The sequence below is a fragment of the Coffea arabica genome, chromosome 11c (genome assembly GCF_036785885.1).
Source record: "Coffea arabica cultivar ET-39 chromosome 11c, Coffea Arabica ET-39 HiFi, whole genome shotgun sequence".
Taxonomy (NCBI): domain Eukaryota; kingdom Viridiplantae; phylum Streptophyta; class Magnoliopsida; order Gentianales; family Rubiaceae; genus Coffea; species Coffea arabica.
The window spans coordinates 4,488,867-4,560,955 of NC_092330.1; the positions used below are offsets into that span (position 1 = coordinate 4,488,867).

The 72,089-nt window shown below is 34.0% G+C and overlaps 6 protein-coding genes across 6 annotated transcripts; 2 read left to right on the top strand and 4 right to left on the bottom strand.

Moving 5' to 3' along the window:
* Window positions 1–11,075: 11,075 nt before the first annotated feature.
* On the top strand, window positions 11,076–11,996 carry LOC113715840 (uncharacterized). Its single transcript, XM_027240142.2, has one exon. The coding sequence runs from the start codon at window positions 11,076–11,078 to the stop codon at window positions 11,994–11,996; it is 921 nt and encodes a 306-aa protein (XP_027095943.2).
* A 517-nt stretch (window positions 11,997–12,513) lies between these two features.
* Window positions 12,514–13,095, bottom strand: LOC113715841 (uncharacterized). Its single transcript, XM_027240143.1, has one exon. The coding sequence runs from the start codon at window positions 13,093–13,095 to the stop codon at window positions 12,514–12,516; it is 582 nt and encodes a 193-aa protein (XP_027095944.1).
* A 4,215-nt stretch (window positions 13,096–17,310) lies between these two features.
* Window positions 17,311–17,856, bottom strand: LOC113715843 (uncharacterized). The gene has a single exon (XM_027240144.2). It carries the CDS (start codon window positions 17,854–17,856, stop codon window positions 17,311–17,313), a length of 546 nt encoding a protein of 181 aa, XP_027095945.2.
* An 11,489-nt stretch (window positions 17,857–29,345) lies between these two features.
* Window positions 29,346–31,170, bottom strand: LOC113717126 (UDP-glycosyltransferase 91D1-like). The gene has a single exon (XM_027241787.2). It carries the CDS (start codon window positions 30,924–30,926, stop codon window positions 29,538–29,540), a length of 1,389 nt encoding a protein of 462 aa, XP_027097588.2. The 5' UTR covers window positions 30,927–31,170; the 3' UTR covers window positions 29,346–29,537.
* A 23,800-nt stretch (window positions 31,171–54,970) lies between these two features.
* On the bottom strand, window positions 54,971–56,957 carry LOC140016431 (uncharacterized). The gene is made up of 5 exons (XM_072069945.1): window positions 56,855–56,957; window positions 56,284–56,666; window positions 56,053–56,196; window positions 55,771–55,941; window positions 54,971–55,534 (listed from the first exon to the last, which is right to left on the bottom strand). Exons 1-5 carry the CDS (start codon window positions 56,955–56,957, stop codon window positions 54,971–54,973), a joined length of 1,365 nt encoding a protein of 454 aa, XP_071926046.1.
* A 10,868-nt stretch (window positions 56,958–67,825) lies between these two features.
* LOC140016432 (uncharacterized) lies at window positions 67,826–68,521 on the top strand. Its single transcript, XM_072069946.1, has one exon. It carries the CDS (start codon window positions 67,826–67,828, stop codon window positions 68,519–68,521), a length of 696 nt encoding a protein of 231 aa, XP_071926047.1.
* Window positions 68,522–72,089: the final 3,568 nt, after the last annotated feature.

Here is a 72,089-nt window from a genome sequence, read left to right on the forward strand (position 1 = left end):
TTGTTATAACTCTTTGTAATGATTTGGTCAAAGAAAATTTAAGATTTTATTAAAATGTACTAACATGTTTTAGCATTGTGGTGGTTTTACTTAGTTAAAATTCTTGATTAGTCTAGATAATCGAGTTAACTAAAAACCTTAGTAGTTGGAAGTAATTCTCGTGGGATCGATTCTAGTTCCTCTACACTACAAATTATGACCTATATACTTACAGTTCACGAGGGTTTAGGCTTTGAAAGTTAAAGCATAGGTCTGAACCTCGTCATCAATTAATGACTCAACTTTCTTTGGATTACATTTTTTGGATAAAAGTTATTAAGTGAAGCTTGTATATATGAAATCTTAATTTGATTTATTTAGTTTAGATTTAAATAAGGGAAAAATTGTTCAAAACATCTTTCATATTTTGTCAAATGATTTTTTCATCTCTCACTTTAAAATGTTGATTTTACATCCATAACAAAATTAGGTTTGCCAAATTTAGTCCCAACCTAGTTTTCCAACCAAATTTTAGCCTGATTCCATTACGTGACCCACATGTAGTTTTTTGTTTTTAGGCGCAAAAAGGTCAGATATGTGCAAAACAAGCACATGAGCTTGAGCACAAAATTTTGAGTTGAAAGACAATATTGACAATTAGTAAAAAAAAAAGAAAGAGCAAAATTACCAATTTATTTAATTTGGAATTTTAAGGATGTAACTCCAAAATTTAAAAATTTACAAAAATTTTGAAAAGTAATAACCATGAGGGAGCCAAATTATAGGAGTAGAAAAATAGAAAATTTGGAGGAATATTAGAAATCCTAATTAAGAAGCTAGCATTACAAGGAGGAACAAAAAACCAAATTAATTAATGACTCAAAATTACAAAAAAAAAAAAGAAGAAAAGATAACAGAATATCTTTAGTTCAGAAATCCCAAATAAGTGAAAATAAGAAGAGGTAGTTGGTAATTTCAAAGTATTAACAATTGATCCACCTTCCTTTGTCGTGTACCATAATAATAAAAAAAATTGTATACGAAATAGCTCTTGCTTAAGAGTACATTTTTAAGTTCTGTTTATTTTTTCTCGGAAAAGTCTGAAGTAACGATCGTTATGGTAACGAAACTGTTTTTATCTAATATGATAGGCAAAAACACTTTTAACGACCATTTGATTATCTGTTGGACCGGTCATCTAAACAAGACAATGCCTAAAAGTTTGGCTAGTAAATTTCGCATTAAAAATAGTAAGTTAACCCCATAAATTAGTAACTTTTATGTCTCAAAAAGCAAATCAAAAAAAAATTGAAAGTTACTTTTCAAAAAAAAATTAATTACTACTTTATATTCGAAACATATTTTTTGGAGAGTAAGTTTAGTTCAAGTAATAGTAAGTTTTTATAGATTAATAGTAAATCTTATTGATAGAATAGTAAATTTAGTTAATGTCAAAAGTTACTAGTTTGTGGCATAAATGTACTATTTTACTTAAAGAAACTTATATGAAACAAGTATTAGGAAGTTTATTTAAAATAATGCTAAGATTTTTTTATTAATGATTGAAACTTAATATTATAGTTAGTAATTGCTGGTAACGTAAATGTATAATACTTGATTGTATGCATCATTCATAAATGTTATGTGTTTTAAGCATTTTAATAAATGTATGTATCATTTATAAATGTTATGTGTTTTAATAAATTTATTTTCTAGGCCACAAGTATAAAAGTTAAAGTTGTACTACTGTAGCATAATCTTTGAAAATTATAGTAAATTTACCCATATATTAACTTTCATGTGTTTCAAATATATTTTATATCATTTACAATATGGATTTATATGCACTTCTTTTTATCAAACTTATTTTTAATTGGCAAATAGTATGTAAATTATTATAAAATGTCATTTTATAATAATCATAAATTTTAAAGGTGAATGGTATATAAACTGCTAAAATTATCAATTTATTAATGATTAAATCTTACTACTTTATGGCATATATTAGTCTGATCAACTAAAAAATTACCGTAATTAAGTATAGGGTAAAAAATAAAAAAACCCCCTGTGATAAACCTAATACACAGAAAAGCTATCCATGGTTTCAAAATATACAACACGACCCCTCATGCTTTGAACTAAATTGTAAAGGTGACGGAATCCGTTAAACTTAACGGAAATGAACAAAATGACCAAAATGCCTTAATACAATAAAGCAAAAGACAACTCAAAAAAATCATTTGTTTTATTTTCTAAATAGAGAGAATTGAAGGTTAAGGGGTAGAATAGGTATATTTGATAAAAATTAGGTATAAAAAATTTTTTTTAGGTTCCAATAAGTCATTTTCGTTAAATTTAACAGATTCCGTCACCTTTACAATTTAGTTCAAAGCATGAGGTGCCGTGTTATATATTTTGAAACCATAAGGGGCTTTTCTGTGTATTAGGCTTACCACAAGGGGTTTTTTTGTTTTTTACCCTTAAGTATACCTTGATTGTTGATTCGAAATTTGCACCCCTGTCACTATTTCGTTATTACTACCACAAGTTTTTCTAATCAAAGTAAAACAAAATGAAATATCTTTTCCTTTTGTATGCAGTATTTATTTTAGTAAATAATTAATAAACCATGATTACATTACATAATTTCTAATGAAATTAGTAACATTTTCTAAATAAATTGGAATAATTTGTAAAATATGTTATTTTTTTACTAATATAATCAAAAGAAATTTGCACTATTAAAAAGCAAATGGGAAGAAAGGACGATGGCATAAGTATAAATGTGAGCAACTATATAAATATCACACCATGAGTTTAGGTTTGATTTGTTTAAAACATCGGTAACTTATTCGTTGGTAGATATAAAATGCATATTATTTTTCTACAAATGGAATATACAATTTAATATATACTAACCATTAACAGAATATGTAGTTTGAACACGATCAATTGAGCTCATATTTCGTTTGTTTAGTTATCATTTATTTTGTTACTTAGGTTGAATATTTACATTTGAATAGAGTATTGCTATCAGAACTTCAATTATTCTTAATGACACTAATTTTATGCAGATAAAAGTTCGTCTAGACAATTAAGTGTCAATGACAACAATTGCTAAAATATGGTTTTTTAAAATTTTTTGAAAAATGACAAAAAAATTACACTTTTTTTTAAAATTTCAAATTATTAATTCAATTCAAATTAATTTTATAATAAAAAAATTTTACTCCTTAAACAAGTTGCTTAATCGGTATCTATGCCCATACTAGTGTCAAATGGATAACTAAAATAGGAAATTGCAACAATAAATAATGTTACGGGAAAGGTGCACATAAGTAGGACTTTTGTTAATTTTAACGCAAAATTTCAAAAAAAAAAAAAAAGGATAGGCTTTTTTGTGGTTTTGAATTCAAAAGTGTTGTGGTTGTGATAGAATTCTTTGTTAAAATTTGAAACGGTTGAGAATTCCAGAGATAAGTGACAAGGTGACTTTTATTAGCCATGAGTTTTCGTTTAAGTGGGAAAGGTCGATGAACTAGGGCACGACTTTTTTTCTCACATTTTCTTACATTTCTCTTATTACTCAACAGTAAAACATGAACTTCAGTCTTTTTGTTTAATCTTGAATGTGATTTTCAATATCCATGAAACTCACTAGTTGATACCTGGAAAATATCTCTTCGCCTGGTAAAGCTATATTTTACTAATAACTACTTATTTGGGTTGACAATTTGTGAATTACGGATGAGCAACAAATAAATGATGTAAGTAAATTAAGCTGTGGGATTTTATGCTTGTAAGATCTTTTTATATTTTATTCCCTCTCATAGGTATGCTCTATTATAGGTGTTTTTTTTTTATATTCACCATATTTAGTGAATATTTATTGTTAGCTTTGCTAAAAGTTATTTCCGTTCTATTTCTTTGGAATGGAAGCAAGGTGAAGCAAACAAACTCCTTTAAAGATAGAATGTTTTTTTTCTAATGGAAAACTGAGGTTAGACTTGTAGTATAATTGATGTCATTCATGGTAACGCACGTGCTATGCAATTGGAGTTTAATATTGATTGACTTAGAATTTAATATGGTAACGCACCCCATAAAGAGTTTAATAATTGTTGTCGTATCCGCATGTTTCCTTAATTTGCTGATAATATTATTGTGATTACTTTTCCTTGAGTGACTATTCATTTGTAGTATGGAATCTTTTGAAAATGGTAATCTGTAAATGAGTAATTGTCCTATCCCATTTATTGGATTGCGGGTTCTGGTGCTGTGTTTTGGCAAACCTATGTTTACTATTGATGGATAGTTTAACTATAAATCAATCATTGAAAAAATACCGTGAGATCTCTAATTTAAGCTCTAATGCCATTCTTGCTCATGTGCTAGTCACTCTAGCATTAAAAATAAAGGCGGTCCTATGGATGAAGAAATTGATCCTAAAACCCGTCGCTCACCTGCTGCACGTAAAGAAGAATCACTTGACACACTATTTGGTCCTAATCACCTGCTGCACGATTTTTTTGCGGTGAATAATTTTAAATGTCATTGTAACTGTTATCTTCACTTGCATGGTTAACTCACTAATTCTATTATGGTGTCATGAATTTTCAGTTTCAATCCGGGATTGAACATTGCAATGGAATTGGTCCTACACCCTGAGAACCCATGGGGATTTCTTTTACAAGATCATTTGCAAAGAAGATGAACAATAAAAGTATTCATAGTTGGGAAAAATTCTAATTTATCTTTGCTATTTCTAGCTGAATAACAAGTACTTAATAAGGCAGAAGAACGTTTCAAGTCTTGTTGTCACTTTATTTTATGGTCCCTTAATTTTGACGTGTACACAAATTTGCCATGGACTTCAGTCACAGCACTACTACTTGGTAGTAAGCTCAAAATGCTCCTTTTAGTTTTGTCCGACAAATTTAGCATGCTTTTGTAATCAATAGTACGAGATGCAAGCGTATTATTAAAGATGCAAGGTACCAAACACCTCATGGACTTGTAAAAGCCCCTTCCCTCTAAATTTTGATTAGCCAAATATCCAAGCAAGTACAAATTGTAACATCGCATCAAATCAGACATATAACATCGCTTGACATACATAAAATACAAAAGGAAAAATTGTGAACATAAAACAAGTAAACACAAGAAATTGCAAACTAAGGAGATTATGTTCAGATTTACAATCAAAATGCATTAAACTACCTTCGAAGCGACTTAAATCATCCTAAAATATTTGAGCAAAGACGAACAAAAAAATTTGTACCCTCTCGAGAATAAAATTCCTTAATGGTCTTGGCTGAAATCTGGTTTATTCACTACAAAACCATCACAAAATTTGTTATAAAAATAAAGCCACAACAACACATAATCATAGCAAATAAGTGACATAAAACTTAGGCGTGAAGAAGGAAAAATGTACCTGAATATTTTCGTCTACTAACAAGCTAGTGTTTCGTACATGACTATGGATTAATGAAGGATTGCATGCCCACATTAATGCCTATACAAATGCAAATACAGCACAATTATATTTCATGTCTTCACACAAAAATAAAAGCAAGCTGTACATTACCTGGCCAGGAGGAATGATCTGAAACCAATTACTATCCATTAACTCTTTATTGCATCCATGCTGTGAATCTGATTGCAATATGCCATAGGATGATCCTATCAGGTTCAAATTTACATTCTCAACATAATTGGGTGCTCCCATGTGATCATGATTGTGAGTTTCATATGCATCTGTGCACACTTTAGTACATTTTCGTCTATCATGTCCAAATGACCTGCGAACAAAAAATTGCCAAGCACAATCCAAAAACAAAAAGATTAAATATATAAAGGAGTATATGAAGTGTATATATATAGCTAACATTTTTGGCCTTCTAAAATCAAGCCAATGAGTGGATCAATTAATTTCACAAAGCCCAAAAGTTTCACTTAGGGAAGAGGTGGTTTTCACTCCACTAAAAGGGTCTTTACCTACAATTGGAATCTAAGGGCCCAATAGGAATAAAAGAGGTACTGATGTACATATAATTGTTTGCCTATTTCTTTTTGTTTCATACGGCTAATGCCACTTTGTACTTTTCAACCATACTTAGATTCCTACTTTAATTTCTAAACTGAAAATAAGACACTTTAAACTCTATATATAAAATTTACCCCTTTCGAGTAAATTCGTTGACTAACAGAAGTGAGACAAGTTTTATACTTAGGTAGAAGAAATTTTGTACTTTAAGGACTAAAGTAAGACAGATCGTATATCTTAGGAACTAAGGTGGGACCAGATTTATACTTTAGGAATTAAAGTGTCCTATTTTGAAATTCAAAAATCAAAGTGGAAATTCGGTTCATAGTTGAAGGATGCATCCACAGGTTTAAATAATTTATTTAATAGTTTTATCATCTGATTTTTTCTTTTAGTCTTGAAGAAATAGAAATTACTGAACAAATTAATGCAGTCAATTTGTCCTCTTAAATTATGCATAAAATCGAACTTTTGTATGCCTAATGAAAACACTACATAGTTAGAAGTTAAAATGCTTGTTGCTTTTGACAAATAAATTACTCTATTGGGGTCGGTGGATTTGAATTCAATAAATTATTCAGTTGAATGGATTTGAAATTGTGATCAATTGAAATACATTGTTTGGCACAAATATAGTTCAAACTCTAATTTATTGTATACTAATATTTTACACACCACAACCCCCCTTCCCAAAAAAAAAATGATAAAGTTGGCCGGCGTAACTGAAATTCGTCAACTGTGGTTTTAATCAAGTTGTTTGGTGCTTTCTAACTCCGTACAGGCATCAATCATATCATACAAATTTCTTTTTGACATTGCACCAAACACCTTATATGGATTCCCAAATTAACCACTTTTCACATAAACGCTGACTCACTACTATGTTTCACATATAGTGTCTAAGTCATTTCCCACATATTTTTCAACAAAATATTGACAACCAAATCAAAAAGATAAAGAAATTAAAGCAATATAATCAAGCGGTTTTCAAAAAACATGATGGTCTAACCTCTTGGCTGCTATTTTTCATCTGCTCTCTTGTCGGATACCACCACCACAGCCCTAATAAAAATTTCAACCTTTTTGTTGGGTCTGCATATGCCAGCATCCAAAACCGATCGATCAACAAGGAGAGAGGGAAAGTGTGGACTAAACAAGAAAATTTTGCCAGGAAAAAAATTTCTATTCCATCATATCGTGAAATGAGAAGAAAATAAAAAGAAGGCAAGAAACTTTAGAAAGACGTGATAACCCAAAACCGTTTCAAAAACCAGTGATTTTTTTACTTAAATATGTAAATTTTTTACTTTTAATATTAGTAAGTTTAATTTAAACAAAAGTAAATTTTGTCAAATAATAAGTAAATTAAATTACTCAAAGTGTAAATTTCTATTTTTGACTAAAACTTACTCTTTCAAGCATATACTTACTAGTTTTAATTAAAAACTTACTAACGTCAATATTAATTATTTTAATATAATATTTAAAAAGTCGCTAAAAACCTTGATCTGTCACTAAAGGTAATGAAACCTATAATAGTAGGTTTCCTAATGTTGTTATCATAACTATAGGCACTATAGCATTGTCCATTTTTTCTGTTTTCAGTTCTTTGGCCGTGTTTTCTGTAATTTTTTGTGATAATAAGAAAACCATATACGAAATAGCTCTTGCTTAAGAGTACCTATATTAGTTTTGTTTCTTTCTTCTGTTTTCAGTTCTTTGACAGTGTTATCCGTAATTTGTTATGCATTGCACTTTTGTACATTCTCCAATTATTTTCTCCTATAACATACTCACTTATGGTATAAGAAGATTTTTATTCCTTTTGACTGCATTTAGTAAATCTTAATGTGCATTCGTTTGAGTGCAAAACTAAAGCAAGCATTTTCCTCTTTGGCAACGAAAGAAGTCACCGACAGAATTACTGGATACTGCATTCACATTCATTGTCCAAACTAAAAGCATATAATTATGTGGCACTAAAACCATTCACTTCATAAAGATTTCATTCCTTCCTCTTTTTACATTGAGAATATATGCAACAGAATTGGCTTCCTTTCATTTTCAGGTTCATCTGAATCATCTCTTGCTCATAATCCTGCTCCTAACTCTTGTGAAAAAACCATCATTCAGTGTTAGACCAGACAATCCTACTTTTCAGTTGATCATCAAAATTTGTGACCAAATGCCAGAAACGCTGTTCTGTATAGACGTCTTAAAACAAAATCTATCTAGTCCATCAACAGATGCTCGAACTTTTGTTGAAATATCGATCAATCAAGTATTGACAAACGTTACCAATACTTTAAGTGTTGTAAAAGAAGCAAAATCTCATGCAAGTAAGGAGGTTGCAGACCTTCTTACAATTTGTGAAGAGGGTTATACCGAAGTATCTTCTTCGTACAATGATGCATTTCGGGCACTTGCCATCAATGATAGTTCTTCTGTGTTCTTGGATGAAGAACAGTCCGAAAGGCCTATAAATGACTGCACAAATATCATTAATCCTGTGCTGCCTCAGTTTGAAAAATATAACGCCCAAAATATAGCACTTCAGAGGATTTCAGTTGCTGCTGCTGCTATATATTTCCAGCGACCACCTAGTCTTGGGGCCTGCAAAAGTTGAGTCCTCGGGCTTTTGAAGGACGTATGTAACTTTGAGACTGGCGTTCGATTAGATATATATTGTAATTCATTTCTATCCTGTTCTCTTGTTTCTTCCACTGGTTTGAAACTCGGACCGGACATCATCTAGATCAAGTGAGTCGATGGGTTCAACCAATAAGGTTGGGTTCAAAAACTGAAGAATTTAATGATGTAATAATGACGTCATAAATATATTTTAATTCTAAATAAAATAAAATAGTATTTAAAAAAAACTTCCTTTGAATCTGGCATACTTAATGAGTTTTATAGCTAATATAAAGTAGTGGCGCAGTTAAGATATTGTTCCAGCGGAACAAAATATAAAATAAAGTTCATTTAGTTCTATTAATACAATTAGATAATATAAGCCAAATATCAAGTAAAAAGAAGTAGATCTATATGTATTCACTAAATAAAATAAGATGGTATTAAACTTTCTTTAATATGTTCCAAAATTATGTTGTATTGGAAAACTCACTATTGGACTAAATTTGTACTAATAGAATTAGGTTTGTAAAAAGTGTGGTTGTAATTTTTACTTGATTCTTCTACAGAGTTATTATCAAGTTAACTAAAGGCAAATATATATGTTTCCTTACTATGAACTATTGACGTGTAAAGAAAGTTTTTTTTTTAAGTCCACTGCTTAAAACGTATAATTTCTTTTTTCAATAGAGGCACATATATAAATTTTTAGGTTTAAAACAAAATTATTATTAAATTTATATACCTAAAGTTCAAGGTTTTCTTTGACCTCGGGGGAAAAGTGCCCACCCCCCCCCCCAAAACACCAAACAAAACTACCTTACATGTTTGGGGGAAAAGGTGGATGGCGACGACCAAGCAGTATCCAGCAAGGGAAAAATTTTACTGCAAAAGAAACTTTAAAAAGAAAAAAACCAAAAAATTGAAGAAAACATGATTTTTTCAATTTTCACCTTCAATTGAAGTTTTGATCAGTTTTGACTGAATCAAATACCTTTCGGGTTCTAATGTTAAATCAAACTGGTGACCTTGTTGGTTCTTGGTTTCAGTCGAACCAACTAGTTTAGCTCAAATTTAATAACACTAGCTTCTTACCCTTGCACTCTCTTAGCTTTCTCATGATTTGGATTAAAGTGTCACAGTTAATTTATTCATTAAAACTAATGGTTAATAGTAAAAAGTCAAAATCAAACTAATAAATTGATAAATGTACCCTTGCACTACTTTTTTTCTTTTTTCCTTCTCTCTCTCTATCTCTGTCTCTCCCTCTCTCGAAAGAGAATATATGATTTTGAAAACTTATATTTTGGTCTATAAAGTTTTAATTTTCTCCAAATACAGAAGAGATGGAAGGAAAATAAATAATAAATAATAATCCAAAAAGATGGAAGAGAAATATAAAACTAATAAATAAGAAACAAAAAATGCCAAATATTTTTTGGCTATAAATATCATTATAGGTTTTTAAACCAAATCTTTAATGGCATTTTCTAATTCTTTTTTATCTATTTTTTTCAATTTCTTCTTTTTTATGTTTGGAGGAAAAAAAAAGAAATAATGAAAGGATAAATTTGTCAATTTATTAGTTTGACTTTGATTTTTTACTATTGAAAAATTAAAAGTAACACTTTAATTCAAACTATGAGAGAATTAATATAAACCAAGGGGGTTTATGTAGTAAAGTATCAAATTACAGTGTGGTAAAAGATAATTTATCAAAAATTTAACAACTAATACCTACGTGAATTGTTACAATGTTATGAAATAATAATAAGATGTAGATGTCCATTGATATTCTCTAGATGTGACTGTCCGTTGATATTCTCAAGAAGAATTACAAGATGAAAATGTCCATTTGTATTTTCAAGATAATAGTCACATGTATTCTCCCTAGATTCATTGGTACATTGGATGAACTCATTTATGGATGTACTTGATGTACTAAATTCATGTATTTGTATTTAATAGGGTTCATGTACCTTTGATCTTGGATCACCTATATATAGGGGTGTATCCTACTTCATTTGTAACCTTGGAAACCTTGAAACCTAGAAGTATTTTGATCAGTAAATATAATAATTCTATCTCTCTCTTCTTCTCACTCTACTATTTCAATCCCTACGTTTTATTTTATTAGTTTTACAACACGTTATCAGCACGAGTCTCTACCTTGAATTAAGGAAAAGCACGAGTCTCTACTTTGAGTGAAGGAAAGGCGCGAAGCAAAAGTGAAGCACGAGACGTATCAAGGTTCTGCCCGAACAACTTTTGACTACTTATCAAGGTAAAATTCTTTCCTACGAATCTATTGCATAGTCTTATGACTAATCTCACAAAACAAGAGTTCATACCTCTTGATATTTCTGGAAAAAATTATTTATCGTGGGTTTTGGATGTTGAAATTCATCCTGAGGCAATGGGTCTTGGCAATACTATTGTTGATGAGAATGATGCCTCAAACCAAGACTGTGCTAAGGCCATGATTTTCCTTCGTCGTCATTTAGATGAAGGATTAAAAATGGAGTATCTTACAGTCAAAGATCCTCTTGTCCTTTGGCAAGATTTGAAAGAAAGATTCGACCACCTGAAGTTGATCGTTCTTCCAAAAGCCCGATATGATTGGCTTCACTTACGACTACAAGATTTCAAATCTGTCAACGAATATCATTCAGCTATGTTTAGAATTACTTCTCAATTATCATTGTGTGGCGAAAAGGTCACTGATGAAAATATGTTAGAAAAAACATTCTCTATTTTTCATGTCTCTAATATGCTCCTGCAGCAGCAATATAGAGAGAAAGGATTTAAGAAATATTCTGAACTTATTGCATGTCTCCTCTTGGCTGAACAAAATAATGAATTATTGCTGAAAAATCACGAGTCCCGATCAACTGGTGCAAGTCCATTCCCTGAAGCGAATGCGACTCAATTTCAAAATTCTGTTCGAGGTCGTGGACGTGGACGTGGCCATAGAGGTGGCCGTGGATGTGGCCGTGGCCGTGGACGTGATCGTAGTAGATTTATGCCCCATGAAAATTATCACCGTAGCAAGCAACAAAATATTTCTCAAGAGAGAGAAAATGACTACAATCCGAAAGAAGGAGAAAAGAAAGTTTATGAAGAAAAATGCTACCGATGTGGTATGGAAGGTCACTGGTCCCGTACCTGTCGTACGGCTGAACATCTTGTTGACCTCTATCAAGCATCATTGAAAAAGAAGGACAAAGATGTCGATACAAATTTTATCGACCAAAAGGATGCTTATAATGATGATGATGTTGACATGACACACCTGGATGTTGTCGATTTCTTTGAGCATCCTGAAGATGCAAAATGATCATATATTTAATATTTGTCTAGATGTTTGATATGTTGTTAGTTTTGCAGGATTGTCAATTACTTTGGTATGTTGTTTGATATGTTATTAGTTTTATCAATTTACTTTGCATATGTCTATTCTCACATCTTTTATTAATGTTTATTTATTTTCTTCCTAAAGAAGAAATGGATGTCAAATATTTGGGTCTATATAATGGTGATGATATCATTTGTCTCATTGATAGTGCTTCTACGCACACTATATTAAAAAATAAAAGATATTTTTCTTCTTTGGAGATGGGAGAGACAAATATTAATACCATCAGTGGTAGTACAAAATTAATTGAGAGCTCCGGAAGAGCCACTCCATTTCTCCCTAAAGGAATTAAAATTGTCATAAATAATGTACTATTCTCTCCCAAGTCTCGAAAAAATTTATCCGTCGAAATAGATATCAAATTGAGACATTCTATGAGACAATAATAGAGATCATGTTTATAAATCAAGTGAAATAAAGGTTAATCATATCATAATAATCATTCGAGTGCGTAACGGCCACCTCTATGGCCACATCCACGTCCACGACCTCGAACAGAATTTTGAAATTGAGTCGCATTCGCTTCAGGGAATGGACTTGCACCAGTTGGTCGGGACTCGTGATTTTTCAGCAATAATTCATTATTTTGTTCAGCCAAGAGGAGACATGCAATAAGTTCAGAATATTTCTTAAATCCTTTCTCTCTATATTGCTGCTGCAGGAGCATATTAGAGACATGAAAAATAGAGAATGTTTTTTCTAACATATTTTCATCAGTGACCTTTTCGCCACACAATGATAATTGAGAAGTAATTCTAAACATAACTGAATGATATTCGTCGACAGATTTGAAATCTTGTAGTTGTAAGTGAAGCCAATCATATCGGGCTTTTGGAAGAACGATCAACTTCAGGTGGTCGAATCTTTCTTTCAAATCTTGCCAAAGGACAAGAGGATCTTTGACTGTAAGATACTCCACTTTTAATCCTTCATCTAAATGACGACGAAGGAAAATCATGGCCTTAGCACAGTCTTGGTTTGAGCCATCATTCTCATCAATAATAGTATTGCCAAGACCCATTGTCTCAGGATGAATTTCAACATCCAAAACCCACGATAAATAATTTTTTCCAGAAATATCAAGAGGTATGAACTCTTGTTTTGTGAGATTAGCCATAAGACTATGCAATAGATTCGTAGGAAAGAATTTTACCTTGATAAGTAGTCAAAAGTTGTTCGGGCAGAACCTTGACACGTCTCGTGCTTCACTTTTACTTCGCGTCTTTCCTTCACTCAAAGTAGAGACTCGTGCTTTTCCTTAATTCAAGGTAGAGACTCGTGCTGATAACGTGTTGTGAAACTATTAAAATAAAACGTAGGGATTGAAATAGTAGAGTGAGAAGAAGAGAGAGATAGAATTATTATATTTACTGATCAAAGTACTTCCAGGTTTCAAGGTTTCCAAAGTTATAAATGAAGTAGAATACACCCCTATATATAGGTGATTCAAGATCAAAGGTACATGAATCCTATTAAATACAAATACATGAATTTAGTACATCAAGTACATCCATAAATGAGTTCATCCAATGTACCAATGAATCTAGGGAGAATACATGTGACTATCATCTTGAAAATACAAACGGACATCTTCATCTTGTAATCCTTCTTGAGAATATCAACGGACAGCCACATCTAGAGAATATCAATGGACATCCACATCTTATCATTATTTTATAACAAAAAAAAAACTCCCAAAAGTAGGGATTGGAATAGTAGAGCAAGAAAAAGAGAGAGATAGAATTATTATATTTACTGATCAAAGTACTTCCAGATTTCAAGGTTTCCAAAGTTACAAATGAAGTAGGATACACCCGTATATATAGGTGATCCAAGATCAAAAGTACATGAACCCTATTAAATACAAATACATGAATTTAGTACATCAAGTACATCCATAAATGAGTTCATCCAATGTACCAATGAATCTAGGGAGAATACATGTGTCTATCATCTCGAAAATACAAACGGACATCCACATCTTGTAATCCTTCTTGAGAATATCAATGGACATCCACATCTTATCATTATTTCATAACACTGTTGTGAAACTAATAAAATAAACTCCCAACGTAGGGATTGAAATAGTAGAGTGAGAAGAAGAGAGAGATAGAGTTATTATATCTACTGATCAAAGTACTTCCAAGTTTCAAGATTTCCAAGGTTTTCAAGGTTACAAATGAAGTAGGATACACCCCTATATATAGGTGATCCAAGATTAAAGGTACATGAACCCTATTAAATACAAATACATGAATTTAGTATATCAAGTACATCCATAAATGAGTTCATCCAATGTACCAATGAATCTAGGGAGAATACATGTGACTATCATCTTGAAAATACAAACAGACATCTTCATCTTGTAATCCTTCTTGAGAATATCAACGGATAGTCACATCTAGAGAATATCAATGGACATCCACACCTTATCATTATTTCATAACACTTTTCCTTGGATGTCCATGACACAAAGAATATGCCTCGTTAAAATCTTACTAGGAAAAAATCCAGTGGGACAAAAACCCTAGTGAAGGAAAAAGAGTACACTATTCTTGTGTAATAAATTCTCCCCCTGATGCAAACATTATATGAGATCTTTTAGCCGACGCATTCCAATGTCGTTTTGAAGGCGAGGAACTAAATCTTGCTAATAAATTCACAGCAAATTATATATCTGGCCTTGTACAATTAGCAAGATACATAAGCGCACCAATTGCACTGAGATATGGTACTTCAGGACCAAGTATCTTTTCATGTTCCTCTTGTGGCCTAAAGGGATCCTTATAAGGATCTAATGATCTGATGACCATTGGGGTACTTAATATATGTGCTTTATCCATACGGAACCGCTTTAATACCTTCTGGGTATAAGCAGTTTGGTGAACAAAAATTTCACCTTCTAAATGCTCAATTTGTAAACCAATACAGAATTTTGTCTTTTCAAAATTTTTGATCTCAAATTCTTTCTTCAAATATTGGACAGCCTTTTGGATCTCTTCAGGAGTTCCAATCAAATTGAGATCATCAACATATATTGTAATAATTACAAAATTTGACTCATTTTTCTTGATTAAAACACATGAACATATTGGGTCATTGGTATAACCTTCTTTAGTTAAGCATTCATTGAGGCGGTTATACCACATACGTCCAGATTGTTTGAACCCATATAAAGACTTTTGTATTCTAATAGAATACACATCTCTAGGATTTGATTTACATGCTTCAGGTATGTTGAATCCTTCAGGGATTCTCATGTAAATATTATTGTCAAGATTCCTATACAAATAAGCAGTGACAACGTCCATCAGACGCATATCAAGTTTTTCATGTACTGCAATACTCACAAGATATCTAAATGTGATCGTATCCACCACAGGTGAATACGTTTCATCATAATCAAATCAAGGCCTTTGTGAAAAGTCTTGAGTTACAAGTTTTGCTTTATATCTCACTATTTCATTTCTTTTCCTTACAAAAACCCATTTATATCCAACTGACTTTACATCTTCAAGTGTTTGGACTACAGGTCCAAATACATTTCTTTTAGCTAGTGAATCAAATTCAGATTGTATCGGCCTTTTCATTTTGACCAATTATTACTATGCCGACATTCATCAACCGATCTAGATTCATGATTTTCATCAACTTCTATAATATTAAGTGCTATATTTCATTAGGCTCCAATTAACTTTTTTATAATTTCATTCTCTTTAGGAGTTGGCTCTTCTGGAGCTGGCTCTTCAGGAGCGACCTCTTCAGGAGGTTAAATTTTGTCATGACATTTATTTAATCTCCGGAGATATTTGAAATCAATTTATACCTTATATAGGTAGGTCGGCCTTTATTTGTAGCACTTGTACATGTCCTTCAGGGACATCAATTTTAACAAGAATATTTTCTGCAGGAATAGTTGATTTAATAACTCTTCTGGTGTCGATAAATATAACTTTCTTCAAATGAAGAATTTCTTGAACTTCTAGTTCACGTTATTTTATATGAGAATCGAGAAAATCCAATTTTCAGATAATTTCCCTTCGGTTGATCATTTCCTCCCCCTAATGTCGGGAATCGTAGCTCATCAGAAGAAATAAAGTTTTCGATAGATCACTCTTCGGGGTGATGCATCCTGACATAAATTTCTTTTGAAACTATGTATAATATAAAAGGGGTATGTATAAATACTTGTCGACATTCAAATATTCTCACTTTTGTCAAATCATATATTTATTGGAATCAATAAACTTCTGGTTTACTGCAGGTGATGATTATAAAGCAAATGAGAATGAAGATAACTATATCGATAACCATTACGCTCTCGAACGATTATTAAGATATAATTAACCTTTATCTCATTTGATTTCTAAACATGATCTCTATTATTATCTCATAGAATATCTCAATTTGATATCCATTGTGACGGATATCTTTAATAAATTTCTTCGAGACTTGGGAGAGAGTAGTGTAATATTTATGACAATTTTAGTTCCTTCAGGGAAAAATAGAGTGACTCTTCCGGAACCCTTAATTAATTTTGCACTACCACTGATGGTATTAACATTTGTCTCTCTCATCTCCAAAGAAGAAAAATATCTTTTATTTTTCAATATACTGTGCATAAAAGCACTACTAATGAGACAAATGTTATCATCACCATTATTTGATCCCAAATATTTGGCATTCATTTCTTCTTCAGGAAGAAAATAAATGAAACTAAATATTGATAAAAGATACGAGAATAGACATTAGCAAAGTAAATTGATAAAGCTAACAACATATCAAACAACATACCAAAGTAATTGACAATCTTGCAAAACTAACAACATATCAAATATCTAGACAAATATTAAATATATGATCATTTTGCATCTTCAGGATGTTCAAAGAAATCGGCAACATCTAGGTGTGTCATGTCAGCATCATCATCATCATAAGCATCCTTTTGGTCGATAAAATTTGTTTCGACATGTTTGTCCTTCTTTTTCAATGATGCTTGATAGAGGTCAACAAGATGTTCAGCCGTACGACAGGTACGGGACCAATGACCTTCCATACCACATTGGTAGCATTTTTCTTCATAAACTTTCTTTTCTCCTTCTTTCGGATAGTAGTCATTTTCTCTCTCTTGAGAAATATTTTGTTGCTTGCTACGGCGATAATTTTCACGGGGCATAAATCTACTACGATCACGTTCACGGTCACGGCCTCTTCCACGGCCACCTCTATGGCCACGTCAACGTCTACGACCTCGAACAAAATTTTGAAATTGAGTCGCATTCGCTTCAGGGAATGAACTTGCACCAGTTGGTCGGGACTCGTGATTTTTCAGCAATAATTCATTATTTTGTTCAGCCAAGAGGAGACATGCAATAAGTTCAGAATATTTCTTAAATCCTTTCTCTCTATATTGCTGCTGCAGGAGCATATTAGAGACATGAAAAATAGAGAATGTTTTTTCTAACATATTTTCATCAGTGACCTTTTCGCCACACAATGATAATTGAGAAGTAATTCTAAACATAGCTGAATGATATTCGTCGACAGATTTGAAATCTTGTAGTCGTAAGTGGAGCCAATCATATCGGGCTTTTGGAAAAATGACCAACTTCAGGTGATCGAATCTTTCTTTCAAATCTCGCCAAAGGACAAGAGGATCTTTGACAGTAAGATATTCTACTTTTAATCCTTCATCTAAATGACGACGAAGAAAAATCATGGCCTTAGCACGGTCTTGGTTTGAGGCATCATTCTCATCAACAATGGTATTACCAAGACCCATTGCCTCAAGATGAATTTCAATATCCAATACCCACGATAAATAATTTTTTTCAGAAATATTAAGAGGTACGAACTCTTGTTTTGTGAGATTAGCCATAAGAATATGTAATAGATATGTAGGAAAAAATTTTAAGTAGTCAAAAGTTGTTCGGGCAGAATCTTGACATGTCTCGTGCTTCACTTTTGCTTCGCTCCTTTCCTTCACTCAAAGTAGAGACTCGTACTTTTCCTTAACTCAAGGGAGAGACTCGTGTTGATAACGTGTTGTGAAACTAATAAAATACACCACTAACGAAGGGATTGGAATAGTAGAGTCAGAAGAAGAGAGAGATAGAATTATTATATTTACTGATCAAAATACTTCCAGGTTTCAAGGTTACAAATGAAGTAGGATACACCCCTATATATAGGTGATCCAAGATCAAAGGTACATGAACCCTATTAAATACAAATACATGCATTTAGTACATCAAATACATCCATAAATGAGTTCATCCAATGTACCAATGAATCTAGGGAGAATACATGTGACTATCATCTTGAGAATACCAATCGACATCTTCATCTTGTAATCCTTCTTGAGAATATCAGCGGACAGCCACATCTAGAGAATATCAATGGACATCCACATCTTATCATTATTTCATAACGTGTTGTGATAACGTGTTGTGAAACTAATAAAATAAACTCCCAACGTAGGGATTGAAATAGTAGAGTGAGAAGAAGAGATATTATATTTTTTGATCAAAGTACTTCCAAGTTTCAAGGTTTTCAAGGTTACAAATGAAGTAAGATATACCCCTATATATAGGTGATCCAAGATCAAAGGTACATGAACCCTATTAAATACAAATACATGAATTTAGTACATTAAGTGCATCCATAAATGAGTTCATCCAATGTATCAATGAATCTAGGGAGAATACATGTGACTATCATCTTGAAAATACAAACGGACATTTTCATCTTGTAATCCTTCTTGAGAATATTAACGGACAGCCACATCTAGAGAATATCAATGGACATCCACATCTTATCATTATTTCATAACACTCCCCCTTGGATGTCCATTACACAAAGAATATGCCTCGTTAAAATCTTACTAGGAAAAAATTCAGTGGGACAAAAACCTTAGTGAAGGAAAAAGAATATGCCTCAGTGGGACAAAAACCTTAGTGAAGGATGTCCATTACACAAAGAATATGCCTCGTTAAAATCTTACTAGGAAAAAATTCAGTGGGACAAAAACCTTAGTGAAGGAAAAAGAGTACACTATTCTTGTGTAATAAATTCTCCCCCTGAAGCAAACACTATATGAGATTTTTTAACCGACGCATACCAATATTTTTCACCAGTTTCCCAAACGTAGCAGTCGGCAAATCCTTGGTAAACAAATCTGCCAAATTATTATCCGATCGGATTTGTAGCACATCAATCTCACCATTCTTCTGCAAATCATGAGTAAAGAAGAATTTGCGTGAAATGTGTTTCGTCATATCTCCCTTAATATATCCTCCTTTTAATTGAGTTATACAAGCTGCATTATTTTCATATAAAATAATTGGAGGAATTTTCTTCTCGAATGATAACCCACAACTTTTTCGGATGTAGTGGGTCATTGATTTTAGCCAAATGCATTCTCGACTGGCTTCATGAATTGCTATTATTTCAGCATGATTTGATGAAGTGGCAGTTAAGCAATGTTTTGTAGAACGCCAAGAAATGGCTGTTCCGCCACAAGTAAAGAAATAGCCAGTCTGAGATTGTGCTTTATGTGGGTCAAACAAATACCCAGCATCAGCATATCCAAGCAACTCAGGTTTAGATTTATTTGAATAAAACAAACCAAGATCAATTATTCCTTGGAGATAGCGAAAAATGTGTTTAATGCCATTCCAATGTTGTTTTGTAGGCGATGAACTGAATCTTGCTAATAAATTCACAGCAAATGATATATCTGGCCTTGTACAATTAGCAAGATACATAAGTGCACTAATTGCACTGAGATATGGTACTTCAGGACCAAGTATCTTTTCATGTTCCTCTTGTGGCCTAAAGGGATCCTTATAAGGATCCAATGATCTGACGACCATTGGGGTACTTCATGTATGTGTTTTATCCATACGGAACCGCTTTAATACCTTTTAGGTATAAGCAGTTTGGTGAACAAAAATTTCACCTTATAAATGCTCAATTTGTAAACCAAGACAGAATTTTGTCTTTCCAAAATTTTTGATCTCAAATTCTTTCTTCGAATATTGGACAGCCTTTTGGATCTCTTCAGGAGTTCCAATCGAATTGAGATCATCAACATATATCGCAATAATCACAAAATTTGACCCATTTTCTTGATTAAAACACATGGACATATTGGATCATTGGTATAACCTTCTTTAGTTAAGCATTCATTGAGGCGGTTATACCATATACGTCCAGATTGTTTGAACCCATACAAAGACTTTTGTATTCTAATAGAATATGCATCTCTAGAATTTGATTTACATGCTTCAGGCATGTTGAATCCTTCAGGGATTCTCATGTAAATATTATTGTCAAGATTCCCATACAAATAAACAATGACAACGTCCATTAGACGCATATCAAGTTTTTCATGCACTGCAATACTCACAAGATATCTAAATGTGATCGTATCCACTACAGGTGAATACGTTTCATCATAATCAAATCCAGGCCTTTGTGAAAAGCCTTGGGCTACAAGTCTTGCTTTATATCTTACTATTTCATTCTTTTCATTTTGGCCAATCATTTCTATGCCGACATTCATCAACCGATCTATATTCATGATCCTCATCAACTTTTATAATATCAAGTGCTACATTTTATTAGGCTCTAATTAACTTTTCTATAATTTCATTCTCTTCAGGAGTTGGCTCTTCGGGAGCTGGCTTTTCGGGAGCTGACTCTTCAGGAGCGACCTCTTCAGGAGGTTAAATTTTGTCATGACATTTATTTAATCTCCGGAGATATTTGAAATCAATATATACCTTATATAGGTAGGCCAGCCTTTATTTGTAGCACTTGTACATGTCCTTCAGGGATATCAATTTTAACAAGAGTATTTCCTGCAAGAATAGTTGATTTAATAACTCTTCTGGAGTCGGTAACTTTCTTCAAATGAAGAATTTCTTGAACTTCTAGTTCACATTAGTTTATACGAGGATCGAGGAATCCAATTTTCAGATGATTTCCTTTCGGATGAAACGTATTCACCTGTAGTGGATACGATCATGTTTAGATATCTTGTGAGTATTGCAGTGCATGAAAAACTTAATATACGTCTGATGGACGTTGTCACTGCTTATTTGTATGGGAATCTTGAAAATAATATTTACATGAAAATCTTTGAAGGATTCAACATGCCTGAAGCATGTAAATCAAATCCTAGAGATGTGTATTCTATTAGAATACAAAAGTCCTTGTATGGGCTCAAGCAATTTGGACGTATGTGGTATAACCGCCTCAATGAATGTTTAACTAAAGAAGGTTATACCAATGACCCAATATGTCCATGTGTTTTTATCAAAAAAAATGGGTCAAATTTTGTGATTATTGCTATATATGTTGATGATTTCAATTTGATTGGAACTCCTGAAGAGATCCAAAAGGCTGTCCAATATTTGAAGAAAGAATTTGAGATCAAAGATTTTGGAAAGACAAAATTCTGTCTTGATTTACAAATTTGAGCATTTAGAAGGTAAATTTTTTTTCACCAAACTGCTTATACCCAAAAGGTATTAAAGCGGTTCCGTATGGATAAAACACATACATTAAGTACCCTAATGGTTATCAGATCATTGGATACTTATAAGGATCCCTTTAGGCCACAAGAGGAACATGAAGAGATACTTGATCCTGAAATACCATATCTCAGTGCAATTAGTGCGCTTATGTATCTTGCTAATTGTACAAGGCCAGATATATCATTTGCTGTGAATTTATTAACAAGATTCAGTTTCTCGCCTACAAAACGACATTGGAATGGCATTAAACACATTTTTCGCTATCTCCAAGGAACAATTGATCTTGGTTTGTTTTATTCAAATAAATCTAAACCTGAGTTGCTTGGATATGCTGATGCTGGATATTTGTCTGACCCATATAAAGCACGATCTCAAACTGGCTATCTCTTTACTTGTGACAGAACAGCCATTTCTTGACGTTCTACAAAACAATCCTTAACTGCCACTTCATCAAATCATGCTGAAATAATAGCAATTTATGAAGTCAGTCGAGAATGCATTTGGTTAAGATCAATGACCCACTACATCCGGAAGAGTTGTGGGTTATCCTCCGAGAAGAAAATTCTTCCAACTATTTTATATGAAGATAATGCAGCTTGTATAGGTCAATTAAAATGAGGATATATTAAGGGAGATAGGACGAAACACATTTCACCGAAATTCTTCTTTACTCATGATTTGTAGAAGGATGGTGAGATTGATGTGTTACAAATCCGATCGGATAATAATTTGGCAGATTTGTTTACCAAGGCTTTGCCGACTGCTACGTTTGGGAAACTGGTGAAGAATATTGGTATGTGTCGGTTAAAAGATCTCATATAATGTTTGCATCAAGGGGAGAATTTATTACACAAAAATAGTGTACTCTTTTTCCTTCACTAGGGTTTTTGTCCCACTGGATTTTTCCCTAGTAAGGTTTTAACAAGGCATATTCTTTGTGTAATAGACATCCAAGGGGGAGTGTTATGAAATAATGATAAGATATGGATGTCCATTGGTATTCTCTAGATGTGGCTGTCCGTTGATATTCTCAAGAAGGATTACAAGATGAAGATGTCCATTTGTATTCTCAAGATGATAGTTATATGTATTCTTCCTAGATTCATTGGTACATTGGATGAACTCATTTATGGATGTATTTGATGTACTAAATTCATGTATTTGTATTTAATAGGGTTCATGTACATTTTGATCTTGGATCACCTATATATAGGGGTGTATCCTACTTCATTTGTAACCTTGGAAACCTTGGAAACCTGGAAGTACTTTGATCGGTAAATATAATAATTCTATCTCTCTTTTCTTCTCACTCTACTATTTCAATCCTTACGTTGGGAATTTATTTTATTAGTTTCACAACATACAATGCATTTTAACATGTTATACTTGGACCGGCTGATCAAGAGGATTGCAGATGAATTGGCACAAAGTTGAACATATCAAACTGGCTAGTGTTGGCAAAATAAACTACACTAGAAGTTTCAATCAATTATTGTCATTAAATTATCTAGATTGAATAGACGATATAAACCAAAGTATTGACTACGAACGTTAGAAATTTTAATTTGGGGATAAAAATTATGATATCCTTGTATTTAGTGGTTTATTGAGAAATAATGTTTAAAAGGTAAGAAATTAAGTGGAGGATTTAAAGATGGAAAATATATTCTAAGGAAGGCTAAGAAAAAAAGGATTTTCAAATCCATTGCTTACCTAAAGTATCTAGTGGGACCACTAATTACCGTAGAAGTTTTAATAAACACCTAACTAAATGGATAAACACCTAACTAAATTGATAATCTTAAATGGAATACTATGAGTATATAAAAGGAAGAAATAGAATGATCATACGAAAAAGTAAAAGCACTCCCTTCATTCTTGTTCTTCTATTAGCATAGTTGACAAATTATCCTATAATAATTTGGTAATTGACAGACGAGTGTTATAAACTTTGTACCGGAATGTTGGAGTAGAGCTGGAGAAAATACGTCTCGCAATTTGCGGAGAATTTGGTGATTTAACAGCACTTGGGTGTGAATAGATCTTGTTGAAAAAAGTCTCCTAATCTACCCTTTCAATTTGGCAACTTGAAGATTTAACACTACTTGGAGGCTTGAGGAACTTGAGCAACGCGTAACAAACTGTGCTAAATTTCAGGACTTGTGGATCAAAAAAAGTAGAACGATTGTAAAATTTCAAGAACTTGAACCTTTGATAATGATGTGATGTAGAGCTCCAAATAGGCCTATCAGTTGGACCATCTAAGTTGAATTTTAATAAATTCAAATTTGACTCATATATAGTTAGTACATTTTTGAATTAATGGAGTGGAGCAACAAAGCCTCCTTGCCCATACTAACGCTTTTAGACAAGCTAATGGTTCCGCTTGAACTGCAGATTCCACAAAATTACAAACATTTTATTTAGTGAGTTTGTGTATTACCTGACCATGAGAATTTAAAACTACGAAACCAATACTACCACTCATCAACTGAGCATCAAATGACCCATTTGTGACAATAGTGATGCAATGTGTTTATTTGGATATGTAATTATTAATTATATATACCAAAGTATATATGTATTATATATATATATATGACAGGTGTCGAACCTGTTCAAAAATAAAGAACCTAATTGCCACCAAAAAGTCTAATGAATTATTAAATTGAGTACAATGGCAAGCAGGGTCGTTTCCTCAGGGACCGAAGAAAATTCGCTCCTTTTCAAGTCAAAGAGAAACGGGGGTTTTGAGAATTAAATGCTAACGAATTATTAACCAAATTAATCAACTGTGAAAATTAATTAAGAGAGACAAATAATGGGAAAAACTCTAGCTAAGGATACACTTCAGAAGTGGTTCAGGTAACTAATCATTGATGCAGTTATAATTTCAACATTCATTAATAAACAGGTTTTAACTGCCGATACGATCTGACAATCAATTCCTCCATACTGTTTCGATAGTCAAGGTACGACCATTAACTATTTTCCTAATTTAGGAATAACCCTAGGTATGACTTTAGAATTTAATTCCTCAATTGCATTAGAAATTAGAGAAATCCTGTTCTAATCAATAAAAACGCTAGGAGGGTTTATTTAAATTAGATCGTGCGTTTTCCTGACACAAATCTAATTATGTCAGTTGCTACCGGGATTAGAGTAGTCAAACAATTACGGATCCAACTATTCTAATTAGCAAATATATTATGTGAATAATTAAATATTGCGTACCTATTTAATCATACACAATAATCTTAACCTATAAAAGCAGAAATCTTGCAAATACCAATAAGTAGAAGAAACAAATAAAATCAGTTAGATCTCATAGTGATAGCTGAACCAAATCTGCAGTTGTCCCTTGACTAGAGAATACGAAATTAGTTTTCCATTAATAGAGAACAAGCCACGCAAGAAGAATCTGTTGGAAGCTTACAATCCTTGTTTTTCTTAATTGTCGCCGAAGAAAAAAACTAAGTCTTTTCCTCCTAAAACGAAAGCCTTCCGCCACCCTAAATCTCCTTTCTTCGCGGCCCTCTCCCAAAGGAATGAGAGCCCCTCATGATCTAGAATCCAAGTCTATTAGAACTTTTCTAATCTGTAATCTAACAGATTTCCTAATAACAAATATCACCAAAAAAAATATTTTAGTTTCTGATAGTACTCAACTACTAAATAGAAAAGGGCAATAAGTATTCCAGCATAGCCACGGACTTGAAATCCACAATTCTTTGGAAACTGTCCACGTGCGCGTGAGATCCCAACAATCCAGTTTTGGAAATATGACTGGAGCGCGCCCAGGTCTAACTGTCAAACGGTCTTTACGAAGGTTGATTTTCAGCACCTTTTTTCACCAATTTCTGCAAGTAGCACCAAACACAAAACCTAAGTAGAATCCACCAAATGGCGCAGTATTTAGCCCGAACAATTAGGAAATATTAATGAAATAACCCACTAAAATGTACCCTATCAATATATATATATATATATATATATAGCTATAGATTAATGGGCCGAACCTATATTTGGTTTGAACTTAATAAGGTCCAACCTCAGTTCACATTTAATTCAGGTATAATATATTGGTCGAATCTCAATTCATTCCAATAAAACGGTTAGACTCATCGAATTGTTTATTGTATCAAACAGGTTGATTGGCTTGATCCCATTGATAGTCCTAGCTCCAAGGATTTGAAAGATTGAACTCCAAGAATTCGAGTGTCGAAAAACGTAAATCCCTTGGAGGAACTTGATGAAACTTAGGATTTGAGGATGACTTCAAAGACTTAAGGGATTCAATCCAGATTTGAGAGACATGACCATACTTTGTCTTGAAGCCTATCTCTGCAACTTGTTTCTCTCAGTCCCATAATTAAAGGCAACATATTGGGTTGGACCATTTGGCCCATTGAAATGGTCCAAAACATTTTTAGTGGACTTCAATTAATTTAAAGTATAGCCTCTAGTTTGGACCGAAATCCAATAAGGCCCAATTACTTGTTTTACAAATGAATGGGGTTTAACTTAGGTTACCCATTTAATTAACTGATAAAGAAAATACATCTAATTATAAGTTAATAATATTATATATGCTGATAGCATTTACTATTCTATAATAGCTGAATGCATGACACACATAAATTTAGATTTCAAAGTCAAACTCAGATTCATTGATATGAATCCAAACCTGACAATTTATACACTATTAGAGTATAGAAAAATTAATGCTTTAATTATTTGTGAGACTAATTAGATGCCAAAATTTCGATGTCCGACTAGGATCTGGATTAAATCAATTGCAGCAATAGTGAATGGGCACCTTTAACTATAATTAAGTTTGAATTGGAAAGCATTTTATAATAGTATCAATATATATATATATATAGTAAATCTTATATATACTGACAGTGCATGCACTATTATCGTTGGATCCATGACACGTGCAAAAATTGAATTTTAAATTCAAATTTTGTATAATTGTCATTCATCTAACACTGACAATATAACGCTAATAATGCACTGAAAGATTAATCCATATATAATTTATACGTGTAAGACTTGGAGTCTATGGAATTTGCTTCTGCCTTCTATGGGATTGGAAGAATTTACGGGAAGATGGTCCGAGCACTCGTCGGATACAGTTGCACTCAGTCAACTTTTAAACTCAAGCTCGTACGGCGTTAACTAATGACTGAGCTTAATTTCTGTGGATTACTCACACCAGATAAATGTTATTAAGTGAAGCTAGTATACATTAAACTTATAATTTGATTTGTTTAGTTTAGACTTAAAGAAACTATGATTCTGGTTGAATTCAATTGAATTAATGAGAAATACAGCAGTGATGCCCAATATTTGGCCTGTGTGCCAAATTGGTTTCCAATATTTTGACCAAAACAAATTTAGTCACCAAAGTTTTTAATTTTAGGCAGATTTAGGACGACTAAAGGAAATTGTTTTAACTCTGCATTTTTGGTCCCTAATGTTTTTATTTTGAATCATATATTTTTCTAAATTTTAAATGATGATATTAAGGATTTTATCATTAATTGAGATGCAAATTAGAATGAAATAGTATTCAATGAGTAATAAGAATTCTAATTAAACTTCTTTTCTTCTTTTTTATTTTATTTATTCATGCTATTAATATACCATATGTTTCTTTTCTTTTGAATAGTTAGTCTTTGGTATAATATACGTATATTATTGTTTCTCACTATTAATAATTAATTGATAATCAGTATTATTATTTATATTTATAATTATAATTAAAAATTAATTAAATATTCCTTTAAAATATAATGAATATATACTTTTTGTAAATTAAATTGATCTTTTTTTGGCATTTTAATAGGTTATCAATTGATTTTGAAATAAATTTGACATTTTTTACACATTATATATAACATTAAATTATCATCAAGGTACATAAATATTAAAATAAATACATTAAAAAGACAATGTTGGAACCTTAGATTTTAATTACCAAGAAAGACAACAAAAACTAAAAAGATAGTTTTCTTAAGAATTTCTAAAATTACTTCATATTTATACCTACCTTCACTAGTTTCTATAAGTACAATGCCTAACATTTAATTAAGTTTTTAATTATCATTAGAAATAAAATGATAAAACTCATTATCAATTAATTACTAATAGTGTGAAACAATAATATACATATACACTAAAATGTCTATAAATTAATTCCTTTGGGAGCATACAAATTCTATTAATTTAGAGAGGTATTAATTAATCGATAAATTAATAATTTATTAATATGTCAAATATACTTATAATTATATCTAAAGAATATTAATCAATCCATATCTACTTGATTTGTAAGTATAATTTAATTCTATTAATATCTACATAATCGATATCATTTTTGTATTATCAAGATGCCAAAAAGATTTAGGAATACTAAGTAATAGATGTCAAAAAGATAGATGCCCACATGCATGTCGGGTGCTCTCTATTATATTCACTCACATAATGCTTTATGCATTTGATCAGTCATGGTTGATTTTGGACGATATTCAGTTAGATTTAAGTTTTAAGAAAAAACAAGTAACAATAGACTTATATTTTAGGAAAATGTAATATGAAATTTTAGTTAATTATTAATTATTATATGAATGGGACCAAAGGACTATATAAGGTTTTCAAAAAATTACTATCTTATTATTTTATCACAATTATTAATTTAGCTTGTTAGCCTAAGTAGGGACTAAAAAAATTATTATTTAATAGAAGTTATTAATTTATCGAATATTATTTTTTGACTTTCAACGTAAACCTCTGATATTTGTGTGTGTATGTATATGTATGTATGTATTCTTTATAAACTTTGCTGCAAGAACCTGGATAAATAGTCATTTAACTAGTCGTTAGTATCCACCGTTATTTCATGTATTATTGGTAAATTTCTTTCAATTGCACGACAACCATTGAATTTTACTAATTCTTAATAGCTTTTCATAGTTTGTCATTTCTTTATTAATACAACTTGGCAAGTAGTATGAAGGGCAAATCTGGTACAAATTTCTCATCTCACTCCTTACAAAAAAAAATTTAATGGTAAATTTTCTGGTATGGACTGAATGTGCAACACAAACCTTATGTTCAAGGGTGGTAAGTGCTATTTTTTAAACTACAAGGGAGGTAAGTGCTAGTGTAAGAAACCTCAGGGGAGGTTTATGCAATTTCCCAAACTTATATGTTGGTCTGCCCCTTCCAAGAATGATTCCAACTGAACACTGGGGAGGGTGTGTTTTATTGGAACTCCGCTGTGAAACAAATGCGTGTGGAGAATAAAGGGGTGAACCTCTTTTGGCAAAGGCCCTTGACATCTCTCAAATTGAAGTTGAAGTTGATGTAGAAACTGTCCTATCTCCAATGCTGACATAAATATGCTGCTTTTCTTGTGGACTGTCGGCTCCTGATTTCATCCTTCGAAGGGGTCCACCTCAACCATGTTTATTTACAGAGAAGGAAACCAAGCGGCTGATGCTTCAGCAAAGTTAGGCTGTGATCAAACTGTTTCTTTTGTCTCGCATTTTGTTTGGCCTCCAGAAATTATATCTATTCTGGATAGAGACATTAGGGCCATGAGTACCCCACCCCATGTTTTGTAATTGAGAAACTTTAATCTTAATTCAATTTCTTTTATTATCAAATTAAAAAAAAAAAGAAGGAAATGATGTAATTTCGGTAACGACTAAATTAAAAATACAAAAGAAAAAAGCACCATGGATACTTTTTTTTTTAATCAAGCAAGGCAAAATATATTAAAAGAAGCAAGATTACAAACGTACGTAAAATAGGATGGATCTGACAGTATTAATAGTAGTCTTGGCAGAATGGGCACAATGGATACTGATCAGTGTTTATACTGTGCAAAAGTGTATGAGATAGTTCCTTCTTATTTGGATTCATTTCTGTTCTTTTCCAAGTAATCTACAGACTTCTGTAGATAACTGTTGTGCAAATCCTGATCTCCAAATATTGCACCAATTTCTTTAGCTTTGTCCTTGAAGACTTTACCTTCATTTTCCACCATAACCAACCTTACCGAGTTGGCAACCGAGTCGCTCGTGTACGATCCATCTACATCATTTCTTGGTATTTCTATCCCCACCAGTTTCTCCTCTAGCACCCTAGCAATCAACCCCGTGTCTATGACAAACGGCAGCATAATGAGCGGATGACCAAACATGAGCCCCTCTATACTCGAACCCCACCCGCAGTGAGTCAGGAATCCACCCACTGAATCATGACTCAGTATGTTAAGCTGAGGTGCCCAATTCTTCCAAACAATACCCCTTCCCTTGACTCTATCTTCAAACCCTCCTGGCAGGCCAGATGGATTCCTTAGAGCCCAGAAAAATGGTACCCCGGATGACTCGAGCCCCAGAGCTAGCTCACTGAGTTGGAGTTGATTCAGTGATACCTCACTCCCAAGTGCCACATAAACCACTGAGCCTTTACCTTGACCATCAAGCCAATCCTTGATTGCAATCCATGACTCATTGTTCTCCAAGCTGCTTTTTTCCACCGGGGGTGGCATTAATCCCACCGGTATTAAAGGCCGTGCTTGCAAATCTTCCACCAACTTCAACCACTGGCCTTCAAACTCGTGGCAATGTCTCATTAATATAACATCTGCACCCTTTACAACCGATCCAACCCGATACAAATCCGATACACCCGATCCATCTAGGTTCCTAGATTCCAACATCCATCTACTCTCGTGTAATTTAAAAGCCACTTTACTCTCGAATGGGATCCACTTCGGTGGAACCGTAAAATCCTCGACCTTAGTTCTGGGATCAGCACCGGCGATCAATGCTTCAAAAGGGGGTGCCAAGAATGCCATAGAGAAAGCGCTATAAATAGAAAAGAATGATTTAGATATGTTGAGCTTAGCTGCGATGGGAGGTAACCAATATGGGGCAAAGTCGTAAATGATCCAGTCCGGAGCTGAGTATCCCAAGAAACGAGTCAACTCAGGCTCAAGTCCGTCGTAGGCTTTCTTGAGAACGGCAACATCAAGACCACCGAGGTCTACGGTGGCCTCCACATTTTCCGGAAGTCCATCAACTCGGGGAAGTGGGATTTTTACATAGGTAATAGAAGAAGCAAACTCTAGGGGGATTTTGGGGAGGCGATCGACGTTTTTAGGGGTGGAAATGAAGCTAACTTTGTGACCCCTTTGAGCAATGAATTTGGAGAGATCTAGAAAAGGGATGAAATGGCCGAAAGCTAACCAAGGAAACATGACAACACGTAAGCTGCCGGATTTGCCTGCCATGAAATAGTATTGGAATTTTAGCTCTACGATTTTTCTCCTTGCCTACAGCTTTTCTTGAGGTGTTGACATATGCACGATCATGGTCGCAATTGATTGGTTTTTCTATCGTATCGTCGCGTGTCCATCAGCCAAATTCACGGATTGACTCGAGTAAATTTTAAGCAGAATCGAATTTAAAATAGTTAATCCAAGTATTTTATTCCTTTCATTATGTAGGATTAGGAGCCTAACAGTTAGCTCAAGTATTTTTATTCCTTTCCTTAATTTGCACTTAAGGACTCTGTCTTATACGAAGATTACTCGGTTATTGCCTATTGGTGGTGTCTGTCAATCACATCAAGTGAAAGAGCAAAGTCGGAGAGTGATTTTATACGTTGCAAATCGTATAATTTTATTTATATATGATATAATTTTATTTATATAATATATAATTTTAAAATAAATATTTATACATTTTATACACATTATTAAAAATAAAGTAAAAAAATAATTCTAACAATATATAATTTTTCAGAATCAAATTCTGACCGTTCACTATTGAGGACGATCCTTTGATAAACATCCTGTCCCGTCCCGTCCCGTCCCCAACAAAGTCATAGCTCAGGGTGAATAATTGGGAGTCGTTGTAGTATTTATCATGCCAGACTGTACTATGACGTGCTTGACATAAAATATTCGTCGTGAGTCAGTTGCACAGTATCGTAGGCGCTCCATCTACCACAAGTTAATACACGAGTTGCTATCATGTTGCAGATTTTTCGGGAGAAATTTGCAATGCTGATTGAGGCCTCTTGGTTTTGTAATCACAGAGTCGCAGTCACATTCCAGTGAAATATTGGCAAAAATGTACCATCTAGCGTTTTGGATGTGTAGTGAAATTTCACTTCTTGTGGTGGATGGATACTAAAGGTACGTGCAAAGCAAAGCTTGAACCTCTAGAAACTTAATTGAACACGTAATATCAAATTATTTTGACACATAACGATTATAAATATAGAAAAAAAATTGAGCATCAAAAGTCAAAACAATTAAAATTGATAAATGTTATTTGCATTTTAATTTTTATTCATCACAATTTTACTATCATTTTTATCTTATAATTTTTATTTATTTGACTTTATAATGAAACAAATAATAGGAATACAATTAACAAAATACAAAGTATAAATAACATTTCCCTCAAAATCTGTTGGGAAGAGAAATCCATCTATGAAGTCAGCTCCCTATTTATTGTAATTTGGATAAAGAATTTTGAACCAGTATCATGATAATACTCTAAAAGAAGAGAGAGTTAATGCACTATGAGTGCATTGCTGGATTAATAGCATTATAACTTTAGTTGTAACTTAATCAGAAGAAGTCATAATGTTTCTAGTACTTTAATAATAATAAAAAAAGTTTAGAAAGCCATTAAGACCTGGCACAATCTTCAACGTCAATAAAGATTACTAAACACTTGCCCATTTTTCTTTCTTTTTGAGAGAAGAAACTAATTCATCTATTTAAATCCTGCCTAAAGGTGAGAACATTACCCCTTACCTCTAGTATATAAATTGTAAATTTAGATAAAAATATGAACTAAATTGCAAACTTAGATAAAAATATGAACTATCATGTTTCCAGATCTATATATACAAATTAGGATCCAACCATTTTTTTATTGCCAAAAAAGTTCCTAATCAAAACTAAATTTTCTAACAATTTTTTGTTGAGTAGCATTGTAGGGTGAAAGTCTCAATGCCCTTCCAACTCCTTTTATAATCACAATGAACTAGTCAAATTAACAAAATGCTGCCAACTCCTTCAACCATATGGTCATGATATGCCCACTTTAATGCGTAGCAAGGAAACCTTTATGGTAGGAAGGGCATTGACCATCCTACCGTAGCAAGGGTGGTTGAAATTTTTATAAAATATCTCAAATAATTCTTAAATTCTAAAAATATCCCAAAATACAACCATAAAAACACCCCTAAAAACAATCTCATTATTTAAAATATCAAATCTATGAATGTGTTTTAACTATTATCCATTGGTATCCTAAAGTATCATTTTCCCATCAAATACCAGTTCTTTATGGCTTTCCTCTATTATAAGAACAGAGTACCTATGTTCCCATAAACAAATTTATTTATTAGATAAAATAAAAATAAACCTATTTCCAATAAAACACCAGCTCTTTATGGCTTTCCTCCATTATAAGAATAGAGTACCCATTTTCCCATAAACAAATTTATTTATTAGATAAAATAAAAATAAACCCGTTTTCCAATAAAACACCAGTTCTTTATGATTTTCCTCTATTATAAGAACAGAGTACCCATTTTCCCATAAACAAATTTATTTATTGGATAAAATAAAAATAAATCCGTTTTCCAATAAAATACCAGTTCTTTATGGTTTTCTTCCATTATAAGAATAGAGTACCTATTTTCCCATAAATAAATTTATTAATCAGATAAAATAAAAATAAACCCGTTTTCCAATAAACCACCAGCTTTTTATGGCTTTCCTCTATTATAAGAACAGAGTACCCATTTTTCCATAAACAAATTTATTTATCGGATAAAATAAAAAAAATCTATTTTCTAATAAAACACCAGCTCTTTATGGCTTTCCTCCATAAATTATCCAATTACCCATTTTTCCATAAGCTAATTTATTGGTTGAATAAAATCAGAATAAAATTAGGTTGAATGCAAATTACCCTTTAGGATACAATGGAAATAAGAAATTAACCTATAGCATGTTTAAACTCCATTTCCACTAGCTATAGATATGCAAGAAATTGTTTTTGCAAATTCAAGACACCTAATTTATAAAGTCTCAAGCAACCTTTAGAATTGTTATAAAAAGCAACTTATTCATTCTAAATTTTTGTTTGGGATAATTTCATAAACCTCCCCGGAGGTTTCTAACAATTTTACTTGGCACTCACAAATACTAAAAAATCTCACTTGCCTCTTTTTTTTTCTTTTGGGGTGTGAAACTCACTTGCCTCCCTTACTTTAAACTATATGTTTATTTACAGCACATTTTAAAATATACTATTAAAAAAAATTCATTTTGAGTATATTAAAAAATGTAATTCCAAATTTACCCTTTTGTTGTCTTACTTTCTATTACCAAAACTTGAGTATATTAAATACAAATAAAAAAATAAAAAAGTATAAGGATTTATTCTGATTCGATAAAATATAGTGCATTTTTTAAATACCAATAGTTAGTATTTGAATGTTTATTTGAAGTTTTTGCAAGTTACAAAGATAATGTTTTGGGTAGTCTATAAAGTGTTTTTGAGTTAATTTATGAATCTTTTACATATTTTCAATTTTATTTTATTTTTTTGGTCCAAACTGATGTATTGAAAATGAAAAAGATACAAGAAGAAAAAAATGAGAGTTTTTGGAGAAAATGAAAGAAATTAAATTGATCATATTTGATCAATGTCTTGAAAATGGTAGTGTATTAAAATATACCAAATCACATACAATACTTCTATATGGCTGACATTCTCCACGCGCGTTAGGACTACAACATAACCGGTCCGTTAACACTTTTATTTTCAAATACACGTGTTATGCTCTGCTCCTCTACCCAACGTAGGACGATCAATGCCCTTTCTACCATAAAGGTTTCCAGCAAATTGTACCAAACTCTAACTACTCTATCATTAAGGACAATAAAAAAAAAGGATAATAGTACAAAGCTATAGAACCATTTCAAGATACTGAAATCTAATTTTACATTTCTTTTATTGTGCAAAACACATCTTGGGCCCACCTAAACCTTCAACCATATGGTTCTGATAAGCCCACTTTAATGCGTAGCAATTGTACCAAACTATGCTATCATTAAGGACAATAAAAAAAGCGATAATATTACAAAGCTATAGAACCATTTCAAGCAAAAAGATTCCGAAATCTAATTTTACATTTTTTTATTGTGCAAAACACATCTTGGGCCCGCCTAAAGATAGAATCTCTGATAAAAATTTGATAACAAAATAAAATTTCTACAAAATGAATTGTAAGTCTGTAACATAGGAACCAAAATTAAGCATAACAAAGTTTCACATTTGCTATAGTGGTGAACTCTATAGTAAACTTGAGTTGTTCAACTATCTGATTTTAGTAACAAAACTTGTCAATTTGATGCTGAATTAGGCTAGACTATGCAGTAAATATCTTACTTTTCCAATATAATTTTTTGCACATCTATGAGAAGTACGAACAAGTCATACAAACAAAATGAACCAAAAAAATTCAGAGTCGTAAATCATGAAATAAATTAAGACATGCCTACATTATTGGTAATATCCTTCTCTTTTTCATCAATAATAAAGTCACCAAAGCAAGTTTGATAATAACCTCAACTGAGAACAACTAAACTCGATTTCCTGGAACTTCAATGCGTCAAAAAAGGTCTCTACAAGTCTCTTTAAGAGGTTCCAAGAAGCTGAAAAATAGACAATAAGCAATCAAAGTCTATGTTAGCAAGCAGGAAATATTCTCTTAAATCGTTAAAAGAAAATTGCTACATTTAAAATAGTATTACACATATTACTTCTAAACACAAATTGTAAAATTTTATTTAGGCTCAGTTCATGAATAAGATACTAATTCGAAAGCAAGGATGATTTGTGGCAAATGGGGAGGCTGCATTTTGAAAGAAAAACAGGAAAATATTAGATTACATGAAAAAGGAAAAACTAAATAAAAGAGATGATATGTACGTGAATAAGAATGTGATATGTTTGACATCTCATTGAAAGTACTTAGTTATGAATCCAATGATGGAAAAGTTTCTACATTATTCCCATTGTGAGTTCATAGTTCCACGTCAATATGCCAACCAGATTGATACATATTACACATTAGCACAACCATGTATTAAAATTACAAACATCCATTTAGGACCAAAATTTTGGTATAAAGCAGCTACCTATCAATTTTGATTGCATTCTCACAACAATCTCTATTTTAACACAATCAATAAATATGTCCAAATTTCAATAGTTAACAATTCAGGTGTATGAATACTATTAGCAAATCATAATGAAAACTTGTCTCAATTACCTAAGAGTTGTATATTATGCAAATTTTCCAACCTACAAGATTACACTATATGAAAAAATAAATGAAAAAATTAGGTCTTTTCCCAAGCTAGTTGCTACAATTATTATGCAAGGATAGATAGGACATGCCAATATACAATTTTATGTTTAAGTGAGGATTTTTTTCAAGGCAATTACAATGCTTTTTCTTTGACAAATTTTATGCCTTTTCACACCTAACACCATCAAGCCTTGAGACCTTCTATGGGAATGATAAGAATCAAATCCTCAACATATTATTATACTATATGAACTTCCTATGTGATTACAAAATGGGGGAAAAAAGAAATAGAGAGAAGCAGAGATAGAAGAATACCTAGCTAGAATTATCTTGGTGGAAGCGTTATATGATATGTCTTTTCTTCTAAAAAAATATACAAGAATTGTAGATAATTACAAAATAGAACAAAAAAAGGAAAAAATGTGAAGTAAGAAATCAAATTCTGGGAGGAGAAAAGAAAAGAATAAATTTTTTCTTTATTCTTCATGGAAGAGGGTCACTGGCATAAAATGAATCCTAAGAGTTTTTTACATATTTTAATATTTCACTTTTTATCCATGAAGAAATACCAAATAATAATGTCATCCTACAAATTCAGCAAATAAATGTCTGTTGGCTATAACATTAAGATCGAAAAATAGAGCAAACATGAGAGATGAGAGATGAAGAAGAAAAGAAAGAAAAGAAAATGTAAAACGGATTCAAACAAATGATAAGGACCTCTCCTTGCTATGCAACTAATCACCTTGGGGAAAAAAACATGGCAACAATCTTAGTTAGATTAGTTTTAAAACATAAAAAATAAAAAAGGTGAGAGATGGCAGCAATTGCTATCACAAGAAGAAGAAGAGGAAGAGATGAAGTAGGTCTTTTGAGTAAGTAAGGATATTTTAATCTTTTTGGCCCAATTGAAGAAAAAAAGAGAAGGAAAAATTTAGCTAAAAGGAGCAATGTTCCACTAGTCAAACATAGACAATACACATGTCAAAAGGATGGGTTACTATACTAACTTGGTTTTTTTCTTATATACAAGGTATAAAAAAAACATAGCAACAATCTTATTTAGATTAGTTTTGAACAATAAAAAATAAAAAAAGGTGCGGGATGATAGCAGTTACTACCACTAAAAGAAGAAGAAGAAGAGATGGAGTTTGTTTTCTGAGGGAGCAAAAATATTTTAACCCTTTTGACTCAATTGAACTAGAAAAGGGAAGGAAAAGTTTAGCTACAATGAGTAAGGTTCTACTTGTCAAAAATATAGGCAATATACATGTCAAAAGGATGGGCTGCTATAGTAACTTAGTTTTTACTTATATGCAAGGCAGATATATTTTTCAACATATTAAATATTATTATTATTATTTTGATTTCAAATGTAAACTCATGTATAGTACGGATCATAATACTAGTTTTTCATATGCTAAAGATGAAAATATCTCTACAAATATGGTGTGCAAACTTGTGTGCCGTGAATTCCATCTCCCTTAACCAAGCAAATATACGAAATGGTCCAAGTAATCATTTTCAGGAGTTTAGGGGATACTTGACACCAATAGTAATATAACGGGCAATGAGACATGGATTCAATGGCCAATCCTATATGTTTATGTATGTGTGTGTTTGATTTGCGCAACGGATTTTCTGTCTTAATTTCTATATCACTCTCTGTCTCACTTTTTATTATATTGCCATTTCTCTTTCATAAATATCGTATTTTAACTCTTTTTTGTTTTATCAAAATCCAACAACTATTAACTAAATAAAAAATAAATACAACAATACCAAAAAATGATATATAATAGAAAATTTAAGAATATATAGAAAATTCATAAAAATATCATTTGAGTATTTTGACTTTTTGAGTTTGCTAAATTTTGGATATTACTCAATTAATAGTTGTTGGATTTTAAGAAAATAAAAAAGAATTAAAATATAATATTTATGAAAGAGAAATAGTAATATAATAAAAAATTGGACAGAAAGTGTTACATTGAGTGAAACAGAAGATCCATTGCAATTTGTATATAGGGAACTATGTTGTAGGTGGTAAAGGAGATGGTGATTATTGAATAAACAATCCAAACCAAAGTATTGACTACGAACATTAGCATTTTTGAAATTAGGTTTAAAAGGTTTCGAAATAAGGTTTAAAAGGTAATAAATTAAGTGGAGGATTTAAAGACAGAAAATATGGTCTTAAGAAGGTTAAGAAAAGAAGGATTTTGAAATCAATGACTTACCTAATTAAGTATCTAGTGGAAACACTAATCACCATAGAAGTTTTACTAAGCAACTAATTAAATGGATAGTACAAAATGAAATTTTATCATTGATTGAAAAGAAGAAATAGGATGATAGAAAAATTAAAAAGAAATTGATAAAATTTGAAAAGTAATAACCATAAGTGAGGCAAATTATAAGGGTACAAAAATAGAAAAAATTTAAAGAATTTTAGAAACCCTAAGAATCTAGCATTGCAAGGAGAAACAAAAAATAAAATTAGAGAATTTATTGAAAGTAATGGGAAAAACATATGAAAATATCTTTAGTTCAGGAAATTCAAGATAAGCTAAAATTTGCATAGCTCATATTTAAAGTTATAATTGGTCAACATTTAGAAAAATCTTCTTTGTCAAATTTGAAACAATCGGCACATTTCTTAATGAACACATCTATTTAAAAAATTAGTATTAAAGATGACATAGAATAAATATAGGAGAATATGGCTGCTCACGATTCGAGCTGCTCGCAAGCTGTTCGAATCAAAGTTCGACTCAAGTTCAATAAACATCAAACTTGAGTCGAACCTGAGCTAGCTGGACATAGGCTTAGGAGCTCGTCGAGCCGCTCGACTAGCCGTGCAAAATTACATAAATATCCCTATTTGTATAACTAATTACTAACTTAGAATTCAGATAATAACTTCCATTTCCACACAACTTCAATTTCCATTTCCTGTTCCTTATTATTATCAGTCATCACTCTTTCCCCAAATTAAAAAACCAATCTAACCTAGTCGTCACTGCCGCAAGGTCCGCAACCACTAGTCTACCTCCATCATGACCACAACCACCACTGTCACCAAAACTCTTTCCTAGGTTCCCAACCCATAACCACCACCACCACCACCACCATTTCTTTCCCATTTATTGGCTAGCTACATGAGTAGCAATAGCAGCCGTTTGCACCTCATCTTCAGCAAAATCGACAGTAGCTTTAGAAACAAGGGTACGCGATTGGGTTCTTTCAAACTAATCCATTTGAAAAAGTTTGACTAATTGGGATATGCTCTTTATCTTTTGAGTTTTCTTTGATTGAAACAGGGCACTCTTTTACTTTACTTGAAGTCCTTGAGAATTTTAAAGAAGAGAATATATTACTAATACCATCGAGCATTGTCCATCATGTTTTGTTTTGTGCTCCAATTTCTTGCTTGTTGGCTAGCTTTTGTAAACAAATGGAGGTTGCTTACTGATGTGTTGGAACTTAAGTGGTCCATAATTTGGTTAATTATATGGTCCATTTTTTGATAAATAGTAGAAAATTAATTATTGGATTAAGCCAATAGTTTCAAAATATAAAAAGAATTCGTAAAAACTATAAAGAAATCCCAATCTTTTAATAGTTTAACATTTATAATCTAAATCTTTGTAAATGTCATCCTATAGTGATGACCATTGAGGCCCTAAATGTGATGGATATTTGCATTTTAATCTTTATGACAAAAAAAGTGTTGATGTGGCCCAACAAATTTTTTTTAAGAGACAAATGGATGCCACGCTCTTTGCATGGCTGATTTGTTAGGCGGCATTTAGTAGGGATTGCCAGAGGTTGAAGAAGGTCAAGTTGTTTTCAACTTTTAGGCATTAGGATTTTATTAACTCATTCAAATTAGGATTTTATCATTAGGAGACGCTTGCTCTTTGCTAAAATTGTACAGCAGCTTCAATTACATGGGAAAGTGCTCATTTATAATTAAAAAACAAGATGGAATTCGACCTATGAGATGTTGGCTTGTGCTCTCATGTTTTAAGAGGTTTTTCCAAGATTTAGAGATAGAGAGCCAGACTTCAATTTCTACCCAGCCACAAAAGATTGGGAAAAAGCGAAAAAGTTTGTGACGTTTTACAAGTTTTCTGGACAGCTACTCATATCATATCTAGTAGTGATTATCCAACAACAAATTTGTATCTAAATGAAATCTGTCGAATAAAAGTACTATTAGACAGTAAGGCAAATGATAAAGATGACTTTGTTCAGTCAATAGTTAGGAGGATGAAGCAGAAATTTGACAAGTATTAGGGTGAGTGTATTTTATTGATGGCCATGGCAGCAATCTTGGACCCGAGGTGCAAAATGAGAGTAATCAATTATTGCTTTCCATTGATATATCCTCCACATAAAGTGTAAGTTAATATAATTAAGGTTTGGCAAGCATTGTATGATCTATATGATGAATACGCGCAGATGCACCTTTCAAGTTCAAGTGGTTCATCTTCATCTTCTCAACTACAGACCGGCAAGTAAACAAGAGTAGTGGCAGTTCATCTTCATCGATGACACATCTTTTAGGTATGAGTGAATTTCTTAGCCATATTGCTACTATGAAAAGTGTTCAAATCCTCAAGAATGAGTTGGATACCAACTTTGAAGATGGTCTTCTCACTGCCATAGAGGATTCAAATGTGGATATTATGAATTTGGATGCTTTGAAGTGGTGGAAAGACACAAAAAATACAAGATTCTGCATAGAATGGCTGCTAATATTTTAGCCATTCATATAAGTATTGTAGTTTCAGAAGCTACATTTAGTGCTAGAACTAGAGTGATCGACTCCTACCATGCATCATTCGCTCCAGAAACTGTAGAAATGTCGATGTGCGCTAGAGATTGGTGTTGCAAACTACACAGGGTTAAGAAAAAGGAAAAGGTGACTAAAAGACAAAATTACTATACATAGTATTTGAAATATGTCTTACTCTTTATATTTCTTGACTTCCTTTTCTTTATTCTTTTCTTTTTACAAAAAGTGAAGACTTCACAAGAGATTGTATTGCCTATTTCTTGACTCTATCTCATTTGAGGTAATCTACATTTCATTTTTCTTTTCATGATCTTACTTGTGAATGGTTTTTAGTTGTTTTTTGGTTGATTTTTTGGTGTTTTTATTCTTGGCCAGTATTTTGCTAGTTTTTGGATTGTTTTATGTTAGCTGGTATTTGGCTGTTTATGTTGGCTAGTACTTGGCTGTTTATGATGTATATTTGGCTGGTTTTTTTAATTTTTCCTTTGATGGTATTTGGTTGGTTTTTGGACTATTTAATTTTGGCTAGTATTTGGCTATTTTATGTTGTGTATTTGGCTGGTTTTTGACTTTTTTCTAGGCTGGTGTTTGGCTGTTTTTTTTTTTTTTGCCAACTCACTTGGTGTTTTTTTTGGTTGTTTAGTGTAGTCAATGGTGCATATTTTAGCTCCTATGCAAAGCTGAGAACTTGAGGCTTGACTGCAGAGGATAAGTGGAGAACTCATGGCTTGTTCATAGATTTATAGCTATTTAAAATAATGCATTTCCCCTTTGAACATTGTTTATCTACTTGATTGATTGTATTATGTGTGTGACAATGGATGAACAGTCCTCGAAGTATTGGATATTTGGACTTTATGTGTTCATGTGTTTTTAATTTTATGATTGTATTAGTGGATAATTTATAGGCCTAAATTCGATCGAGAACATGTGAAAAACTATGACAAAATATAGCGTAAATTGTAGGCTGTTATTATGCTCAAATTTGATTAGGAATAGGTGGACAAAAAGCTGTTTTTATAGCTTGAATTTCCAGAAATTTGAGCTACTCATGAGCCCGAAAATCAAGTGCAACTTGAGCTGCTCGCGAGCCAAAATCAAGTTTTAGGTCATAAGCCTTGTCGACTTGAGTTCGAACTTGCATTTTCCTTGGTCGAGTTGAGCTCGACCTCCAATTTCTTAGCTCGTCGAACTCGAGCTCGAATTTGAGCCCACAATGAACAAGTCGAACTCTGCTCAATAGGTTTAAAACTTGACTCAACACGATTTATTTGTTGGAGAAAAAGGAAACAAAATAGAAAAATGAAAAATTGAGGGAGAGGGAAAGAGATGAAACTAATTGGCCTAATTGGTATTATGTGAAACTATCCAAATCAGCAAATTTATCATGTATGCCGAATTGGGCGCTAGGATTTTTCTCTTTTTATTTGGGAACAATCAATTAGCTCCCATGTGTTATATATATATATGTGTGTGTGTGTGTGTGTGTGTGCGCGCGCGTGCGTGCATATATATGAATGACTAGATAAATATGCTAATTTGGATAGTTTCACATAACGCCAATTAGGCTGATAAGTGTATATTTTACGTGTTTTTTAGTGTGTTTTATTAGTTAGTTTTGGTGTGTTTTATTTGATTTTATAGCTAATTAACTAAGTTTCTAGTGAAAATGTGCATTTTGTTGTTTAAGTGATAAAAATTGTATTTCTATGGATTTTTATGGTAAGAATTTCATATTTTTGTAGTTTAATGATTCAATCATCAAATGGAGCGATTTGAGAAGATATTTAGATGATTGGCGATGGTTTAAAGTGATAAAAAGAGAATTTTGAAGTGCAAGAGAAGAAATGCATTCAAGAATAAATGGAAGCAAGTTTCATAGGTTTGACACCTTGTGATATTTCGATTATATCTTGAGCTACAAGTATGGGATTGAGGTGATTCTTGAACATTTTGAAGCCAAGAGATAGGTCTATATTTTTTATAAAGGCATCAAAATCCAATTCAATTGTTTTCATAGTCGAAAAGTCGAAATACAGAAGTGCAACTCTGTTGTCGAAAGCTGAAACAGAGCCCTAATCAGTCGAGGGTATTTTGGTTATTTCTCAATCCACAGATCTCCAAATTGGTTGATTCTTGAGCATTGGAAAGATAACTCAAAGAGCTACAATTTGATGTTTTATACAAGAGCTATTTCAGTTTCTATCATCATGAAAATATTAGTTAAAATTGGACAAAAAACAGAGCAAGTAAATCCGAGTTAGGATCATGCTAAACTCGACCTCGGACAAACTTCTGTAATCAAAAGCTACATCCGAGAGGAGGATCCGAGCTTGGATCCCTATGTTACAGGCCTCGGATCCTAAAGTGAAGATAAAAATGAAGAAAAATGAGATCCGAGAGGAATTTTGAGTTATCCGACCTCGGGATCTTGCCCTCAGATCCCTAATTGTGGCTCTGCAACATGCTCTGCAACTTGTGCTCTATTCACACAAGATTTTTGACCAATTTATCTGTAAGAAATCCAATTGGAATTGAGCAAGCAAGTATAGAGAATTCAAGAAGCATCTTTTGGTGATTCCAAGAAGCAATTTACATCAACCTCAACAACTCATCTTGAGCTCGAATTTCTCTATAAATAGAGGTCTTGGAGAACATTTTCACAACTTTTGGAAAGCTATAGAAACTCACAAAAAATGTAGACTTTCACTAGAGTTTCCTTAGTTCATTAGTTTGAGTAGTATAGTATAGGTAGTGTAGTTTATCCTTCTTGTATTTGTAGTTAGAGTTGGATGAAGATTGACGAGCAAAGATGGAGAGGTTGATCTCATGTGACAAGGGTGATATCTTTTCTACTACTTTCTCTCTTATATTTGATTTCATGTTTAGTTATAATACAAGTTTGAATTTGTGTTTTTATCATGTTTAGTTAAAGTTTATGGCTAGAGTTATGGATGAACTTTCTATATCTTATTTGTGATATTTATTTGGTTATTTGGTGATATTATTTTGAGCAAGTTATTTATCACTTTTTCTTTTGTAATCATGATTAACTAACCATTAATTATGATAATCTTAAGGTGTTAAGTTTGCAATGAAAATTGTAATTTAACGCTAGTTCAAGAAAGTGATAAACTTAGGGAGTACACTCACGAGAGTAGGGGTGCACCTTTGTGGCTTAGTGACTTGTTTCATATAATTTCATGGAAGAAATGAACTTGTAGTTAGTTTCATAATCTCGAAAGTAGGTATGAATTAACTATAGGTATAGTTGGTACTGTGAGGACTCGAAAATTCGATTATTTTAAAATCTCTAATTTTGGCTTAATTAATTATTTATTTGGATTTTTGCTACGAATAATATTTTCTAACCTTATTAGATCTAAGTACATGATTTTATAGTTTCGTTATACTTTTAAAGCATCTCATTTCAAGAATTATTTTCTTAAAAGCTTGATTAGTGAAAAGTGAAAACGTGTCCGAAAACTTTAGCCAATTGGGAGTACAATAAGCTCAAAAATTTGAGACATATTCAATGGTCCTAAAATAGGCAAATTTTGGTTTAAGTACTCAAGTGATAGTTAGTGGTACGATCGTTATAAGAATTTCTCGAAGGTTTCATTTTATCGCGCCTAAATTGGAAATACGTGTTTTCACGTACGCGCTTAATTGAGGGATTTTGGACCATTATTTTGGGACAATTAAGAATGAATAATTTTTATATGAATGTAAGTGCCTAAGAGGTTTAGTGCACTAGTGCAACAAATTTAAGAGAAATCGAGCACAAAACCCGCACGTATGCGCACCAATTGCGGTTGACTTTTGTGGCCTTAAAATATTAGACGTCAAGCTTCATTTGTATGCAAAGGAATCAGACCAACATTTCATTTCTCCTAGCTGCCATGGATGGATAGCTGACTGCAAAGGAACAACCGCAGCTCTTCACCATTTCCTCTACAAAACTCACTCAAATCACCACCAAATCTTCTCAAAATTTAGCACTACTTAGCCTAAGCCTTGGAGTTCACATCTAGCTAAAAAGGGGAGGATTTTCACGGCTCACTTAGGAGCAAGGAGGGACCGAATCTCTGACTGAGACATCAACTAGAGTAAGTTTTAATTTAGCTTTCTAACTTTAATTTTTGGAAATTCTAGTATATCTTTTAGCTCTTAATTTCTTATGGGTTGTTGTTGATGTTGGAAAAAAATGGAAGGTGGGCTCTATGAACTCCCACCTCTGTCTTGATGGCTGATATGGTGATTGATGCTGTTTATAATGTTGATTTAATGTTTGAAATGGTGGATTAATGGAGTTTAATTAGTAGAAACCTCAAGGAACTCATGAGATAGAAATTTCCGATTTTGCCCCTGCCTGTCCGGTTATTTTAAGGCCAATTTTTGATGATCTAATGGCTTGAATATGATGTTTATATGTTGTATTAGTTGTGTAAAAATTTTCATTGAAAAATATTGAGTTTTGGTTGGTCAAATGAATTTATTTCCCAAAGCTAGTAATCTGGAAACTGTTTTCGTAATGACCAGACCAGTGTTCGTATTTCGTCCATAACTCTGTGCTCCGATGTCAAAATCAAGTGCCGTCAGCTGAATCTTAAAACGATTTCTTCTGTGAAATTATAGCCCTATGAATGTAGTTTCTAACACTATCAACCATGCTCAAATTCGAGTTAAATTGAGTGAGTTATGATCAAAATACGGTGACTGCCTTGTTCTTGAAAACCTTGGATTTAGACAGATTTGATGTGAGACTTGTTGTGGTCTTACTAAATGAATTTCTTAGTGCTAAACACCTACCAAATGTACCATGAATGTTTCTTAGACTTTTCTTGCACAAATAAACCATGTTTGGAGGTTTTCCTTAGCCGAATGTTTGGAAACGGAGAGAAAGGGAGCTAAAGGCAGTTTTGCCTTAGTATTTCAAAACTTTGGTTGATTGGTTAACCACCTTCCTGAAGGTATTTTTTCACGAAATTTGATAGAGAAATACCTTTCATATAGGAGTAATATATTGCAAAATTTGGTACCAATCCAAGTCCGTTTCGACATTTAACTAAAGGTCCAAAATCGGAAACCCAAATCTGAAAATTGTTCAACAGTCTTGAATTTTTCCCAATTTTGAGCTACCATATCTTGGTGCTCGAAACTCCGATTCTCGATCTGCTTGTTCTGTCCTAAACCTTACTTGCACCTATAATTGAGCTATAAACTTCAAGGACTGGTTTGCAACGGGTGAATTCTGCCGAATTTTCAAAGTTAGCGAAAAACCAACCCCGACTCAATCCTGGGTGATCTAGAACAGCAACTTTAAGCTCATTTTTGAATACCTTCCATTTAGATTCATAGAATAGTGTCTTCTAAGAACATTTAGTACTTTCAAAGATGATTCCAACGGTACCAAGTTTATAAATTTTTGACTAGTATAAAAGAAGTTATGATTTTTTAAAGATTTTACCAAAAATAGAAAATTCTGAAATTTCAAAAGAAATCCGCGCGGGAAGCATTCTTCTAGAATCCGGCCTTGAATCCGGCCAGAAACTGGCCGGATAGGCGGCCGGATTGTAGTTGGGATTTGAAAAAAATGAGGATGGCTACTGCCTCCAATCCGGCCAGAAATCCGGCCGGATATTCGGCCAGGTTCCGGCCGGATTGTGACGTGGCCAGTCCACTTTCAATTTCGGTCACTCCTTTCGAGATTTATTCGCACGTACTCGTTTTCGTCCAATGATTTCGAGAATAATAATCCAATTTTACTCGAGTCCTGCACCCTTTTGAGAATCCAACTTCAAAGACAAGCTTAATCGAAATTTTCAAAATATTTCTGAACCCTATTCGTGTTCAATCTTTCTCGCCACTTGGGGACTTATAGAAATTGTCTACTATTCGATACTCAGGCACGCACGAGAACCTCCAAGAGGACCCTACCGTGGAAGTTTGAACTCTCAATCCAACCTACTTGTTTGCATATCTTGGTGAGTGTCAAGTGTATGACTACTTGAACTCTATAGACTTGATTCATGCTTGACTTACCTGATTACATGCTTAGCCTATTTGGTTTTGAAAAAAAAAAAGAGTCGAGTGTGTACTTAATCGCACTCGTTCTCATTTGAAACAAATGACTCATGCCTAACATGCTTTGCCTGGTTTCTATGACCTGAAATGCATGTTTAAACCTGTCAAATGCTTGAATACATGACATAGTATGCTATGACTGCATACATCGTTGGAGTGAATCTTCTCGACACTTACATGATATATGAGGGACGCCCAAACTCATAGGCCGACCTTGGAACTCGAGCCGGCATGGGCTTGGTCGGGAACCTCGGTGAGCCATGAGATTCACATGATAAACTTGATCTATTGAGAGATCTCGCTTGGCATACTCGTGAAGTATCGCCTTATAAATATCGTGCGGGCCCGAAGCGGTGTATGGTGGACGGATAAGAAGTAAGTGGTGAACTACGGATATGAAATATCGACCCGATTGATGGAGAGTCATCGCGGGGAGATATACGAATGACATCGGCAAAATGTGGAACTTAGCTCCTGAGAGCTACCATATCCTTGAATTATTTTTGGTTACATTTTGTTGGCATTATTAATTACTTTCAAATTATTACTTGAATTGTTACTTGGACTTGTTACCTGAACTATGTGCCTGCATGTGTGTTCTTGGCCTCACGAGCGTTTTGCTCACCTTGTAGATTTGTTTTTCTTAACAGGATTGAACTTGGCGAGGTATCGAAGAAACCTTCCTGATACATTTTTGTTTAGGATTTCTATTACTTTTGACTATGTCCTGGCTTTTGGGTTGTATTTTTGGAATCCGAATGTAACTTTTGGGGTATGATGTATATTTGGGATTTATGATGGTTGTTGAACACCCGATGTGCGGGTTGAATAACGGATGACTTTTATTAAATTTGAACGCTTCCGCGTTTATTGTATCTAAGTTATTGACTCGTATTGTGTGGTCCGGTAATAAGCTTGAATGGAATTACTTGAGTCTTGGCGAGAGTTAGGCAGGCGTCCCGCGGATACCCTTTGGTTCGCCTTAGGGAGAAGTGGGGGCGTCACAGGTACATCGGCTAAAGTGGGTATAACGTATATTAGGAAATTACACCATAACTAACTAAGATAATAGCATTCACTTAATTGGTAATTTCATTGGCAAGAGTAATGAGGAATTTCATATCTCTAGGAGTTTTCTATTATTATTTTTATTACTTTTATCTCATATTTATAGTGTAGATTTAATATCTAATACTTGTGATAGTCTAAATAATAAAGGAGTTCGAAAAATATCGATAATTGACAATCTTTCCTATGGGATCGATACCTAATACTCCTATGCTCAATAAACGACTCGTATACTTGCGAAAAATCACGTGTGGGATATTTAGAATAATATAAATATAAAACTTGAATATGGAATGAACTAATTGTTATATGTATACCTCACGCACGTCAAATTTTTGGCCCCATTGCTGGGAAAGATTTGTCAATATCGGTGCTAAGAGCAACTTTATTAGTTTAGACATTTTTACTTGTTTTTCTTATATTTGGTGTATTTAGTGTCTTGTTTTTATATGTGTCGAGTCATCTATTCTCTTTGACTAAACTTGTTTTTAAATTACTTTGAAAACATGTTTAGAGATTCAAGAAGAGTAGAACACATGAGAAGACAATACATGAGAGAAGAAAGATTGGCAATGAATGGTTATCATATGCAAAGGTCTATGGATAGAGGTAACCAAAAAATTATCGAAGGTATGCCATTTGATGATGGCTTGAGGTGCTTAAAGGCTAAATGCAATTTTATAACATTAAAATTTCAATTGGACACCATTGCTTGAACAAAAAAGGAATTTTAATGCTTTCAATTCTTATCATGAGATTTGTGACTTGTGTAGAAATGATCATGCTACTTGTATACGTAGGCAAGCACAAAATAAACATTATTATGATGAATTGGGGCATTACAAGCCTTATTTTGATCAAAATGGACCTAACTGGAGTAATTCTTATACTTATGGTTGGGATAATCAATGTGCATATAGTGATTTTTCATGTTTTTATAATTACCAACCCAAATGTGTCCAATATGAATCTAAGCCATCTTGGAAATTGGCAATAGAAAGGTTAGCTAATGCATCTTTACCTTGGGAATCAAAAAGTGTACTATTAGCTAATGATTCTAATGCATCTTCGAAACTAGCCATAGAAAAATGTTCTAATCAATTTGATTTGACCATAGAAAAGCTAGCTAATGTGACCTCCGATCGTTTTGCTTGGATTGAGGAAAGGTTAGATGAATTAGCTTCTCACTTTAGTAGAATACAAGACCAATTGTATGAGTTGTGTGAAGTTATTTCTTCTAATGACATACACTATGACCCTAGTATGAATGGTGAGCATGTTGCAAGTGAAAGTGGATTGCATTTCGATGAAAATGATGAATCCAATTTGAGTTTCAATGAGGAAATGTCTATTTCACAAGATAATATCTTCGGAACTAACATTGAAACTCAAGAGATGAGTATTAGTGTCTCTTTTTTCACCCCTCTTGAGAAATGTGTTTGAAGTATAGGTTTTAAAGATATTATTGCCCAAGAAGGTCATGTGGACATTCCTTTGGTAAGAACTAAAGTGACACACATTCAACGTAAACTCTATGAATCAATCACTTGAGATAGATAAGCTACTTCCATCTCTCACATCATTAGAATACGTGGCTTTTGCTATTGAGCCACCATTTAATGATTCACCAAGTCCAAAAATAGTGGATTATTCTTTAACAAAACCTCCTTGAAAAAATGAGGTGATATAGTCAAACTAATGACTATACAGAAGCGTTTGTTGGGAGGCAACCCAACGATTTCTAGTTTTTTTAGTAGGTTTTAGTTATTTGATTAGTATTTTTGTGTGTTTTGTAGGTAACAATGATAAGAAATCATGCGAATTATTTCAAGTGCAAAGGAGTTTATCAGGAGTGAAAACTGATGTGAAAAGGGAAGCTTAACCTTTAGTTTTGAGTTTACAATGCTTAAATTCATGATATAAGGTTAAGTTAGTTATTTGCATGAAGTTGAAGTGAATTCAAGTGTTTAAATGTATTCATGACCTATTTGTACTCTTTTGACCATTTGAGCACCACAATGTGCATTGGAAGTGTTGAGGGGACTATTTGATCCAATAACCTCAACCCTTAATTTGTATTCTACATGTTTTGATTTGTTTTGAGGTGTTGAGATTTGTGTTTAAGTCACTTTTCATGTGCATGAAGTGTTGAATTGTTGAACATTTTGTTGTAGAGCACAAATTGGAGAGTGTGTTTCAAATTGGGGTCAAATTGAAAATGGCAGAAAATTCTGCAATAAGTGTAGATTCAATGGATCCGAGACCTCGAATCTATTTCTGCAATCAGAAAACAATTCGAGCTTTTTGATCCAAGTTTAATCATCACGATCCGACCTCGGATCCTTTCAGAAACGATTCAAAAGCGAAGGCTCAGTTCACTTTTCCTCATTCTTCCCTCTCTTCCTCCAACTCCACACATATACTCATACCCAAAACACACACTACTCACTAAATCACTCTTTTCACCATCTAATCTTCAAACAAACTTCACCACTTTACTCCTTACACCATCTAGAGTGGTTTTTATGGTTTAATTCTTTCAAAAAAATCTCCAAATTTGAATGTAAGATTCAAGTAGGCTAGGGTTTCATTTTTTCATATTTTGCAATTGTGGCCAAATTGGAGTGAATTTCTTTGGGGTTTTCACATCATTTTCATCTTTAATAATCACCACAACATTTTGAGGTAACAAATCTTCACCTAACTTTATCATTTGAATTTTGCCATGGTTGACTATTTTCTATTCTTAGGCATTTTTTAATTTTATTAATAAGTGAAGTTTGGTGTATTTATTTGAGCTTATTGATGCAATTGGTGATTGTTAGTGATAAATAAATCTTGAGGGTGTGTTTATTGTATTCATTTGGTGAATTTTAGCTAAATTTATGCTTAATTTGGTTTGGTAATAAAGTTGCATATTAAGTGGCCAATGTAGCATTTTAATTAGTTTTGTGAGAGTTTATGATATTCAAGTGAGTAGTCTAAATTGCCTAATGAATGAAAAGGTGCTTGGTGGAAGGATTTCTTGAATTCTTAGGTACTTCTAAAAGAAGAGATGAATTGAAGATGACCTTAATTGATGGAATTCACAAATGCACTTATAATCTTTGTGGTTCAATAGTTTTTAGGATTTCATGAGTTCTCAAGAAGGTCATTTATATTTTGACTTGGTGTGTTTGCTTCCATTTTGAGATTACTTTTGTACTTATGGGAACTTGATCATTGATGACAAAATGTATAAATGGAACTTACTTTGTTCATGATGATGGGCACATTTTGAGAAATTAACTTCCCTTTGCTTTGGATACTAATGCATATACTTGATTAGCGAAGATTAGCTCATTTTATGCTTTTATTCCTTGAACATTATATGGTTCCACATGCTTGATCACTTTCCCCTTTTCCCTTGATTTGCATGCTTACTTCTTGATCAATGCAAGTTTTTACTCAATTGTTTTATTTTGATTTTGCCATTTGAAATGGTGCATTAATTGAATTCTCCTTTCTTTGCAAATAAGGTTGAAAATTCATCACTTGGCTATGGATTTGGATAGCGCAAGTTCAATAGGGGAGTACTATTTTCTCTTACTTTCGTTATTTTTCCTTTTTCACATTGAGGACAATGTGAAGTTCAAGTGTGGGGGAGGAAAATATTTCAACTTGCATTCTAGTGCCATGTAATGATATTTTGTGGATTTAAATGTTTTAGAAATGTTGGAATTGTGCTTGAAAATATTGCCATATTGAACTTTTCTTGAAAAATTGGTTTGTTGGCAAGGAGTTTCATCCAATTATAAGGGGAAACTCTGTCAAAATTTTTCTAAAATCTTTTCCAATATTTCACTATGGCTCAAAAAATTTTGCAATTTTGTCTTTATTTAAAAAAAAGAGCCAATTTGTTCCAACCTTGAGCATTGTAATTCTTTCACTTGTTGAAACTTTATATGTATTTTGGAAGATTTATTTCTCATTTGACTTAGAAATAGTTATTATGCAATTAGGATTTTTACATTTTAGAAAGTATATCCAATAAAGTAGGGAGAATTATGCCTATAATTTTGCATGTTTAACGAGATTTCTCTTCTTTATTTAATTTTACAAGTGATTGATATAATCAATAAAATCTATACTCTTCCTTTGATTATTCTTATACATTTTCTACGAGGGAATGTCTACTTATTGTCTTATACTTTAAAAGAAAAAAAAAAGAAAGAATAAGAGGTTCTGTTCTACTCCAATGATTCTGGTACCGAATAACCAGAGGTTGGCATCTATAAATGTCGATACTCGCTTAAAAAGATACTTGAATTAAGAGTATGTATAGCAATTTAAATAAGTAAAATGTTGAGTAACCGGAGTTCTTCACCTAAAAGTATCGATTTTCGCGTCAAAAGACGTTTTCACTATTTAAATAAGATGTCCGGCCGTAAATCACTCTTAGTTAAAATTTTTAAGGAAAGGATGATTATAGGAGGAGGAAAGCTATAAATTGACTATGTGATTTGCTTGCTTGTGAAATCAAGTTAGGGTGAGAGATTAAGTTTAACTTGTTAAAATTAGGATATACTTATCTTTCCTTTACTTGATATTATGAGTATTTAGTGTAAATTGAATAATTACATAATGATTGTTTGCCAAGTTATGAGGAATTGAATTAAAAAAAGTGCATCTACTGTTTCACCTCTTGAATCATTGTTGTTGGAGATGTGTTGATTGTTTGAGAACAAGCAATGGTTCAAGTGTGGGGGAGTTTGATAAGTGTATATTTTACATATTTTTTAGTGTGTTTTATTAGTTAATTTTGGTGTGTTTTAATTAGTTTTATAGATTTTTTTTAATGAGAATCTCTTTTTTTTATTAAAAATTTTAGCAGAGTTTCCCCTTATAAATGGACGAAACTCCCTGCTAACAAATCCAATCTCATGAAAATATTCATATGACAGTTATTTAATACAAATTCTTAGCTAAGCTATAGAAATTTTCTATGAAAATTAGGAAAATCTAAAGTGTCCATGATAATCTCCCCACGGACAATAGCCGGCAAAGAACGAAAATCATCAAAAACATCATCTTGCTTCGAATTTGCGCCAAGGTTAGCTAGATAATCAGCGCGTTTGTTCGTCTTTCTATAACAATGGGTTATCTCACGGAAATGATGCTTAAAACTGAGCAATTCATCCACTTCATGTTGCAGTCTCCAAGGGCAACCATATGTCCCTTGGAGTATTTACACCAAGACAAGTGAGTCAAATTCAACATGCAAGTCTTGTAAGTCTCGAGCAATACAAAACCGCACCCTAAAGAGTATGGCCTTGAGATCCGAGTGTAAACTGGTCAATAACCCAAAAAAACAGGAATAACAGACAATAAATCTCCCTTCCCCATCTCGCACAACTCCCCCACCCCCACTAACTCCTGGGTTCCCTTTTGCACAGCCATCCGAATTCAACTTATACCTTGCCCTAGGAGCCGACTATGTAATTGGTAAAATAGAAACCCCTTCTTTTCAGAGCTACAAACGAAGAGTGAAGAACATCCCAAGAGACAAAAGAACATGTTATTTCCGGAAAATTACAATGTAGTAAATCACATAACTGTTAAAATACCTGATCTGCCACCTCCGTCCACCCCACCTTCCTTCCATCAAACAGTCCCCTGTTTCTCACTTTCCATAACCCCAGCAGACGAGCATAGATAATGTATGATAAATGAACTTGAGATACACGTTGTGCCCCTTACGCAGCCACCACTGTAACATCACATGTTTTAACATGGACACCATATCCAAATCTCCCAGGACACCCTCAAATATATTCTAGACTGGTTTAGCTAAATCTCCTGTCAAAAATATGTGATTAACCTCGTCATCTGCTGGCTCAGAACAACAATGACACTTAGACGGACCCTATACCCCAAATCTACGTAGCAGATTCATTAGAGGAAGACGCAAACGTAGCAACCATAACATAAAGAAAGAGATTTTGATAGGAAACCCCTTCAGCCACACATGCGAAACCACCCAAGAATAATTAGAAGCTTGCGAAACAAGCGTGTAAGTCGAAGAAATCGAGAATGAACTATTCTGCGTTAAAGCCCACACCATCCTATCAGAGCTATGAGTGGATGAAAGGGAAATCTTCACAACTTGCCTAAACAACTCAGACTCTAAAACTTGATTAAGGAGCCGCATATTCCATTGCGCTTGAAAGACAAAATCTGACACAACATGCTCATGAAAAATTTTCACCTGATGACATATAGCCCCAGTTCCCATCTAATTGTCATGTCAGAAATCCATCGATCCCACACTGATGACCTAGCAAATATGCTCATCTACCAACTGTTGAATCGAACATAACCTCTTCCAAGTGTAAGAAAGCGAATAGCTCTCTTCTGCCAAACAAGGGTGCACCCTTCTACTATATTTTGCTATTAAAAATTCAACCCATAGGGATTTCCTTTGCCGAAAGTTCTACCAAAGCTTGATGAAAAAAGCATCATATACTTTCGTCAAATTACAAACTCCAATCCCACCCTCCTGATGTGGGCGACACAACTTCCCCCAACTTAACCAATAAAATTGCTAGCCCATAACGTCGAGCTCCACAAAAAATTTGTCATCACTCTTTCTACGGAAGCAATGACTCCCTTCGGAAGAGATGCAGCTGCTAACAAGTGGATTGGCATTGAAGACAGAACACTCTTTAACAGCACAATCTTGCCCCCCAAATGAGAGGACCTGATTCTTCCATGATAGGATTTTGGTTGTTACCATGACGCAGAGTTTAGCAAAATAATGCATCCGCCTTCTTCCAACATAAAGGGGCAGCCAAGATATTGATTGGAAAATATTTGTACGAGAAGCCGGTTACCATTCCAATCATCGTACGTCATTGCAAAGACAAGGTGAGATGCACCAAATAACAACTCTTCTGACAATTAATACGCTGTCCGAAAAATGCACAGTATCAATCGACTTCTTCTTTGACCAATGTTATTGAAGCTTTAAGGCCGCTAGTTAAAATGATTACGTCATCTGCATAGTCCAAATGTGTGACCATAGAACAGCCTTTAGGGACTTTGAATGGTCTGAATTTTCGATGCTCCGCCAGTGCATTGAGTGAACGGGACAAGACCTCTGCACTAATAACGAACAAGGCTGGCGAAATTGGGTCATCTTGTCTCACAGCCCGTGAGGACTTAAAGAAACCGTGGGGCAAGCCATTGACAATGACAGAAAACCAAACATTTGATATCAGTCTCCATATCATATCGATCCAAATTTCACTAAACCCAAATCGACGAAGCACTTGTATCAAAAACAACCAAGACACTCTATCATATGCCTTCATCATATCCAACTTGAGCATCACATTCCCTCCCCTATTAGGTTTTTTAATATCATTCAACAATTCTTGTGCTAATAGAAAATTATCCGCCATTTGTCTGCCTTGCACAAAATCACTCTGCTGCGGTGAGATAATGTGAGGAAGAACCTTTGCCAACCGGCAAGATAAAATCTTGGAGATGACCTTATTGATAAAATTGCATAAATTTATCGGGTGATATTGAGTGAAATCTTAAGGGCATTGTATCTTCAATAAAACAATTAAAGTAGCTGAGATACTTCTTGGCAACGTTGCACCACAAAAGAAACTGACAATAGCCCTTTGAACATCCTTAGCGACCATCTCCCAAGTAGACATGAAAAATTTTTCTGTAAAACCATCCGGACCTGTAGCACTCTCCTCGTCCATTGAAAAATTACTTCCTTTACTTCCTGCATGGATGGAACCTCAATCAACATCTCATTATCCTGCTCAGTGATCAACTTTGGAATAATGTCTAGCATGTTATTTGAGGACTGTTCTCTCTCATTTGTAAACAATTCTTGGAAGAACGAGACAGCCTCATTATAAATACTTGACTCATCAGTCACCTAGTCACCATTTGTCTTCCTAATTTTATGAATCACTGACTTGCTTATTTTCTCTGTCATCACAGCGTGAAAAAATTTCGTATTTTTGTCCTTATCTGATAGCCATTTGACACGAGCCTTCTGCCTCCAGAATTCTTCCTCAATCACCAGAGTATGCTTCAATCTTGCACGTGCCTCTTGTACAGCCACCAACGACCTTTCTGACGGATGGTTATCATGATCTATTTCAGCTTCCAGCACCCTCTGTTCTGCTGTCTGAATCGCCAAGAAGATGTCACCAACAGATTCCCTTGACCATAGTCTTAGTGCCTATTTAACCCGTCGCAGTTTTGCCAACAAAACCTGAAGGGGGGAACTAGGGGAGGAAATAGACCAACTCTCCTTAATCACATCTATAAAACCTGGTTTTGTGGTCCAAATATTTAGGAATCTGAATGACCGTGGCTTGTCATCTAATCTCGTTGATGCCGATATCAAAAGAGGAGCATGATCAGAAGGGTCTCTCCCCAAGTGCTGCACTAAAATATTATTCTCCATAAGCATATCAGCTGAGTTGAGCAAAAGCCTGTCTAGCCGCTTCCAAACTCTTAAAATACCCTGCCGATTGTTACACCATATGTACCTAGACCCAGAGAACCTAGCATCCCCAACTTCCGCCAATGACATAAACTGTGATAATTCTATTCCTTGAATATGTCTAAAAGGTAGGCCACCCCTTTTTTCCTCTGCATTTAAGATAACATTAATGTCCTTTACAAGAAACCCTGGTTTTATCTCCGGCTTGTCATTCAACAACTCGATCCATAAACCTTCCCTCTCCTGGACGGTGCACTTCGAATGAATAAATGAAAAGTAGACCCCTTAGCCAATAATTGGAATCGGAGGCTTAAAGTGAGATGTTGATCCGACTCACCTATCGTTTGGCAATCAATGAAAGATTTATAAAGCACCCAAATGCTACCCCACAGGTTTGCAATAGAAAAATCCATCCCCACCTTCATCCGAATCATATCCATGTTTGCAATCGAGGTCTTAGGTTCACAAATCGCTACCAAAGAGATAGAGTGCATTTTAACTAATTTACGGAATCTCTTAAGATTAGGGGCACGTGAGACACCCCGAATGTTTCGAAAGAGAAAGTTAATCATTAGACAACATTGCAAAAGAATTTTGTGAAGAAGTCACCTTAGAGCGTAACGTGCGATCTGACGGAAAAGGCAGCCGAGTACCTCTTTTCTTTGGTTGAGATAATGCAAGCGACCCAACTTGTCGCAACGTGGAGTTCGATATGAAAACAGGGTCTAGATTGAACACAGCAAAGGATAAACTATCACTACTCATCCTTGCTTTATTAGATTCTCCCCTTGGAGACAAATTGCCCACCCATTCCTACAACTCATTAAGCTCTTCGTCCTCCGATACCACAGTAGCAAGCCTATTCATTTCCCCCGCTGCACATTGATCCACTGGTTTCCTTCCAAAATCAGTCTGCGATATATCCTTAACCCTCTCCACTGACGAAGAAATGCCTGTGACCACCATCCTTGATGACAAATTGCCTGCCATTAGAGAGAGTTCCACCTCTCTCCCTTCCTTACTCGCATCGCTTTCTTCCATGTCTACTACCGCTGCTCTCGCGCCTCGCAACTCTATGGTCAACTCACCTCGCATTTCCTCTAGTTGCAATTTGCTGCTGGGTTGCGATTTCTCTACACACCCACGCAAGCTATCAGGTTGCCCCTTTACCAGACACTGCCGTGGTTGGTTCTCCTGCGCAAACGCCGCCGTCGTTGTCCTATGCTTTGTCGGATGAAGCTCTCTTTCAAATGCCCTTTCTTCTGCCTGCGTAGTCGCACACTCACGTTCCTCTCTCTCCCTACCCAAACTCTGGCTAGCCCCGCCTGCCTTTCCCCCCACCAAGTCTACCTCTGCCACCTGTGATGCCCGTGGCACTATCTCTTCCTCCGCCTGCGCATCAGCCACAAACTGGGTGTTCACTACCGTAGCGAAAGGTTCCTCCACTGGAGCTGCCATCACGGGCAGCGGTTCGACCACTGCGGCCAAATGCCCACCCACTTCATCCTGGTCAGTCTCCTTGCGTTGGTGCACCTCCTTTGGTTGTAGGCGAAACTTCTCAGCTTTCTCACCCTCCATTTTAGATGCTCGGAGGTCTGGGTGCAAGAAATGGCACCCCTCTACTCCATGTCCCTGCCAAAAACAATAGGAGCAGTATTGAGGGAGATTTTCAGGAATGAATCTCTGCCAAAACCCATCATTTTCGCCGTTCCCAATCCATATACATGATGGCTGAGGCTTGAGTAGGTCAACCTCCATACAGACTCTCGCACAACTTGGACGAGTCATCTCCGATGTTACCGCATCCATCAATAACGGATTATCTAGTGTTGAGACGATCTGAAAGAGAACCTCCTTATTGAAGTAGTGCACCAGCAGTTTTGGGAGTTGGAACCAAACGGGGGTGATAGACGGTTCCTTATCCACATGAAACGCCGTCAACCACTTGAAGACTCTCATCAGATAGCCATGGACATACTATATGCTTCTAGCCCAGAGTCTATGAAAATCAATTTCATTCCCCAGCTTTATGAACACATGCCGTGAGTCAAGCAAATCCACTGAAGTAACTTCTCGTAAATCTAATGAGAGGAAGAACCTGCGTATCTCCTCCATTTTTGGTCTTCCCCTAGAAAATTTCCCCACTAGGGCATACTTGTAAGGAGTGGCCAGCCGATTGAGATCCCGCTGTGAAAACATGAGAGCTGGTTCCCCTTTATGGGTCGCAGACAATGCATGGACGGTTAGTGCAGCTGTGAAGAACCAGCTGAGAATAAAGCAGCAAATCATTTGAGTTGGAAGGCTTGAGAAGGAGAGGGATGCCTCCCAGCAGGCGGCTGGAGGGCAGACATGGCCGTGGAAGACAACCTACTAGTGGCGCACAATACGCAAATGTTGCTGTTCCTATTTTCTAAAACTATAAGAAAACTTTTTTCAAATCAGATTTAACTTGGACATTTTCTCAAACATGTGGAAGGCATGATTTTAGCTCACATGTTTCTTGAAATTTGGCCTAATATAAAGCTCAAAAATTTTTGCCAACAATCAAATGTTGAAAATAAGAAAATGTATGAAAGGAATTGTAAGTGCTTTTGATACTCGAGAAAATTCAGTAGAAGATCAGTATAGCAGCACCTTCATAAGTGATGGAAAGTCCGAAGCCTTCGTTGTGAAACTCTATAGATCTTGAACGAACCTAAAATAGTACTATCTATGTGATCGGCAATTATTCTGGTTATGTTCTTAACTTAATTTCTGAGCATTGGGATTAGTAGTATTTATTTGTAATCTATGCCACAAGTGGTAGTGATATGTGCTTTGTGTTTTCAATGATTAATTTCTTCTTTTGAATAATATCACGTCTTGTCTAAAAGACTTAGAAATGATCTAAGTTTTTGAATTAAATTATATTTAGGATAATTGATAGAAATTCAATAATGACTTGTAGTTTTATAGCTAATTAACTAAGTTTCTAGTGAAAATATGCATTTTGTGGTTGAAGTGATAAAAATTGCATTTCTATAGATTTTTATGGTAAAAACTTCATGTTTTTGTAGTTTAATAATTCAATCATCAAATAGAGTGATTTGAGAAAATATTTGGATATTTGGAATCATCTAAAGTGATTTGATGATTGATGATTGATAATTTGGAGTGATTTTTACTTTGCAGTATAGCCATCACTACAAAGAGATCTCACATTGCTTTCGAGAAGCGAATAAACCTGCGGATAGACTTTCTAAGGTTGGGGTTGATTTTGGGGAGTCGTTAGGTTATGATTCCATCCTTGATCTTCCCCGCATGGTTAGAGGAGATTAGAAGTGGCAAAATGGGTGGGATTTGTTTGGGTTCGAAATGGAACCGAATCATATAGGTTTGGATCTAATCTTACCCATATGTGTTTTGGGACTAACTTGGGTGGGATCACTTTGGGATGGGTTTAGATTGATCCCGCCCAATAGCCAAATCTATTTTCTATTTTTTTTTCCTTTAATTCTTTTTTATTTTTATATAACTTTAATATTTTTATTTATTAAATTTCTTTTGATCTTATTGTAAATTTATATTTTTCTGAATTCATTTACACTCTAGAACGATCAACAATTACTTTAAAAAGACATAACATTTTGGTAAGAATGAATATATCTTCTCCCTGGATTAAACCAAAAATTGGATTAACAAACAAAGAAAAAGATAGATATATAGTCATATTCCAACCTTACCCATAATGTTGTCTGACATAAGGACTAGAAATAAGATTTTTTAACACCAAATTCATTCTTAGTGACATTTTTAAAATTTTTAAAATTTGATACAAAAGAAATTCACATTAAATGCTGAATAAAGCTAGCACAGAAACAAAGAAGCTGATTAAAAATTGATAACAGGGTTGCATATAGAAATCTATGTAGATAGTTCAACAAATAGCATAAAATCAACATAAAGGGTGCCAACAGTTGTTAGTAAAGCATTGATTCTTGTAGACACCAAAATTTTACCAATTCATTTGGTTTTTATTATTATCTTTATTTTTTTAAGTTGTTTAAATGAAATCATTTTTACTTAATTGGTTTTCTTTTATAGGAAAGTGAAGAAAGGAAAAGAAAGAAAATAGAAGTGGAAAAAATCAGATTTTTACAAAAAAAAAAAAAAATCAAAGATGAATTTTTGGATAAATGAAATTTTTTGAGAAAATATTTGGGCCCAATGGGTACCCAAATATTTCCCAACATTTTCCATCAAAAAATGGGTACAATTGGAATGCATCCCATTTTAAATCCCATATCAAATTACGATACCCATCTCGTTCAAAGTCCTTTTGGGCATGGGTAACCTATTGGGACTTGGGACAAATTGCCATCTCTAGAGGAGATGTTACTTTAGATAGGTGGGGTTATCCTAATTTTCATAGGGGTAGATATGAAAGGTAACTTTGTCTAATCGGTCAAGTAGTCTGGAGGTAAGGTGTTGTCCCTCTCTATGTATTTTTGATTTCTTATAATAAAAGTTGGGCTGGCATCCCATCCCCGTGTACGGGGTTTGCCAAAAAAAGAAAGAAAGATGATGGTTTAAAGTGATAAAAAGAGAATATGAAGTGCAAAAAATAAAAGGAAGCAAGTTTCATAGCTTTGACACCTTGTGGCATTTTGGCTATATCTTGAACTACAACTACTCCCTCCGTCCCATTGTTAATGTCATGTTTTCACTTTTTTGTTGTCCCAAAATAAGAGTCTCATGGCAAAAGTCAAACAACTTTCACTACTACTTTCCTTTTATACCCTTAGTAATAATGACAAGATTCCATCAACTAATAATAAACAATTACATATGGCCCACCACAACACGTGCACACTTTCATCATTCCTGTGACCTTTTGCTTTTAGCTGGCTATTTCCGTGTGTCAGACAAGGGGTAAAACTGGAAGAATATGAAAAGTGCAGTCCACCATTTTACTGTGCATAAAAAGTGCTATTCCCGAAAAACGTCCCAAATTTTGGGACGGAGGGAGTATTAGATTGAGGCGATTTGTAAACCATTTTGAAGTTAAGAAATAGATCTACATTTTTTATGAAGGCATCGAAATCTAGTTTAATCGTTTTCATAGTCAAAAAGTCTAAATAAAGAAGTGCAACTCTGTTGTCGAAAGCTGAAATAGAGCCCTGACTAGTCGAGGGCTTTTTGGTCATGTCTAAGTCCATAGAGCTCCAAATTGGTTGATTCTTGATGCATTGGAAAGATAACTCAAAGAATTACAACTTTTATGTTTTACACAAGAGCTATTTCAGTCTCTATCATCAGGAAAATATCAATTAAAATTGGACAAAAAACAGAGCAAGTAAATCCGAGTTAGGATCTATGCTAAACCCGACCTCGGATAAACTTCTGTAATCAGAGGCTACATCCGAGGGAAGGATCCGAGCTCGGATCCCCATGTTACAGGCCTCGGATCCTAATGTACAGTGAAGATAAAAATGAAGAAAAATGAGATCCAAGAGGAATTTTGAGCAATCCGACCTCGGGATCTTGCCCTTGGATCTCCAATTGCAACTCTGCAACGTGCTCTGCAACTTGTGCTCTGTTCACAGAAGCTTTTTGACCAATTTATCTGCAAGAAATCCGGCTGGAACTGAGCAAGCAAGTATAGAGGATTCAAGAAGTATCTTTTGGTGATTCCAAGAAGCAATTTACATCAACCTCAACAACTCATCTTGAGCTTGAATTTCTCTATAAATAGAGGCCTTGAAGAACATTTTCACAACTTTTGGAAGGCTAGAGAAACTCACCAAAAATGTAGACTTTCACTAGAGTTTCCTTAGTTTATTAGTTAGAGTAGTATAGTATAGGTAGTGTAGTTTATCCTTTTTGTATTTGTAGCTAAAGTTGGATGAAGATTGAGGAGCAAAGATGGAGAGGTTGATCTCATGTGACAAGGGTGATATCTTTTCTACTACTTTCTCTCATGTATTTGATTTTATGTTTAGTTATAATACAAGTTTGAATTTGTGTTTTTATCATGTTTAGTTAAAATTTATGCCTAGAGTTATGGATGAACTTTCTATATCTTATTTGTGATATTATTTTGAGCAAGTTATTTATCACTTTTGCTTTTCTAATCATGATTAACTAGTCATTAATTGTGATAATCTTAAGGTGTTAAGTTTGCAATGAAAAATTAGAATTTAATGTTAGTTCAAAGAAGTGATAAACTTAGGGAGTACACTCACGAAAGTAGAGGTGCACCTTTATGGTTTAGTGACTTGTTTCATATAATTTCATAGAAGAAATGAGCTTGTAATTAATTTCATAACCACGAAAGAAGGTATGAATTAACTATATGTATAGTTGGTACACCGGCAAAAGCAGGTATCACATATATTAGGAAATTATGCCATAACTAATCAAGATAATAACATTTACTTAATTGGTAATTTCGTGTGCAAGAGTAGTGAGAAATTCCATATCTCTAGAAGCTTTCTATTATTATTTTTATTACTTTTATCTCATATTTTTAGTGTAGATTTAATACCTAGTACTTGTGATAGTTTAAATAATAAAGGAGTTCGAAAAATAGCGGTAATTGACAATCTTCCCTATAGGATCGACACCTAATACTCCTATGCTCAATAAACGACTCGTATACTTGCAAAAATTCATGTGTGGGGTATTTAGAATATTATGAATGTAAAACTTGACTGTGGAATGAGCTAAATAGGATATTATTTAGTTTCATGCTAACATATAGGATTAATCTTTTTTACATATATATATATTATTGTATGAATTACAACTATGCAAAATTTAAATTTAAAATTTAATTTTTGGATACATGTCATGGATTTAACGATAATATTGTATATACTGTAGGTATATATAAGATTTACTTTAACATATTTGATGTTAGAATTTTTTTCCTTTTTTATGGGAACAATAATTGGCATTATGTGAAACTATCCAAATTAGCAAATTTATCAAGTCATATATATACACACATACATTCACACATATATTCAACATTGTTTTTTTTCTTAGGACAATTTTTTCCATGAAAGGATAGCAATTTAGAAGGTAAGTGATAATTTTGAAGATTTTTTTATTTTCAATGACTGCCCGAGGGCAATCGTTAGTACACATTTATTGCACTTAAATTGCCATCTGAATGTACACACTCATATTTATTATAGAGTAAATTGTATATACACATCAATGTATACACTATCACGGTTAAATGGATGACATATAAGCGGATTTTGAATTTCAAATTCAAATTTTATACATGTGTCATATATCTAATGGTAATAGTGTGTACACTAACAATGTATATAAGATTAATTTTTTATTATATGAGTAAATCTTATATACACTGTCAGTGTATACACTATCACGATTAGATAAATGACACACGAGCAACCATGTGTCATATATCTAACGGTGATAATGTATACACTGATAGTGTATATAAGATTAATACTTATTATATCTCTTGAATTCATACACTTTTTGAAAATAGTTACATTTTTGCTAGAAAAATAATGCTCCTAAATTTGAAAACTTTCTTAAAATAGTTACACTTTTTGAAAAAATAAACACCTAAGACTCCTTTTAATGGGACACTCGTTAGTCAAATCCTTTAAACGCGTTCATCATGTACGCTGAACAAAAAAAAACCATACATAAAATGGCAAGTTTTGTTATGGTTATTAAGCAACTTATATGGTAATTCAATAAGTTGCCCTATAAGTTGCTTAATAACCGACTAAAACTTGCCAAGTAGGCGCCACTTACCGAAAGTTAGTACCGTATCTTCCTGTCATATTCCTTGTTGATAGTGAAATGTTCACAATGTTTTTGGACACTGCATTCACTTCGAGGTCCAGACTAAAAGCATAAATATTTAGCACCAAGACCATTCTCTGCATCAAGGTTACGTTCTCTCATATTTATTAGTTGATATTCTTTTCAGTATCAACAAAAATTGCCTCCTTCCAATTTCATGCTCGTTTGAATCATCTCCTACTCAAAATCCTCCTCCTAACCCTTGTGACGAAACCATCCTTCAGTGTCACACCAGATGATCCTACTTCTCAGTTAATCATCAAAATTTGTGACCAAACACCAGATAAACAGTTCTGTATAAACGTCTTACAGCAAAATCTACCTAGTCCATCAACGGATGCTCAAACTTTTGCCAAAATATCGATCAATCAAGTGCTGGCAAAAGTTACCAATACTTTAAGTGCTGTAAGACAAGCAAAAGCTAGTACAAGTAAGGAGGTTGCAGACCTCCTTACAATTTGTGAAGAGGGTTATTGCAACCTCCTTACAATTTGTGAAGAGGGTTATACCGTTGTATCTTCTTCATATAATGATGCCTTGCAGGCACTTGCCATAAACGATAGTGCTTCTGTGTTCTTGGATGAAGAACAGTCGGAAAGGCCTATAAATGACTGCGCAAATAACATTAATCCTGTGCTGCCTCAGTTTGAAAAATATAACGCCCAAAATCTAGCACTTCAGAAGATCTCAGTTGCTGCTGCTTCTATATATTTCCAACAGCCACCTAGATCTTAGGGCCCGGAAATGTTCAGTCACATCGATGGATTTATAGCTTTGAGAATGTGATTAGAGCAGATTTATATGATAATTCATTTCTATCTAGTTTTCTTGTTTCTTACCCAATTTTCTATCTAGATTTGCATGCGCACATTACCGAAATACCCATGGATACTCTTTGGGTACCTAATTTCGGTCGAAATCGTACAAAAGGCATGTCCGTAGCTTTGGCTGGCTATGATAAAACCATCTCCAAAATTGAAAACCATGTGCAATTTGTAGTAGCAAGGTCCCTCAACTATGAAGGAAATTTTTGAACCTTTTCTTTTCCCAACTTCGATGAATGTTCCCACTTCACTTAATCAATTTGCCAAATTAGCTTATAAACAATGTCACACCGTTGTTTCTCATAATGCACTTTGCCAAATTAACTTATAAAAAGAAGAAATAGAATGATAGAAAAAATAAAAAAAAAATTGACAAAATTTTGAAAAGTAATATCCATGATTGAAACAAATTGTAAGAGTAAAAAATAGATAAAATTGGAGGAATTTTAGAAATCCTAATTATGAAGATACCATTACAAGTTTAACAAAATCATGAATTTTAATGAATGGAAAAAAAAAGAAAATACATTTAGCTCTGGAAATTCCAAATAAGCGAAAGTTGGTAATTAAAGCTATCATTTAAAGTCATAATTGGTCAACATATACAAAAGTTTTCTTTGTCAAATTAGAAACAATTGACAAAGTTCTTACTTAACACACTTGATAAAAAAAATATGTATTAAGATGATGTTAAATGAATATAGTAGAAAAAGATTAAATAATAAAAAAAATGAGGTTGGAGCGGAAGGAATATAACAAGAAACATCGACTACAAAAATCCAGGAAGGCATAATTGATATATACATAAAAAAAGCAGGACAACCTTGCATGTTTACCAATACATTGGAATATGAGAATTTAAACATTCGCATTTAACTAATTGATTGTTACCAAAACAAATATTGATGTATTGAAATGGGAACTGAAAATTAATATATTGAAATGGGAATTAATTGATTGTTCATAGAAAAAGAAAAAAAATCCTACCACCCAACTTAAAATTATACTTTAACATCAAATTAATAAGCCTAATTCGCATTATGTGAAACTATCCAACTCGACAAATTTCTTGACAAATTTGCTTATTTGGATAGTTTCACATATTGCCAATCAGGCCTATTAATTTCAAGCATCTGTGTTGAGCTGGGAGTTAGGATTTTGTTTCGTTGTTTTGGGAACAATCAAGTGTGTATGTGTCTAATGGGTATTCGTTAAGCTATAGTTCAGGTGTCAGATTTTTGAAAAGATAATGTAAATTAAGAAAAGTGTATAAATGTAAGAAAGTGTAATAATTGTTAATAGATATATACTTAATAGGTTAGGTGAAATTTATTTATAGATGTAAATATTCATCTTTGTTTGTATTTGGTAGCCACCACAAAAGAAGTAAGGGTTAATTCCACTTTGTCCCCCCAAACTTTGGATGATTACCACTTTAGTCCCTAAACTTCAAAATGGGACACTTAAATCCCTAAACTTATAAATACCTCCCAATTAAGAAAAATTGTGAACAGAATCCTGAATGCCGTGGTGGTCGAAGTGTCCCATTTTATAAGGGTTTAGAAATTTAAGTGTCCCATTTTATAAGTTTAGGAACTTAAGTGTCCTAATTTATAAGTTTTAGGGACTTAAGTGTCCCATTTTGAAGTTTAGGCACTAAAGTGGGTAATCATCCAAAGTTTGGGGGGACAAAGTGGAATTAACCCTATAATTTCTTTTCATGAAAGGATTGCAATTCAGAAGATAGGTAATAATTTTGACATATTAATACATGATCCACCTTCCTTTTTTAACGTGCTTATCGTATGCCTTTCAACACTAAATGCCTTTCGACACTAAACAGAAAAAATCATACATAAAATAGCTCTCGAATATTTGTTGCACTTTTTATTTTTTAGTTTTTTGTAACTGTTATCTATAATTTATTATTCATGTACTTTTGCACATTCACTAATTAGTTTCTCCTAAACTTTTCTCTCTCCTTGAGAGAACCTTCCCCCTTACTAGTGGGTTTTCAAAAGTTTTCAAACTTCCAAACTCATGGTTCTCGGCAAAGCACTAAAATCAACAACCTTCCTAAGTCCCAAAAGGTTTCTTAAATTATTGCTCGGACATAGTAAATGCAAGTGTTAATGCAGACAAAATAGTGGTGGGGTTGGATTAAAGGACCTCTGAGGGTCAGAGGATTGCAAGCGTCGTATGTATAAAGCTGCAGGCCATGTTGAACTTGATAGCGTACCCTGCTTTCCACAGCCATAACTCCAAGTTTGAGGTATTGTGTGTACTTTTAGCTTGTTCTCTTTGAGTATTTGTGTTTTGTGGGTAAAGTTGCTGTTTTTTTCATTTCTGTGTCTTCGTTTGGTGGTAAGTCTTAAAGTTGAGAAGAGTAAAGGCTCTGAGCTTTGTCGAGGTCAGGAGCCTGATCCTTTCTTTCTATTCTCCCTCTCCAGTCTCCTCTAGGGGTTGTGTCGGTGTACTCATCTCCTTACCCAGGTTGGTTTTTTACTCGTAGTACCTCTGTTTGTATCTATGGAGTCGGACTTGAGTGACATGATGCAGAAGTTCTCACTAGCTGGAAATGAGCTTTCTGGAGCTACGTTGGACTTAGGGGACCTGGAAAGTGGTGTAAGGATAGCATAATAGGGACAATTATGGGTGAGAAGGTAGCGAGTTTTACCGGGGTGAAAGGGTTTGTTATGGTTGCCTGGGGGTATCCCAAAAATTTTGGGGTGGTAGAGTTGGGACCAAACCTTTTCCAGTTCAACATACCAAACCATGAGGATAGGGAAAGCATCTTGGAAGAAGGGCCATGGGTTATAGATAACCAAGTGTTGGTTTTGAACAGGTGGAAGGAAGGAATAGAAGGAGATGTGGAAGCGTTCAAAATGGCTCCTTTGTGGGTGCAAGTGTGGAATTTACCGGTGCATTGGATTTCGAAAGAGGTTGGACGTAAGATAGGAGCAGTATTCAAAGAGGTTAAGGATGTTATAATCCCCCAAATGGGGGGAAAGGAAGGAAGGCATTTGAAGATGTTTGTGACTGTGGACCTATCTAAACCTCTGCTGAGAGGGACCATAGTAAAAACCGAAGGAACCATGATTTGGGTTGCCTTTAAGCATGAACGTTGTCCTGATTTTTGCTATAACTGTGGATTCGTAGGGCATGGTGAAAGGACATGCACCAAACAGCAGGAAATTTCAGGAAGGAATGTGGATAATCAGTTTGGCCCCTGGTTGAGAGCAGGAACAGTTAAAGGAACTCCACAGACAAAGCAAACCAAAACTAATATGGATAAGAATAAACGTTATTGGAAGTTCCTGAATGGGGAGTTAGTTGAAAGAGTTTAGTCGAGTAGTTTGCTGGAAAAGAATCAATTGGAATTGAATAAGGCCTTGGAGAAAAAGAAGCGCAATCGACAGGACATTTCTGAAGGCCTTAATATGATGACGATTGATGTTGAACAGACTGCACTTAATCAAAAGGAAGAACTTTTAGGGGGAGCAAATAGGCAGCAAGAGGTGCAGGAACATAATGAGGCTGTTAAGAATGAACAGGTAGGAGCACAAGGAGTAGGTGCAGCTTTGACTCCCTTGGTGGTAGGTAATACTACGATGGAGGAGGACAGTATAAGTTGAACACTTGTGGTAGATAGTGCTAGCACAATGGAGGGAGGACAAAAGACTAGGCTACTGATTCATGAGACGTGTAACAACAATCGGAAAGTACAGGAGGCAATAAGGAAGCAATCTGAAAGGCTGAATAGAAAGGTGTCTTCCCCTACTAAAACTAGAAGGCCTCTTAGAGAGTTGACTAGGCAAGGCAGCAATCAAACTGGTGGGAGGGAAAAGGAAAACAATGATGAAAGATGATGATATGGAGTGCGATGGAAGTGAGAATCAGAACTGGAAGAAGACTAAATCCTTTGAGATGATGGTGGTGTTAGAGGCTGACCAGGTGGAGGTGGGGTCCTTCCCTAATGGGGCCGCCGTGGGTAAATGAGGGTTATGGTGTGGAATTGTCAAGGAGTGGGGAGCCCCTTTACAATTTCCCATCTGAGGGAGGTTAATAACCCCTTCTCTCCAGATATCATTTTTCTGAGTCAGACAAAGAATAGGGAACAATATATGAATAGAGTCAAAAGCTGGCTTAGGTCTGACAATATTGTGGTTACTGAAGCTATGCATAGATCAGGTGGCATGTGTCTTTTATGGAATGATGGGGTTAGTGTCATGACGACAATCCAAACAACTTTCACTATAGAAGCTAAAATAGGAGGAAGATCCACAGGAGGAGTGGTGGTTCATAGGAGTGTATGCAAGTTGTGACTCTCAAATTCGAAAACAACAATGGGAAGTGTTGAAGGAAAGGAGTAATTTATGGGGGAAGAAATATGTGATAGCAGGAGACTTTAATGATATTATTTCTAATGAAGAGAAATGGGGGGTATCCAGAGAAAGGAGAAGAGTTTTAAGGCCTTTAAGGACTTTATTGCTGAGAATAGTTTAGTGGATATAGGCTTTGAGGGCCACCCCTGGACTTGGAGCAACCACTGGGAGGATATAGGGGAAGTAAGGCAACGTCTTGATAGATGTCTAAGTAGCTGTGAGTGGAGCCTGGCGTTTGAGGGGGCAATTTGCAAGCACATTGAATCTTTTGCTTCTGATCATAGTCTGCTCATGCTGGATACTGAACCAGCAAAAAGGAGAAAGAAACAAAGGTTTTATTTTGATAAGAGATGGATCCAAAAGGAAGGAATTCAGCATATTATTGAGCAGGCATGGAGTAAGGACGAACAGGGAACCAATATGTTTAGAGTTACCAGGAAAGTGAGAAATTGTAGAATTGAGATCTTAAAGTGGAAAAACACCTTCCAAGCAAACTCTAGAGCTAGTATCACTGACCTTAAGGACAAACTGGAAACTCTAGAGATGTCAAACGTGGAGAACAAAAGGGTCATAAGGTCCGAGCTTAAGGAACAATTGAAGAAGGCATATAGAGATGAGGAATCTTTTTGGAGCCAAAAAGCTCGAGTAAACTGGTTAAGAGAGGGAGACAAAAATACTAGCTTCTTCCATGCTAATGTGAGGGGTAGGAGGAATAGGAATAAGATCCTTGAGGTCCAAAGAGAAGATGGAACTTGGACCAAGAATGAAGAGGAACTTGTCAACGAGATGTCCATGTTTTATAACAAGCTGTTTTCTAGTGGTGAAGAAGGAGAGAGTTCAGAGGTATTGAGGGGTATTAATCACACTATTACTGAGGAGATGAATACCAATTTGATCGGACCAATTCATGAAGAGGATATTCGATCATCAATTTTTTCTATGAACCCAGATAAAGCTCCTGGTGTGATGGAATGACTCCACTGTTCTTTCAAAAATTTTGGACTGTGATAAAAAAAGGATGTAATCAAGGCAGTTCAAGATTTCTTCTTGTCTGGTTGCATGTTGAAATCCATTAATCATACCCAAGATCCTAAATCCAACGTGTTTGAAAAACTATAGGCCAATAAGTCTGTGTGTGCTGTACAAGATCATCTCAAAATCCTTGCTAACAGACTAAAACCAGTCCTTGATAAATGTATCAGCAAAAATCAGTCTGCTTTCATTCCTGATAGACAGATTCTTGCTAATGTGATCATAGCTCAGGAATACATGCATTATCTGAAAAACAAAAGGCAAGGGAAAGAGGTGTACATGGCTATCAAGTTAAACATGGCTAAAGCTTATGATAGAGTGAAATGGCATTTTCTGAAAGCCATGATGCTCAAAATGGGTTTTTGTGAATAATGGGTACACTGGATTGCAAGATGCATGGAGACTGTCTCATATTCTTTTAACTGCAATGGGGAAGTCAAGGGATTTGTGAAGCCAGGAAGAGGGATAAGACAAGGTGATCCATTGTCACCTTTTCTGTTCTTGATCTGCTCTGAAGGCTTTTCAAACTTGCTCCAAAATGCTGCTGAAAATAGGAGGTTAAAAGGTATGAGGATCAGTAGGCAAGGCCCAAACATCACTCATCTTTTCTTTGCAGATGATTCACTTATCTTCTATGGTACGGATGTGCAGCAAGCTGAGGAGCTCATGAATATACTACAACCTTATGAACAAGCTTCTGGACAGTTGATTAACTTAGAGAAGTCATCAGTGATTTTCAGCAAGAACTTGTCCACTAGACAAAAATAGGAGATATGCAGTAAGCTTGGGGGTATAGAAGAAGTGAAACAAGGGAGATATCTTAGTCTACCAATGGTTATCTCAAGGACAAAAGAACAAATCTATGGCTACATAAGAGAAAACATCAACAGACGACTGGAGAGCTAGAAGAACAAGTTGTTAAGCCATGCAGGGAAGGAAGTCATGCTCAAAGCAGTCACAATGGCCATGCCCACATACGCCATGTCATGTTTCAAATTGCCAAGGAAATTGTGTAAGGATCTCAGCTTAGCTATGGCAAATTATTGGTGGGGGGTAGCCAATGGCAAAAACAAAATGCACTGGGTTTCCTGGAAGAAAATGGCTCAGGAAAGAAAGGAAAGTGGATTGGGCTTTAAGGATCTGGAAGCGTTTAACAAAGCTCTGCTAGGAAAATAGATTTAGAGGATAATCACTAAACCAAATCTCCTTGTAAGCAAAGTTTTGAAAGCCAAGTACTTTCTTAAGGAATCAATTTTTTCATGCAAAGTGCAAGGTAGTGCTTCATGGTTTTGGAAAGGACTGATGAGTGTGAGAGGAGTGATGGAAGAAGGTATACTGAGGAGAATCGGTAATGGTGGCAGTACTAAAATATGGGAACATAAGTGGATACCACAAGCTCCAAATGGTAAGCCAACTACACCAAGGCCCCAAAACTGTGAATATGACACAGTTCAGCATCTGATCAATAACAAAAGATGGAACTCAAACGTGGTATTCA

What these genes read in the sequence shown, in the direction of transcription:
- LOC113715840 (XM_027240142.2), top strand. Translation starts at nt 11,076, where the DNA reads ATGGGTCTTGGCAATACTATTGTTGATGAGAATGATGCCTCAAACCAA.
- LOC113715841 (XM_027240143.1), bottom strand. Translation starts at nt 13,095, where the DNA reads ATGGGTCTTGGCAATACTATTATTGATGAGAATGATGGCTCAAACCAA.
- LOC113715843 (XM_027240144.2), bottom strand. Translation starts at nt 17,856, where the DNA reads ATGGGTCTTGGTAATACCATTGTTGATGAGAATGATGCCTCAAACCAA.
- LOC113717126 (XM_027241787.2), bottom strand. Translation starts at nt 30,926, where the DNA reads ATGGCAGGCAAATCCGGCAGCTTACGTGTTGTCATGTTTCCTTGGTTA.
- LOC140016431 (XM_072069945.1), bottom strand. Translation starts at nt 56,957, where the DNA reads ATGGATATGATTCGGATGAAGGTGGGGATGGATTTTTCTATTGCAAAC. An exon ending in CATTGATTGCCAAACGATAG is followed by an intron (nt 56,667 to 56,854) that starts GTGAGTCGGATC and finishes TCTTAAATGCAG; the next exon opens with AGGAAAAAAGGGGTGGCCTA. An exon ending in CCATGCAGGAAGTAAAGGAA is followed by an intron (nt 55,535 to 55,770) that starts GTAATTTTTCAA and finishes TTTATCAATAAG; the next exon opens with GTCATCTCCAAGATTTTATC.
- LOC140016432 (XM_072069946.1), top strand. Translation starts at nt 67,826, where the DNA reads ATGGGTGAGAAGGTAGCGAGTTTTACCGGGGTGAAAGGGTTTGTTATG.